Here is a 72,089-nt window from a genome sequence, read left to right on the forward strand (position 1 = left end):
AAGCAATTAGAAGTGTGTTATTGTCTAAGTTAGTCACATAATTAAACTTAGATACACATAATACAATGACAAATTTAAACTACTCCAAAGTACTTAACCACCGAACACATACGTTAGTGATTAAGTACGTACAAACACCGTACCCAAGATACGTCAACATGAGGTTAGCCACTTGGTAGAGGTTATTGCCTTTTTGGGAAGAAGTTGTTCAGGGTTTAATCCCCGGCATAAGTGATTTTACGATTATTTAGGATCGTATATGATTTATAGGTCTTATTATTAGGTTTGTATATTGGCTTACATTTAGTAAATGAATCGTGTTGAATTTTAATTAACTCTTGAGTTTCAACTTAATTAATACATATCAAACCATTGATTAGATTAATAAATCGTTAAAAATTATCATAGTATGTAGAAAAACTCAAATTCAACACTAGACTAAAAAAAAAAGCTCCCTTATTAATTTTTTCCTAAGCTTTGTAAGATTATATTTAATATTTTGTATATCTAGAATTTAAGTAATTTAACAACGAGAGTATAGATAATTAAACTACTCTAAATTAGCAAAATAAATTGATATCCATGAGGCTATAAATCCATGAAGATAATCCAAATTCCCTAACTGAAACACGTACCCATAAATTGTCAGGCTAAATATCTAAAACTGGTTATTGCACTGATATGCAATTTTAAGGCAATAATAATATGATCAGCACATATGACTTAAATAGTTATTCGAAAAATACAGTTGTTTAAAATACGAAAAAAAAAAACATACCTACTATACCTTCCCTAATTATCCCTACATTACTCTTTCTTCACTGACCTTTACTATTAATTTACCCTCATTTCAACTCATCCCTTGACCACCTTGATTTTTGGAATGCTTTAAAAGTTTGTGTTTTGGACATAAATGCTCTTCTCTTATTTATTGTTTGAGCATGCTTAATTGTTATTCGTTCTATTCTATAAAAAACGAGTTTATTTATGAAATATGTACAATATAATAGATTGAAATACAATAGTTATTTAATTAGTTGGTATACACATGAAATAACAATGTTTTGACAATTAAACTAATGACTTATTAACCAATCAAATCGCTCAATTATGACTTTTGTTTATGTCATCATTTAATTTAATTGTAAATTAAAAATCTCTATAATCATTATTCAAATATATTATTATATTAATATATATAAAAAAATCTCATTAACTTATCTTTTTTTATTTTCTATCAATAATTTACATTTATTAACCCTCAATACTTAATTTATATTTATTTTGACCATCAACTTGAGACAATTTTTAAAATTTTTTTTAAATACTAAATTAATTAAAAATTTCAACATATGAAATATTGTTTAAAAAAATTATTTCAAAAGATAAAATACAATATATGTGTTTAATGTTCTATAAGTATATTCTTTTAAATTTGTTTTTACAAGATCAAAAAATTATTTCAAAAATTATTTCAACATATTCGTGTTGTCGGCTTGCATAATGATCAAAGACATATACTTGAACGTCAAGTACAAAATCACAAATATGTTTATATTTTAATTCTTAATTATCATATATAATAATATCACATTATGAGTACAACTGATTTAAAAAAATTTATATAATAAAGAAATTATTGTAGCATGTGCCTTATGGAATCACTACAACAAACAATTCCATCAATATGTCTAAGCTAATAAAGACAGTGACGAACCTGTAATTATTGTACATAACTTGCAAAGTATAACACTTGGAACCGTATATTTTTAACATTATAAACTTTTATGACTTAAATGTATGAATGTCTAATATTGATAATATCGTAAGCCTTGTGTCCAGTATTGGGCACAAGTCTAAAATCTAGTATATACTATTTATTTATAAAAGTGATTGACAAAATATATAAAATTGAAATAATGATATATATACTATCTTATAACACGCGTATTTGGATGGTGTCTAAAATTTTGAAATTTATTTTAATTAACTTTTTTAACTTATCAAATAGTTATATTATATGATTTTTAATTAAATATATCCTATTAATAACAACAAATTCAATTTTTATATATATATACATGTGTTAAGATAATAAAAAATACGGCCAATGAAACTGATTGTTAGACACCATTAGCTTAAACTTAAACCATATATCAACCACCACACAATATGCGTGCGTGTATTATTTGTAGTTAGTTATCAAATAATGTTGATATTCAAGTCTAACTAGCATCTGCACGATATATTTTGAGAACAATATAGAATTACTATCATCTCGATCAACATGTGCATCTCAACATGTGACAAAATCAATTAGAAATACTTAAAATAGTAAAGAATAGAGGGTAATAAAAATTATTGAAATTAAAGTCGCATTTGATACACAGATTTTTTTGATAGAATTCAATAGAATTCAAAGTTGAGTTTATTTTTAATTGTGTTCGGTTATTTAAAAAAATGAAAGAATCTTATTAAGATTTACACACAAGTGTGAATAGAATGTTATAATGGACACTATATATGTCTATATATGTGTAATACGTAATTAAGCTAATATATAAACACCATCACACCAGCAAAAGTATACTAAAATAATAATAAAACCAAATTAATATGTGATATCAATATGCCTTATAATGGCAAGACATTGAAAGTGATGCAGCAATTGTTTGTAACACCTTTTTGTTTTTGGGACACTTTTTTCTCCTAAAACCAGCTAACACAAAGACACTTATTGAGCATTCATGATTCTTACACAAAAGGACATCCAGAAGAAGCAAGTTTACGAAGCCCATTAAGTTCATTATTTTATTTATAATTTCGAATGAGGCTGTATATATATATTTATATAATAAAATATTGTAAGAGGCTCCTATTGCTACTCTTATTTTTCTCATAAACACCCTCTAAAAAGGTTGATTCAGAAGAAATTGAGATGCAAATCGTCTTTTTTGAGAGATGTTTACCAGAAAATCAAGATAAAAATGTTGAAATAATTATGATTCGTATGGTAAACATAATAAATATCGTCTTTTATTTCATTCATTGTTTACTTGTTTAACTTTTTGACAACAAGGAGATTGATATTAGAGATTCCTATTCATGGCTAGCTAGGTGTTGACAACAATACACCATACAATTTTAATAAACTAAACTTTCACATATTTAAAAACATTTAAGTGGTTTATTGCTCGGGAGTTCCAATTTTCTCTAATAAGATCTTAGATTCGAAACTCTCTAAGTAAGCATATTTAAAATGACTATACATAAAAGTTGCAAACGGTCACAAAATACTCGATTAGACAATTATATTTGGGATTGCCATTAAAATTATTGAGTTTCTACAACTACTTTTCAATATGCAGTAGTTATATCTTGCCTGAAAGAGCAAATATTTTCACAAATAGTTTGAGTGGGCTCACTTCGAAGTTAGAACTACCACAAATTAACACTTCAAAGTGACTAGACCAATCCATTACAAGTACCAGAGGTAAATAGCATATACACAAGTTTAAAAGAATGTCACCCTCTCATAATCTTGATGCAAAATGGACCCTTAAAATATGGAAAAGAAACAACAAAATATATACTATAAGTAAATATATGAATTTAGATACCACCAAAAAAAGGACCCTGAATTGCCTGCACTTGTATAGAGCCTATTTCAATTTGACAAGGACACATCAAATCAAAATAATTAATACCAATGGCTATAACATTTTGTGATTGATTGATGAATTGAAAACTTTGGAACATTTTGTGAATTATTTTTGGCAACTAATTCCAGAGCACAAATTCTCAAATCCAAACACATGATGCTGAACAGTTATATGTTATGCGGTATTTTTAACGACAAATGTTAGTTGTCAATAACTATTTTCCTATAGTTAGTAATTAAATGACAATTTCCTGATTTTAACTTGGACCATAGAGGTAAAACTTCTCATCTTCCCTTTGGACTACTAGACCAAAAGCTCATTGACCACTATGTGATACACTAACTCGGACATGTGACATTTGGATCCATAAAGACGACCAACTTTGTATTTATATTTAGGGTTTTGCTAACTTATCGGTGTGAAACACATGCTAATTGTTTTTAAACCACAGTAGCTTGCATTGTTAAAGACAAGCCATAATGCCATATTGCCATTTAAAATACAATATTTACAGGAATTAAATAAACTTTGATGAGTCTTCAAAAACATAAAATGAAATGAAGTGAAAAGGCTTTAGATTATCTAGTTGAAAAACATTGACTTATACAATAAATATACATGTACCAAGAAACAGAACTTACATTATTATGTAATGCCTGAGTGTGCCATCACATTCACCACCAGATTGTGGGCCCATCATTTTGCTGTGAATTCCAGTATTTTTGTTGCCAGCCCATACACAACAGGGCTTAAATCCAACCCTGAACTTTTTTTTTTGTAAGGAAAAGACACCCATGTCTTGTTTTTGCTCAGAAAGACAAAAAAGAGTCATAAGTCAAACCACAAACAATGATCAACTAGTGATTTGCCAATTAAGATGCATATAGGCTAAAAACTTAAACAGCAAATGAAAGATTTTACTTGTTCAGGTTGCCCTAGAGTAACTATTTGACTTATATGTACACGGCCTAAACCATTTATATATGAGATTGTTTCCAAGACCTTTTTCTGTTCACCCCAAGATGTTTACTAAACTTGCAACCTCTTGTGCGAACATCAAGTCATCTGACCACTAGATTACCTTGGTGATTTTTAAATATAAGGGTCCTAATTTTTACAAAACCTATGGTACAAGTGGTGGCTTATTTTCAGTAAATATGTACTAGTCACTGATGTTTTATCAGACATTTATAGCTTTCAAATATAGCCCACTACACATTTTGAGAGACTAGCAAGTTATTCACAAATAACTGTTACTGAATAAAGCAAAATTTTAAACCAGTATTGGTAGCATTAACATAATGCAGCATTGTAGCCCATAGCTAAATGTCTTGATATGATATATATACTATACTATAAAAATAGCTATACAAATTTAACATAAGGATTTGTAGATATGGATATTATTACAAGTGCTACATTGATGAATTTAGCGTATAATGAACGTTGAAACTTTTAAGTATCGGCAGGAAAAACCCTCTCCAGAAACTTGTAGAACCGTTTGGAGTAAAACTTCGGATCTGCAACGGATATGGACATGGGATCGTGACGCACTGACTTATATGCATGCTCAATTTTCTTTTTGGTGTTGTATTCTTGTAGTATATCAATTATACCGAGGTAGAGAACAACTTCATAAACCTCATAAAGTTCTGCTTCCGAGGAACTTGAAATCATCTGTGAGACCTTATGGTTTGCCTGAGCTGGCATGTTTACGCCTAATTGCACCCGTAACCTGAAAGTGGTTATCAAGAGATCAGGTAAAACAGGAAAACATATTAAGCAATTTGAAAGTGTATGTTTTTTGGACATGTAGTTGATATGTTACTTGGTTCAACATGAGCTGTACAATTTCAACAGACAAGGTTGATTCGTCCCATTTGGGCTATGTTCAATCTCTAACTAATCTATTTAACTATTGATTTGTCGATTTGGGCTATGTAAAATCTCTAACTAGTCAAAGGGGCAAATAACATATCATCTTTGGAGGAATGTCACACTGGGTGAATGGATCAAAAGTTTTCCAAACTGCATTATTCGTGTAGAAAACCACCTGTATCGCTGACAATCAGAATAATAGTTTATACTATTTTATAACTTTTGTTATCATATTTTGGCACACTATTACTTGTACAAAAATGTGGATATTATAGTCCATAACTGTTTTGGGCCAACCCAATCCATACAATTATACAAGGAAACTTCCCATTTTTACCCGTTACTCAATCTGCCAACCCACCAACTTTTCCATAAATTCCAAATTAAAAGTAGCCTAAAGCACCTAGAATGGTAAATCCCAATGAAATGTTGAATATGAACAATGCCCTCTCAAAGCCTAAACCTTGATAAACCGGAGTCATGGTACTTGTACTCAAATTTAACTTGTTTATTCCGCTGATAAACTAAGTTGGCAAGTGCTAGAAGATAATTTATTTCAAAATAGCTTATTTAGAGATCTGGTAAATATATTCAAATCTAGCTTGTAAACTATCATATCTTAAGTTCTTTATGTATAAAACTAAGTAATCACTAAAACATTCTCATTTGCCATTTTAATTAATCAACATCCCTAGAACTGCGATACCTATTGTTCACGGGTCAACATAACCCAACTCAAACTCATTTATGTAATATCCAAGGGCTGGCATGATCTTCGGAGTTAGTTTAAAGTGTTATAGAAATGTGTTATCTAGTAGATGATCCAATACCTTCCAGTACCAGGAAGAAGGACATCGGCTTCTTTGTCCCCTAACGAAGACGCTTTCAAGGTACTTCCTCTACTGTGTGGACCTGGTGCAGTGTTTACAGAACTCGGTTCATGCGTCACTAAGAGAAGTCCCTTTGGAGGAATCGAAAGATCCACATGACTTGTTGAGCCTAAAAATGAAAACAAAATATCTTAAACTATGATACACGCTAGAGTACCGATATAAATATGAGCGTAATGAGATAATGAAACCGCAACATTTCCATGCTTCAAGAAGCTCAACGGGCATGATACACCATACATTATAGAAATAGCAGTAGAAAACATTAAACAAGTAGCACGACCAAAGACAAATTAACTGCTAGATTGGGAAATTATCTTCTTTCCACTAGGATTTCGTTAATATTATGTGACTGAATTGAATGGGGAAAAAAAATTATAGCTCCAAAAATAGATGTGAATATGATACCAAGAATGCCACCTTGTCTAGAGTTGCATTTGCCTATTGAAGAAATATTGGGCTACAAATCAAGAAGAAAATCGATGGAATTGCGCAAAATTTAGTGGAAGTGTCAGTGTGTGTAGATACTAGTATTACAGGTGATTATAATCTCTTCAAGATACTTGCAGAGATTACAGGTGGAATGTTTAATGACATTCTCATTTTGAATAAAGCTATCCGAATGTAAGATAAAACAAACAAACCAGAGGCCCGTTTATATACAATTGGAGAAACCGATGCTTAAATTGCTTCCAACTAAAAGCAACCAAACCAGAGGTTGATTTATATATTATCATTTTAATGTCTTACAATCGGCCCACTGTATGTTCATCCAATATTGTTAACTTGTAAAAATGTAACTGTTTAAATTGCTAGCATCTTGCTAGTAAGTTTACTGGTAAAAATCTTTAGCTGCAAATGCGAAGCTTGTGCACTCAATTTTTCCTTGTGGTGTTGAATGTCAGTAACTTTAATGCATTACATAACGGTATATGACATAGTTAAATCAAATATAACCTGCTAAAGTTTGTAGTCTAAGGATAAAAACTGTTAGAAATGCTCAATAAGAAAAAGAAATTTACCATCGTCATCATGAGTTTTCTGAGGTCTGTGGAATGCATCCGGTGGTTCTAAGAGAGCCTTTAAATGCTCGGGAGCTCTAAAATGCAATCCCAAAAGAAGGCTATAATCTATAATCTGCTGAGATTCTAAAAACGCACAGTCTAGGTAGATTTGTCTGCAAAAGGTTAGGATGGGAGTTTAACGAAATAGTAAAAACTATAGTGTCAATGGAATTGGTAGGGAAACGACCAGACAACAAACTTACTTGAAAAGTGCATCACGCAATGACTTGTCCATATGGAAATCATAAGCAAGATCAAGATCTTTTAATGTGGTACCGTCTTTAATGTCATCCTTATTTGTACTTCTTCCTTGATAAGAACCCTTCAAATCATAACGACGATGTATCCGTAGCTCTGTATAGAACATATTTCCCATGACCACAAATTGCACCTAAAAATGAGAATTAAACAAGATGAATTAAAATGATTACCACTCTTACGAACTAAGTGGATAAAGGGCCAAATACCTTTTTGCCAACTCTGAGTCTTATCTCATGAAGGCCATAGAATTTAGTGATCAGAGTGGCATCGTGCGCGCTTACATGATTGTAATAGCTTGGAAGCATCTTCAGTAAAACCTACCAAATACGAAAAACAATATCAAAATTTACATTAATCCGTGACAAACAACAATGCCCAATTCCTGAGCCATGGAAATATGCCAAAGTGATATTAACAAGTCACGGATGTAATGAAGTTAAAAGTAAGCTATGCAGGAATGACAATGTATATAACGGATCCAGGAAATTTTTTAAGAAGGGGCAATATCTAGTAGAGACGATAATACATATGGGTTGGTAACGATTCAAGAATATTCAGGTTTAGTTTTACGTTACATGTAAGATTATATGATACAGAAATAGGTATGCCTTTTATTTAAATAAAAACTTAGATGTACATATAACATTTGATTGTAATTTTTTCATTGAATTATCCAAGCATGCTATTAACATATCAAAATCATAAAAATACAAATATATTGTTTCATTTAAGTACACAAGACATATATATACTACCCTAATGATAATAAAAAACCAACATCCATTTTTTTATTTTAGTGAAAATCTAAAGTAAAGATGTTAAAAAACTTAAAAATATGGAAATCAATATTTGTTGGGTTAATGTAAGGAGGTGCCTAGGACCCCCCTAATAACATTATGGATCCGCCAATGTCTATAAGCGAGCATGTTTTGGTTGATGCAAACCTTGAGCTCGGATGCTCTTAAAGTTTTTATAAAGAATTTGTCATCGTGTGATAGATAGAAAAGGCTGCCACTTTTCCCCGGAGAAGAAAGCTCTCTTAAACCATTATCCCCACATATAGACATCATATAATCTGCAGCATCTAACTTGAACATCTCCCTCAAATTCCTGAAATTTAAAGAGAAGCTCATCAAATCGATATGATTTACTAGGTTAACATCTTTTATTCAATAAAAGTGGATCACTAGTTCAGTGGGTCAATATCGAAGAGAGTTAACTAAATCATACTCAACATAATAAATGTATGATCACTAGTTCAGTAACTGTAAAGCTTGCTGATGGCTTTATTCTTGGAAAAATTTGGCTATGTAGCAGGATGAGACCCACAAGAAGAATCCAATTTTAGTAGGGATAACTACAGAAAATAGAAAGGACCTTTCAATCAATTCATGAAAATAACAGTGACCTTTAAAAGTTTTGTTTTTTAGAAATGAACTTTCATTTAGTACCGAAAATAACAACATTTGACACGTGGACATTTTTTGATTACGTGGCATTTTTTAATGACGTGACATTATTCTTTATTTATTAATATTTAATTTTTTTATCAGTCATGTCATTTCCCAAAAAAAATAATAATATGGTTCCGTTTCAGTTTCGGTTCCGGCAAGGTATTTTTTCTCGTCATTATATTCTGAAGCTGATTTCGATTTCTTTTCATTGATTTTTGTTGAGTCTCTTCCATTTTCAAGCATTGAGAAGCTGTGTATGAAGATCATAAAGGAGACATAGATCTATATCTTCTTCGTCTATTTCGAGATTTAAAATCTCTAAAATTAGATGCCAAAACATCTTTGTTTTCGTCAGAGAGAGATCCTGGGGATATTTAGGTAAGACGAGAGTTTCATAGACCGGATTTGGTTCGTTTAAGAAGAGTTTGTCTGCGGATGAGATAAATCCAGATGACGAAGGTCTAGAGGTTGAACTAATCCGACTATAAATTAGAGTTCATTGCTATTTTCGTAAATTGGTCGAAAGATCCTTTCTATTTTCTGTGTTACAAAGAATGCCACGTCATTAAAAAACGCCACGTAATCAAAAGATGTCCACGTCACCATGTTCACGTGTCAAATGTTGCTATTTCCGGTAATAAATGAAAGTTCATTTTTAAATCAAAACTTTTAAAGTCACTACTATTTTCGTGAATTGGTCAAAAGGTGCTTTCTATTTTCTGCAATTATCCCATTTTAGTATGGTGAAAAAGTTTATACTTGATGGTGGAACAGAAATAAAAAAACAGTTCATTCACATACTTTTCACTTGTTTGTTCCAACAGACTCTTCACGGATGCTTACGCTAAGTAGTAAAATGTCACAGAAATTCCTTGACCCCTTCCTTACATGTTTACCGTAATGTATCTAAATTATCATCATTTGCATATATAGAAACAGTGACAGGTATGTAATTCTACGATTAAAACTGATGGTAACGTTTCCACTGCTTAGAAAGACAATACATGACTTTTTTTAAAAAAGAAGTAAAGGAAAAGGAACAGATGTATAAGAACACCAGCTAAACTAGTACCTGAAGACCATCGGACAAAAGTCTTTCCAATGGAAATCGATTGAAGAGTGTGGAGGTGTCAATTGTGAGCCCTTCCTAGGGAAATACATCTTTATTCTTGCCCGTTCTCCAAAATCTGACTGTCTCACTTCACGCACAGGAACTGGTGTAATTTTTCCAACTGTGTACCTGTAATTTATGTGCCATGGCATATGATTGAGTAACAATATAAATGTAAACATTTTAGAGCTAAATTGTGGTCAACTGCTCATAACAATAAGGCGCTGAAACGTTAAGTTGGTTGGATGAACTTATCAATTATTAATTAGTTTGCTGAAAATTCAAAGTTAGTGAAATTGGCAATTGGTTTAAAGTATGCATGGGGGAGGAGCATCTGATTCTCTTTAGAGATACAAATGCAGTTCTGTGTTCATACAAGCACTAAATACAGGACCTTAAAAATAAGGAATCATGCTCGTGTGCATCTTAGGCTCCAAAATTCTGTACACGATCTGTCATAGATTGTGGACTAAACTTAGGTTCCGAAACAAAGAGATGTTGAAATCTAGCCAGCAGATGAAAGCGGCAAAGACCTTAGATGGACTGATAAAACAAAGGAGTCCCAAAAAAGAGTTTAAATGACAGAGAATTTAATTAAAGTATTCATGTCCAAAAGGTTATTTGTAAAGGCAAGTCATAGCACCCTTAGTTGTGTGCAGTTTATAAAACCGTTGAATAAAATGTGCAGGGTGCACCCCTTGAGAAGAATCCTGAACTAGATCTATTGAATTCATTTGTATGAGTGTGTGATAGTATTCTTTTGGCAGTTGTCTTGATTACGATTTGTGATTTCGCCCCCTAACCACAAACGACGAAATATTGACCATGGAAAGGTTTAGGATTTCATGTTTAGTTAATTTACCTGATACCTGCTTGCAGATTAAGCATCAGATAGTAGCTGCTATGACCTTTAAAAATGTCTGCCGATGGTTTCTTTTTCACTTCATTCATATGAAATTTTCGTTGCTGTTCCCTTTTGTGTGATGAACCTACGTTATTATTAGTCAATTCTTTAATCAGAACTCCTTGTATATATTCCCTTTCACAGACTAAAGTATTATCATCATCTATTTGACTTACTCCTTCATCAGAGCTATGAGATAATATGTCAGTATTATCTAAGGTAGATAGCTCCCTAGCAGAATCCCCAATGCTACATTCTTCTTCCAGAGATACACTCTTGCTTGATATCCGACCCGAGTCTTTGAATAACCCATTAATGGTTATTTTCTCAGAAAGACTACGGCTTATCACTCGTTTCATATCCTTGAACCTCTCTGATTTAAAGGATGAATTAGGAGATATACGGGTTTTCTTTTTGCCTAATCTTCTTAATGATTGAGATCGGTTTCCTACAGAATAGAACGTTCCCTGTCCATCTTTTAGGCCTTTGGTCCACATCCCAAAATAGTAACTACCATCTGCAAACCTATAAACGCCTGACCCTTGTCTATACCCGTTTGACCAATAACCATCAAACAGATCACCGTTGACCCATTTCATCACGCCTCTACCACACATCAGCCCATCTTTCCAGTTTCCAATATAGATGTTACCATTACACCAAGCATACTTACCACTACCATAATATGCGCCCTCTTTCCAAGCACCATCATAAATATCGGAATTACTATACCGCTTTCTTCCAAGTCCATGCGGCTTGTTCATCCTCCAGGACCCGACATATGTTGACCCATCTGGTTTATTCATTGTCCCAAAACCATCAAGGTACCCGCCTGAAAAATCACCCTCGTAACATGCTCCAGACGGCCAAGTCATCCGTCCACCCCCGGTTATTTTCCCTTCTTCCCATTGACCATCATAAACTGTACCATCTGACCATGTATATTTACCCCTGCCATGAGGAGTCTTTCCTTTGACACTGCCAAAGTATACATTTCCATTCAGGACAATCTCCATAATCATCCTGAAAACATAAGATATACACAGCACAATATGGTTACGTTATATTTTTGAAAATAGAACTTGAAAAAATGCTTTCCAAAACCTGCAACGAAGTTCTTTGCCAAATTGCAGAAAGTGATAAATATTCGCCGTATTACCTGTAAAATCTCTTCACAACAAGCCAGTACTACTTGGTATGTGTCACTCCTGAAAAGCAAATGTTGGAGATTTCCATTGTGAGAACAGAATTGAGATACAATATATAGACATGTTTTAGGAAATATTTGTTTGTAACATGATAAATTCCTACTTTGGAAGACACTCTTCATCAATGCCTAATAGATTTCTTTCTCCAAATTTCACAGGCTTTACTTTTTTTTTTTTTTAAATCAAATTCTCTAAGAAAGCTTTCTCCACTAAAAGAAATAATAGCTAATTAGTGCAAGATTTGACATCTAACATAAGAGCAGAAACTAAATTTCCGGATCCAGTATATATCACTTTGTTACGGATGATGTATATGTGCAGTGTAACATGTATATCTTTTTTTCTTTCCAAAAAGACAGAGACGAATACAGTCATTTATTATAACACCAACTGCGCCTTATATGAAACTTGAACTCACAACCTCTCGTTGATCGGTCAACAACACTGGCCAAATGCCCTTTGGCCAGTGTGACACGTAATACAATGCAAAACATTTTATAAATTCTGCGTCTACTATACAATAGCAAAAAGAATATCGAAAGCTTACAAGTTACAAAAAAAAAAAAAAAATCATCATTAAGAATATGCCAAACGTTGACTTTTGAAAAAATGATGAAGACAGGAGCTGAAATGCAAAAATGCATCATCTTAAATTCTTATTATTATCTTTTGCATAACAAAGACCAATTTAGTTTTTGCAAGAAAGAAAAAAACATGTGACTCCTTAAACAATACACCTGCAAACGTCATAACATTCATAGGTGTCAAAAAATGATATATTCTTTTCTAATATATAAAAAAGAAAAAGAAAAATAATCTTCATTTCTCAAAGAACATATATAACAATATAACATTAAGATCAGGGATAACTGACACATTGTATGTAACCAACTTTCAAAACTTAAACATATGTCAAAATTTAAAATTTCGTATCATATGTATATGTGCATCTAATACCTTGTAAAGTGCTTATGTGACATCGGTTTGATGACACGGTACTAGTATTGGTACTGATCACACAACAGTTTATACGGCTCTACGTATAGTATGAAAGTTAATATGAATTATCATCGGACAAAAAGGTAACTAGATACATGTGATTAGAATTGAAATTAAGAATGTTACACAAAATTTCGAAATCAACTTATTATCAAAATCAAAAGATGATGATTTATACTCTATATAATGATAATGATTGATCAAGCAGTACATATTTGAACAAATTTATAAACAACAATATATAATTAACACATATATAAGTTGACTAATCCTTGTGAAAATAAAGAACTTGCCTGTTAATTTCTGGAACTGATTTCAAAATTTGCTGTCAAGCAAATGAAATTATGCCATGAAGTTCAGTGAGAGGGAAGGTTTTATTTATTTATTTATTTTTAATATAAAGTTTTTAGTGGGAGAAGAATATTTGATTTGATTAGTGATCAAGGGGAATAATAATAGATAGGAATATCATACGTTGCAAGCATGCAAAATAATTGTCGGGTGAAGGATGACTGTTGGATCATACATCAATGGTTCCAAGGTGTTTTGATGGTCCTTTTTTTGCTAACTATACGTGGAAGCAAAGAATATATATAATGTATATATTTTTTAAAAACGAGGAACTATCTCGAGTTATCTTAAGGACTCTGCTTATAAGGCTTAACTTCTTGGAACTTCTTCACTGCTACATCAGCATCACATAATTCAGGACTCTTCTCAGGACACCCACTGCCTATAAAGACAATTTCTTTAGAACTTATTCGCCACATCATCATTTATTTAATATTTTTATACAAAAAATACACCATTCAAATAAAATACTTTTATTTAAAAAACACCATTCAAATAAAAATAACACATTACAACATTTATCTAAAAAACACAAATAAAAAAAAAACACATTACAACATTTATTTAAAAAGTTAGGATCCTAGACGTAAAAAAAACATTAATAAAACATCATCAACGTTGACGGTAATTTTTCGGGAGGTTCCAAACATGTTCCACTAGAGCATTGCGAAGTCGATGGTGCATCCTCCTATCACGTAACTCCCCGAAGGTCCGCATTTGCGTTGCAACTCTTTCATCCCACGTACGTGTTGGCACATTAGTTGGATCGGACAAATAATCTTCCTCAAAATCGGATATTGCGTTACCGTTGTCTTGAACAATCATGTTGTATAGAATAACACAAGCATACATCATACGTTTTATTTTGTTCACCGAAAACGGGCGGGCATTATGTTTAAGGATTGCCCAACGACCTTGAAGCACCCCGAAAGCTCGTTCGATATCCTTTCTTGCAGCCTCTTGATAGCGCTTGAACTTTCCACTCTTTTCATCCATCGGGCATTTAAAAGACTTGACTAGTGTCGCCCATTCCGGATAAATACCGTCAGCTAGATAATATCCCTTGGTAAACTCTTCACCGTAAACAGTATATTGAAGTGCAGGAGCCCTATCTTGCAGCAAATCTTTGAACAAATCTGATTCATTAAGGACGTTGATGTTGTTGTTCGAACCTGCGGGGCCAAAGTAAGCATGCCAAATCTACAAATCATACGAAGCTACTGCTTCAAGCATGATCGTTGGATGTCCTTTGTCGCCTCGTGTGTACTGCCCTTGCCAAGCCACCGGATAGTTTCTCCAACCCCAATGCATACAATCAATACTACCAAGCATACCAGGAAAAACATGTATCTGTTCATGCTTACTTACCAAACGTTGGACATCTTCACTTGTCGGTCTTCTCAAGTACTCATTCTGATATAAATAATAAACACACTTACAAAAGTTATTTAAATATTCCATTGAAGTCGCACGACCCATATGCAAGTACTCATCTAGTTGGTCAGGATTAGCACCATACGCTAGTTGACGTATGGCGGAAGTACATTTTTGGAAAATGTTGAAACCATGCCTACCAGTGCAATCGGTTTTATTTTCTTTGAAAAAACTGAAAGTGTTTGGGTAGGGGTTCGATGGCGCTAAAGCTGTGTATAGCTTGGCATATGCGGATAAACATATGTTTGCGCATTCGAAATCTTCGTCGGAAATAATCGGCCGGGAACGGAGGTGCATCGGAAAAGTAATCATTCCATAAACGTACCGCGGATCCGGCATGATCTCGTGATAAAACCCTTTTGGTTCTAAGAACACGCAAACCAGACGCGTTATCGTTTGACTCTTCTTTGTTACAAAGATCAAAAACGACGCATGCGATCTTTGAATTAAATAGCGTGTTCATTTGCGTAGCAGTGTTGGAAAGAAAATTGAATTCATTCACTTGCTGAGGATGAATTAGACATAATTTGGGTGGTGAATGAAATGAAATGTTTTTGTAAAATGAAATGAGAAGTTTGTTTGATGAATTGTTTGTGTGATAAAATGTGAATAAGGTTAGTGTTTAAATAGGGAAAAAAAAAGTTACCGTTCAAAGAAAAAAAAAACCCAAACGGCTAGTTTAGGTCCCACTCGCAACGTCTTCTAACTTCTTGGGGAAGAACAGATCGAAGGACACAAACGCGAGGACACTCAAGGCCCATAATGTGTCCGCGTCTTGGCCTATTTGGACGCTCCACAAGACGGTGTATAAGCACCGCCCTAATAACCAGGGGCGTGTCCAAAGGGGAATGTCCCTTCAAAATTTAAATTTTATGTATTTTTAAATTTTCTATGGATTTTAAAAATTTTCCTATAGGTTTTTAACATTTTGTCCCATTTTAAATTTATATTTCATTAATTAATTAATTTTGCCCCTCCGAGATTTTTTCCTAGTACCGCCTCTTTATATAACAAAGTGTTAAATTCTTTTATAAAAAAGTAAGAGAGTTAGATGAGTTATAATTTTTGATCACAAACCTTAGATAGTTATTTCCAATTTTATAATTGAAAAAACACAATTAAATTATAAGAATGCTGCTAATTAGAGATTTTAGAAGTTTCAAAAAATGTTCTAATAATCTACCTCTACAATATATTAGAAAGTGAGACTTGAAATGAGATGAAATATGACAATATCAAAGACATTAGTGGTATTTGATATGAGAAGTGATATTAGTACATTTGTCTTGATAGATACACCACTACTGTGCAATACTGATTTGTACAATCAGCTGTAAAACTTGTACTTTGTGGTACATCCATAAAAAAACAATGGTACCAATATTACCCTCCCATTTGATATGCCTTGAAATCTTTGTCAGGTGGTCAGGAAGTTTTTCCTAATAAAGTTCAAATTATACTAGGTAACGAAGTTTCGAGAGCGGTAAAAGAAAAAGTTTTAAAAGAGTCATTTATATAGCTGATATATAGGTATTAGAAATATTCATTTGAAAACTAAAATTGTCACACCCCGACTAAGGTGGAAAACTTGGGGTGCAAGATAAGCACACGCGCACATGGATGTTACATATGAAATAACTAAATGAGTGCATAGATTAAACATAAATAGTCGAATACATAGTTCAAATAAGCAAAACATAGGTCATAACACATAGATTTAATAGCATTCGAATAATCCATAAGATAAGTTCCCACGCAGGGGAAACGATTAGGCATAATGCCAACTAGCACATAGAAAAGCATGCAAAACTCAAAATCCTAAGCCTGAAGTTTGCTACGAGTCCCATACTACCATTCCTACCCACGATTTGCTCGATTAACTGAAAGGATACTTAAAAGCGTCAACACAATGGTTGGTGAATTCGTAAGATTAATAGTAAGCATTTCGCATCAAAACATGCTTTTAAGAGTACACACAGCAACGTTCGATTATAGACTTACTTTAGATACAATAAGTACACACAGGGATAGGCACAAAACACTATCGACCACATAAAGCACACATAGGGATAGGCACACGACACTATCAATAAAGCACACACAGGGATAGGCACACGACACTATCGATAAAGCACACACAGGGTATCATGCAGTAGTCTATAATCGTCATAGTAAAAGAGTATCCGTAATGAAATCGTAAATGTAACCAATGTATGAAATCATAAGTGTATCTGAAAAATGTAACCACAAGTATATCCAAAATAGATAGTCATAAAGCACCATATACGTTTTATCAAAAAAACATTTTGTATCCTTTCAGCCCCATAAAAACATGTAAAAAGGGGGACTACGAAGCTCACCTGATTGCCAGCAATAAGATCAAGCTACACAAGATATTCAGAAGCAAGTAATTGGCAGCAATCAATCTGTTTCAAGTTATCGCAATTAAGTAATGTATTCATTATAGGAAAGTGTGTTCATATCGTGCCACCAAGTGTTAACTAAGTTGTCCAAAAGCGCTCAAGTTTGACTTTGACCCAAATTCATAAGTTTGACTAACGTTGACCAATTTACGAGTTTGACTAAGTTGACAAAACCGACCAAAGTTGACCAAACCGGGGTAGTAATCGAAATCCGAGGTCTCAATTGAAAGTTGGGGTCTTAAATTGTTATTGGGGTCTTAATTGAGAATTTAGGGTAGTATTTCACTAAAGGACAAAATTGAAATTGAGAGGCTGGATTTGAGAGGCTAAATCTGAGAGGCTAGTAAATCTAGGGTAGTATTTCCAAATACGAGGTCACATTTGAAATACGAGGTCGTAATTGGAAATACGAGGTCACAAACTGATGGGGTCGCAAACTGGGTTGTTCTTCCCCAAAATTCATTCTAGAAAACCCTAATCGTATCTTTCGATTAGGAAGGTGTTTTTAACATCAGATTGTACTTTTAGACTCCTTAATATGATGAGAAAACAATCCTAAAGTCGGAAACTCGAAAAACGGTCTTAAACCCGTAAACCCATTTGAACAAAGTTTATAAAAAAATGTACAAAAATTCTTATATCTTAAGATTTTGTTAACAAAACCACGCGAAACTTTGACAAAAGTTGTAGTACATGATTCTAAACGTTTTGGACGTAAAAAGTTCAATACTTGGTAGGTGTAGTGTGTGTATTAAAAGAAAAACCGAAAAATACCAAAAGAAGAGCATAAAAAGGGGTTTTGATTTTATACCTTAAATCTGTAAAATAGATGTTTGTGACAATGTTTAGGACGTGAAAACACTGTTATTGCAGCTAAATCTAAACAAAATAAGGTTTGATTTCCATAAAACTTGTGGATTTTGGGGTAATAAAGTGAGGTAATAAAAATGGGGTAGTAAGGGAGAATGGGGTAGCAAAGGGTTTGTGTGTGTTTTTGCTAGGAGGCTAATGTGAGGAGAATGAGGCTTTATGAAAGAATAAGATTAGTTATATGTAAGGTAAAATAGAAGGGTTTTTGCTTTGTCACTTTACAAGTCCGAATGCGATGCCGCTCAGGAAATACGAGGTCGATAATTAAATACGAGGTCGTTTCTAAAATACGAGGTCGATAGCTAAATATGAGGTCGTTTTCTAAAATATGATGTTGATAACTAAATACGAGGTCGTTTTCTAAAATACGATGTCGATAACTAAATACGAGGTCGTTTCTAAAATACGATGTCGCATTTTCAAGTTTAAAAAATTTATTTTGACTCAAAAGTTTTCGTGGTCAACTCACGGGTGTTTTCCCTGAAAACTGGCAATAAAAAACTGTGATCTGAATCAAATACAATATGTTTTCTAGTTCATATCATAGTGTTTTTTTTAGCCAGTTTTATAGTTTTCAAGGAAATTTTAGTTTTCAAATGCTTCCGAAGTAACTTGTGTTGTTATAATCTACCGATGAATTCTTATTGTTGTATTTCGGTTGCATTAATCTAAACTAACTTTATGCATTTTCAGTTATCTCATCAAATGGTTTAATGGCAAGGAATTTGTTTCTTCACAAGATGTTTCAAGTTGGAGTTTTATTTTAGACATATTTGAGGGCAACTACATGTATTTCTTTTTATTATTTTTTTTTTAAATGCAAACATTACAACTAAACCCTAAATAATCTTAAACTAACTCCATTGCTAAAGATTGGAAATTACTTCAAAAGGGCTCATGGTATGGTTATTTACCGTTAAGAGCATCAAGTATGGTTCAAGGATGTAGAACCGTCTAGAATGCCATTTCAACGCCACATGAGTTTACACAGTGTGGCGTTATGGTTCAAGGATGCAGAACCGTCCAAAATACCAGTTCGATGGTCAGAAGAAGCTCTTTCTTTTTTTAATTTATTATCAGTCTAACATATGTTGATTTTTTTTATTGACATATTATTTTGTGATTCTTTTTTACTATAAACTTGGAAAGTTGGAAGAAAGGGATGCCGAACAAAAAGCAAGTCATGGCAAACCGTAAAAAGGCAAACTTTTGTACTTTTAAACGTAGCTAATTAAGTCAAAATGCCCTATGCAATGTTAAAACGTATTTGATATAATGTTTTTCCTTTTATTCTTGCTGAGATGAGCTTTCACCCGGATTCATTAGTATCATACTCTTTCATCTCCATCTAATTCATCTTTTTCATCATCAGTCGCCGGCGATCTGCACTCATTTACAATGAAAACCCCCGAACCTTCACCTAATAATAACAATAATCGATCTTCTAAACCCTCGTCCTCAAGACGCCTTTTACTTCCCCATCGTGGATAATCTTCAACCACCGTTTTTGTCGAATCATGAAAACATTCCTGAAACGATTCGGAGTATGGATTGCGGCTTTTCCACCACTCACAAGATACCGCAGCAACAACAACAACGGTCGCTTTTTAAGGAAAATGATATCACCAAATCTTCATCAACTTTTAATCCAAACAAGTCTTCAAGATCCGATACTCCGATTCCTGCTACTTGTGATAGATTCGTTCCGTCGAGATTCAGACTGCCACAACAACAGTAGCACTATTGTTTCTTTACCAAAAAATGAAGCCCTAATTCACCGATGCATCCGAGAACTAGTAGCACTATTGTTGACGATGGAAGCGGTCAAACTAAGTTTTCTACACCGAATTCCTTGGTTTAAAAAAGGGGAAAAAAACCGCCTCAGGCCTCACCAGAAGATGTGCATTCCCAATCCAAACAAATGGAGGTTTGTTTTTTCAATTCTTGTTTATATTGTCGATTTTATCTCAAAAGCTTACCCTAACTATCTGCAATTTAATTTAAAATCCCGATCTTGATGATATCGATTGTATAATACTCTGATGTAGTTATTTGATGCATTAGTGTTACGCTGTATTGTTTAGTTAACTTAAAAGAGGAAAGGAGAAGAGAGGGAAAGAAAGTTTTCCTTCTTAATCACCTCAAAAATGAGAGGAAAACTTTTTAAACAAAAAACAACTACACTCCCCCTCCTAATCCTTTCCACTCCTTCCCTTTCCACACTTAAAAAAATCTTAAGAATGTATTTTATAATTTTCCCCTCTCTTCTCCTTTCCACTCCTTCCCTTTCCACACTTAAAAACAACAATACAGTGTTAGTTTTTGATGTAATATCGCTTGAAAGGATTCAAAGAGTATGATACTAATGAATCTGGGTCAAAGCTTCACCTTAGCAAGCAACATATTATAAAAATAAAAGGAAAACAAATTGGTCACCTATAGAATAGCCGGTTACATACATCACATAGACACTCACAGGTCATTATGATTAAACAAAGAAAAGTAAAAATGCCGACCATCGGCAAGGACATCAAGAATCTTGATGAAATGTCCGGCGCCGAAATGGGAGGGAATGGGAACATGCTCGGCGCCGACTGCCAAGTAATCAATCTTGGTCGGGGTATTTCTTCCATAACTGATGCTCTAATAACTCTCATCTGTTCCCATTTGCCGGAGGTCTTTATGAAAGAAATAAGGTTCTTTACTCTATCCTGCTTATGTAGGGATTGCTTATTATTAGTATTATTTTTCTACCCTTATTTGAGTATTTCTACCGTTATTTTTGCTACTGACTCAAACTCCAACCCCATTGGAACAAAAGATAGTATAGTTGGTGACATAGACCATGCAAATAACCAAAGCGGCTGGACTTCTAACAGAGTTAGGGATCACTTCTCCCAATTCAGAATGCAATTTCGTCATGCCTGAATATGCCATTTCAAATAAGGGTCGGAGACTACTTTGCTGAAATGCTCTTGATGCATACCAATTGTTTGTTGAAATGTCACCTTTATTTCTTGGGCATTTTTACTACTCCGTATAATTTTCACATTTCAACTTGAGAGACGTGGCTCTTTTTGGTGTTATATGGCTATTTGTTGCCTGGATAGTTTTATGGGAGGAAAAGAGATTTCTTGTTTCATTTTTTTTTATCTCAAAAGGTTGCACTAGGGCTGCCAACGAGCTGAACTTTTTTCGAGCAACTCGAGCTCAAGTCGGTCGAGTCGAGCTATTATGGAACTCGAGCTCGACTCTGAGCCATAAATTTAAGCTCGAAATACTTATCAAGTCGAGCTCGAGCTTTATGTAGCTCGGCTCGAATACCTCTCGAGCTTTATGTAGCTCGGCTCGAATACCTCTCGAGCTTTTCAAGCTTTTAATATATTATGTATTTATTTGTATATATAATACTTTAATAGTCGAGTCCCATCGAGCTTTTCGAGCTTTTAAAGTTTCAAGCTCGAGCCATATATATTGACATAACAAGTTAAGCTCGGGCCTTCTTCGAGCTTTTCGAGCCGAGCTCGAGCCATATTATACTATACCGAGTCGAGCTCGAGTCTATATATTGAAAGCTCGTCGAGCTATCTAGCCAAACTCGAGCCTACTAGTTTTTCTTCGGCTTGAGTCTATTTTTTGCGGACCTTGGGTGATTTATCACACTTGAGGATAAATTGAAAGTTTTTGGTCGATAGTTGTGTGGGAAATGTTAAGATGTACATGTGATGGGCCGGGCTTGTCATCACCCTCATGTTTTTGTTCGTTTTATTAATGATGACATAAATGGATACATTATCATAATTTTGAATCCCTTATATTATGGTGGTCGATCCCAATAGTCATGATTCGTTTGTATTGGATGTGGTTCTCCATGATCATGTCTTTAAAGCGCCTATCGTGATTGTATAAACTATAAAGCATTCCAAATAGTTGATTTCATATTAAAGCATGAATTGCATGTTAGAGTTATAGAGTAAAAGATTTCCTCCATAAACCTTGATAGCTGATACATAGTTCTCTAGGTTACTATTTTGTTGATACATAGTTCTCTAGGTTACTAGGTTTTTAAGTATATATAAAGAAAAGATATAAATAAATGATAATATGTATTATCAAGAATTAATTGCAAGATTAGTCTTTATGGGTTTTACATTTTAGCAATGAGGGTCATTTTTCTAGTTCATTAGCAATGAGGTCCCTTTTAAATTTTGCGAAAAGACGGTATTGCCCCTGTACGTGTTGGCCACGCGCAAACTTGACGAAACTCACTAACGGACCTGCTAAAAAGGGACCAATTTTGCAAAAAATTCTCAAAAGAGGGACCCCCATTACAGCGATACTTAAAAAGGGGACCCATTGCTAAGGTGTGTAAATCACAGGATCAAATTTGCAATTAACTTATAGAAAAAATATATAAATTTCTAATTTAAACATAATTGACTAATAACATTAACATATATAATTATTAATTTAACATAATTGTATAAAAAATAACCATAATTCATCAAATAACCCTTTTATTAAATTAAAAAGAATGTATGAGTTGTTCAAAAACTAAAAATAAAATGTTTAACTTTTGTTGACCATACCAAATCCGGTTGATTCTTACCGATATGGTCGAATTTGACCAACGTTGACCCAAGTTTATGGTGTTGACCGATTTTTAATCTAAGTATAGTAAACTCATCTTGGTAGCCCACCAATACACTAGCCAATTCAGAAAAACCGGTTATATTGGTCGATTTTTACAATGCTGTTTATGAGTGTCTTTAAAGCGCCTATTCTTATTGTATAAAGCATTCCACATAGTAGTTGTTATCATATAGCATGAATTGCATGATTGTTAGAATAAAAGATTTGCCCCATAAACCTTGATACACAGCTTGTACTCTAGGAACGTGATGAAAACTATACAAAAGGTAATCGATAACATAACGATTTGTAAATTATATATATCGACCGAGTAGTTAAATTCTGGACCATGTGGTTTGAGGGTGCAAGCTTTAAGTTCCTGCAGGGAAAACCTTCTCCAGATGATTAATAAAACGTTTCGAGTAAAACTGGGGATCCGCAACAGATACTGACTTGGGATCGTGGCGCCTTGATTTATAAGCATGCTCTATTTTCTTTCTCATGTTGTATCCCTGTAGTATATCAATTATACCAAGATAGAGTACAACATCATAGACCTCAAAAAGTTCTGTTTCATTAGAATTTGATGGTTCTTTTGAGAAGACTTTACGGTTTGCCTCAGCTGGCATGTTTACTCCTAACTGCACTCGTAACCTGATAATGGAAGAGCTTGGTATTTAAGTCAATGTAGTGATGATATCTTAAAAAAAATTAGTCAAATAAGTTCAGCCCTTTTTTAATTTAGATATGAATTTTCATCTTAGTTACAAGATGCAACCCAAAATGACAGATTTAGCTTATTTAATCAGATTGAGATTCTTTGAGCAGATATGGCAATACCTTGCAGTACCAGGAAGAAGGAGATCAACTTCCTTATCACCTACTGAAAATGCTTTCAAAGTACTTCCTCTGATGTGTGGACCAGGTGCGGTGTTGACAGAACTCGGCTCATGGGTCACAAGAAGAAGTCCCTTTGGTGGAATTGACCGGTCGACATTAAATAATGTTGGAGCTAGTAACATGAGAGATCAGTAAATAATCAGATTACGGAGCATATTCTTTGTAGAAACAGCAATTTTAATAGATTGAATAAATCAATAAACATATAACTAGCCTGATTTTAACATCTAGTAAACTATGTACAGCAAGTAAATAAATCATCAAAAGTTCATTAACATAGAAAAATTTACCAAGATCAGTAGGAGACTTCACAGGTCCATGGTATGAATCTGGCGGTTCTAAGAGAGCATTCATATGCTTAGGAGCTCTAAAATGCAATCCCAGAAGAAGGCTATAATCTATAATGCGCTGTGATTCTAAAAAGACACAGTCTAGGTAGATTTGTCTGCAAAAATTTGGAAGGGAAGTCCAGTTAGTTAGTATGTTATTAAATGACTTCTATAACTATTGTGGTTCTCATGACCAGAGGTTCTCATGACCAGAATGACGCAAAATGAGAAACTTACTTGAAAAGGGCATCACGTAACGACTTGTCCATATGAAAAGCATAAGCAAGATCAAGGTCTTTAAATGTGGTACCCTCATCTATGTCATCGATATTGGTTTTTCTTCCATGGTAAGAACCCTTTAAATCATAACGACGATGTATCCGCAGTTGTGTGTAAAACATATTTCCCATGACCACAAATTGTACCTGAAAATAAATAAATGAATGTAATTATTTTATCCATTACTATAAACCAAAAAAGAAGACTGGATTAAGGTGAAATACCTTCTTGCCACTTCTCAGTGAAATTTCATGGAGTCCATAAAATTTAGTGATCAGAGTGTTATCATGGGCTTTTACATGATTGTAATAGTTGGGAAGCATCTTCAGTAATTCCTATAAAATCCATAAAACAATATCAACATTTAATTACTGTTACAAGTTTACAACCGTCTAGCGCAACTTTGTCATCCTTGACAGCGACTAGACTTGATATATGCGTGTAGTTGGTACATGTCTGTGTGTGTGTATGTGTGTGTTCATACACATAATTGTAAAAAAGCATGCTTCATAAGTTTCATAAAACACAACACATATGTTTTGGTAGATACAAACCTTGAGTTCAGATGTTCGTAAAGTTTTAATCACAAATTTGTCATCAAGAGACATATAGAAAATGCTGCCGCTTTTTCCTGAAGTAGAAATCTCTCTCAAATCATCCCCACATATCGACATCATATAATCTGCGGCATCTATGTTGAACATCTCCCTTAAATTTCTGGAAACAATTTCATCAATATTTATTAAGAGTACCAAAACATATTACAAACATCATTTACAAATCACTCTGCTTGCTCCAGAATACACTGAACCCTTGTTTGAGCCATGTATTTATGAAGTATCAGTATTCCTTAACCCTTTTATTATAATGTTTTCTATGATTCTCCCATTAACAAAGGTAATTACGCCCTACTTAATGCTAAAAAATTATGTGGTCATATGTCCAAGAAAGAAGTAAATAAAACAGAACAGATGTAAGAACAAATATACATCATATCCAGATAAACTAGTACCTGAAGACCATAGGACAATAATCTTTCCAATGAAAATCGAATGACAAGTGTGGAGGTGTCATTCGTGAGCCTTTGGTGGGAAAAAACACCCTTATTCTTGCTTTTTCACCAAAATCCGAGTATCTCAATGTACGTATAGAAATCCGTGAGGTTTTGCCAACAATATACCTGTTAATTGAACCGATCAGTCCCACCACACATTAGTGTTCATATAAGTACGAGATTTATCTGGCTGTGGTAATTATCTACATGCTTTGTCATTAATTGTTGGGATTAAACTTAACCTAGTTAAATTTGTAAATCTAGGACATGTTGTGAGCACGGGAAAAGGAAATATGAAGCCAAATCTAGAATTATTCTCCTAATCATATAGACGTGAAGGTTTCTTGTTTAATTTAGTTACCTGATACCTAGCTGCAAATTAAGCATCAGATGGTAGCTCTTAACGTCATCAGAAATGTCCGATAATGACTTTAGTTTCACTTTCTTCACATGCTTTTTGCGTTGTTGTTCACGTTTGTATGATAATCCTGCATTAGTATTTGCCTTTTCTTTGATCAAAACTCCATCTATATATTCCTGTTCATAAATTACAGTTGGATCCTCATCGGCCACTTCAGTTTCTCCATCCTCGGAGCCATGAGATAATATGTCAGTATTGTCTAACACAGAGAACTCTGTACCCGAATCCCCCTTGATATCCTTATCTTTTTCCAAGGATACTTTCTTGACTATCTTCCGATTGGAGTCTTTGAGAACTCCAATAATAGGTAAAACTCCAATAATAGGTATTTGTTTAGGTAGCTTACGGCTTATACTACGTTTTAGCTCCTTTAAAACTTTCTTTTTGCCTAATCTTCCTGAAGGCCGGTTCCTCTTTCCTGTAGGATAAAAAGTGCCGCGTCCATCCTTGATGCCATGAGTCCATATTCCAAAATAATAACTACCATCAGCAAACCTATAAACGCCTGACCCGTGTCTAAACCCATTTGACCAATAACCATCATACAAATCACCGTTATGAAATTTCATTACCCCTCTACCACACATCTTTCCTGCTTTCCAATTCCCAATATACATATCTCCATTACACCAAGCATATTTACCTGTACCTTCATGCACTCCATTTTTCCAAAAACCATCATAAATATCTAAATTACTATATTCTTTTCTACCATGTCCATGGTGAATGTTTAACCTCCAGGACCCTATATATTTAGACCCGTCTGGATTAGTCAACGTTCCATAACCATCAAGAAAACAGCCAGAATAATCACCCTCATAACTTTTTCCAGACGACCAAGTAATCCGTCCACCCTTACTCATTTTTCCGTCTTCCCATTCACCCTCATAAACTGTACCATCTTCCCATGTGCATTTTCCCTTGCCATGGGGGATCATCGCCTTCACGTTACCAAAGTACACACATCCATTTAGAATGATCTCCATATGTGTCCTGAAATCATGACAATGAACACTGTTAGATATAGTATTACAAATTTCTTTCCTTTTTCATTCTGCAATAGTTTTCGTATTAAATTTGGTAAGTCACCAGTTTGGTCAACAAGCCAGTCGAAAATCATGGTACTTAGTTTGTGTTCTTAATCTAATTACAACTCTAGATTTTATCTTTTTGAAAACATGGGAAATGGGACTAAACAATCATTCTAATTTTTTTAACTTAGTTTTTGCTATCAACTACCCTGTTTTCTAATGTTCTGTTTGTCTTTGTTTCATTGTTTGGGTCACTTTTCGCTCTTTTCAGACTATTGTGCCGGTCATTTTTCAGGCTGCTGACCAGCTGTTGTTATTAGATGATGGGCGGCAACTGATGAGACTATGGGGATCAGGTCACTTCCTTACTACTTGGTCAAAAGTTGTTTACTTAGCTTTGATTCTTTAATTGTTGAAGTAGTCTTATATAGCATTGGGTCATTACACATAGTTTACTGTGATATTTGATCCATTTGTATTTTATGATTACTAGCTTTTTGATTCATTGGTACTTTGGTAGTGTTTACTGGTAGTATTTGGTCCATTGATAGTAGTATATTTTTATGTCTTATGTTTTGGTCAAGTATAACTATTGTGGTTGATCATTCATGCCTGACAATTGTTGATCTTTTTCCACGTTGATGTATCATCTATAATTTTAACTTGGGCATGGACCTTGGTATATTGACTTGTCAATAAATAGTAAGTATGATGGCAGGGCAACTTGAGGTCAAGTTATGGGATGACATAAAGAAAGTTACATTATATCATCCTTTTAAGATCAAGTCTATTTGATAAGGTCAAGTTATGGGGGTGACATTATGAGCAAGGTTGCGAAATTTGAAAAATCAGATCGGATGGAAAAAAATTGGATTGAATTTTTATGTATTAAAATAATAATTTATAAAATTATATGTAATAGAAATTAAAGAACTATATAAAATTTCAAACTTAAAGTAATTGACTAATAACATTAACATATATAATTCTTCAATTTAACATCGTATGAAAAATAACATAATTAATCAAATAACCCTTTTATTAAAAAAAATGTATGAGTTATTCAAAAAAATAAAAAAAATACTCCCTCCGTCCCACTAGAAATGTCTAATTTTAAATTTTCAAAGTCTTTGTTTTTTAACTTTGACTTTAGTTACTTTTTATTGCATTATATAATAGTTGATGAAAATTATATTAAATAAAAACATATCTAAAACTTAATCAATTCATATATTTTTCATCAAGTATTATACAATACAGAAAAAAATATTTAAGGTCAAAGTTACAAAAAAAAGACTTTGAAAATTCAAAACTAGACATTTCTAGTGGAACGGAGAGAGTATATGTTTAATTTTTGTTGACCCAACCAAATCTGGTTGATTCTTATGGATATGGTCGAGTTTGACTAAAGTTGACTCAAGTGTATGATGTTGATTGATTTTTTGTGCGACTATGACAATCTCGTCTTGGTAGCCAACTCATACACAGATTCCGGAAAATTGGTTGTAACAGTCGATTTTTACAACACTCATTATGAGTGAGGATATTATTAGACAACCGTTTTAACTTGGCAAATGAGCAACCAGTTGCCATAATGTCATGGGCCGGAGACAATTATTCTGACTCTGGGGATCCAATATGGCTTGACAAAGATGAACCCGTATTTGAGGCTAATGAACATTAAATTATACATATTCCTTATATCATCTATATATAGACGATTTTATACATATGAAAATATACTTGTTTTATGAACTTTTGATACTTACGTGCACAATACGTTAGAGACGGAGCCAGAAATTTTTTTGCGAGAGGCAATTTTAAAAGTCGTTTGTCATACTTATAATAGTCGTATCCGAGAATGTGAAAAATACAGACTGTAGCTCGAGAATATATAATGTATTCAATCATAATGCAAGAAACCAAAAAAATATACTTTTTAGAAAATAAATAGCTTGCATATATATATATATATGACCCTTATTTTAAGAACCTATTTTTTTTGTAAGAACCGTGAGAACTCTTAAATTTTATATTGGAACACATGCTTTTCTTGGTCATTCACATGTGAAATGTTGTAAAAACATATGTTATAGAAGAAATCCATACGATTCCCATCAAATTGTCACCATTTCTTGCATCGCCGCCCATCAAATCCATACGATTCCCATATGCGTCCCTTGACAGCCAGCTTAGAACGGATGAGGGCCTTTGGCTCGTACCGTATCCACCCGAAAACGAACATGATTCTCGCCGGAAAGTTAACTTACACATCTGCAAGTCTTGCTGGAGATGGTCGCCGTCGCCGGAGGATCATGGTGGTGGTCGGAGATGATCATGGTGGTGGCGGTGGTGGTCAGAGATGGAAGGAGGAAGGAAAAACTTTGTACTTTTTGTACTTTTTTAAATGCTTGTACCATAAATAACCCACCCCTATATCTATATACATATTTTTTTACATAATTATTATGATTATTATAATTAGTTGCTTGTGATAAATATATATAACATTTTGAAAGAAAAATAATTTTTCCACAAACAGCTATATATATAGTTATATATTTAAACAAAGAAAGTTTTTTGTTAAACTTTTTTCATATTTGTTTCTATTAAAAATTAAAAAAACTCAAGTTTTTTATTCATCCAATAAAGAGGTCTATCTCAAAGTCAATGTTTCAATGACCAATGACTTCCAAAGAATAAGTTATGACAACGAAGGTAACATTTGTATTTAATTATTTCATACTTATTTTTCTTACTTTTATTTTTTTTTACAAATATACCATTTAAAATTTAAAAATTTACATTGTATTAAAATTGGAATTGTTGGAATATGATCACGTAAAATGAACGTATGTCGGAAAAGTATTTAAGCCTACGGGGTCACACCTCAACGTGAATGTAACTATAAATTGATTAATATATTAAATGTAGTTTATTAACTAATTTGATCACGAAAAACTAACGGAGGTTCGTTAAAAGAGTTAAAAGTTAACGGTACTTAATTAACGGACTTAACGGAGAAGAGTTGGAATTAGGAAACCCCTCTAGAATGTTCTAGGGGGGGGGGGACGGTCGAACAAGGGCTCCAAAACCCTTAAACTTGGCCATTAAGTTTCCTAAGCCTATAAATAGAAGCCTAGGTTAATTGTTTTTCACACACAATTAATTAGGTTTTTTCTAAAACCCTAAAAATCTCTTCTCTCCTCCTCTCTCTTGTTTCGGTCGACTACCACAAGAAAACAAGGGGGTTTTGGCTTTTGTTTGGGTCGAAATTCAAGGGTAAAAAGAAAGGGTTGTTCGGTTCGTGATCAAGTACTAGCATACATACGTTCCACCGTTGAGTGTGTAATCGTAGAGAGGTTAAGTTAAACCTTGTTCTTATCTTCAATCTCTCCATTATAAGGTACAAATTCTATACTTTGGTTAATTAATTAAACTACATAGATCTTGTCTTCCGTTGCGTGCTTTGTGATTTGTTGTGATAATTAGTTTTAAAACCCAACAGTGGTATCACGAGCCTACTATGTATGTTTTTTGATTACCAATAAATCAAAACTTGAAGGGGGGTTAGGGTTCTTGATCTTCAAATTTTCGAATATATATATATATATAGTTAAATTGTTTTTGTAATTTAATTACATTATTTAAATAAGAAAAAAATATATATGGTTCGAAAATTTTTTCCAGAAAATAAAAAAAAAAAAGTTTTTTTTTAGGGTTCCTAATCCAAGTTTTGATTTAATTACATGTTTATGTGATAAATCGTATGTAATTATGTGTTGTACCTTTACTTTTAATTGTTAAAAAGAAGTAAAAATCATGAATTTTTCATGCAAATCATTCATGATTCTTACTTAGATATATTGAGATGAAATCTTGATCATTAGGGTTAATTATGCTAGATAATTGTATAATTAATTGTGTGACAATGTGAATTTTTCGTATAAACTTTCTGTTTTGCGACAGTTTACTAAAAAATTGATATCTATTAATCCGTAATGAGTTAGAAGTTGTGCTTTGAACTGTAGATTCCCAACACACAGGGCTAAAACTTTGTAGTTCTGGTCGAAATCTCAATCGGACCAGAAACAGGTCTAAACAGCTCGTGAAGCTACTGGAATTTCCAGAAAGCTAACTATGTGATTATATGATAATTGTTTGTGATGTACATGTTTAAGGCTTACGCAATCAAGGCAACTTGATGTATGTGGTCCTCCTCTTTGAAGGAGGAGCCGGATTAGACATAAATAAACCATAGTGACATGTTTAGGTGGCCTACCATAACTCGTTGCATGCTTAATAGTTATAGTTTATAATTTTGCATATTTATTGAGATATAAATTGTGATGTAAAATTGTTTTGAGAAAAGATAAACTTGACTAAGCAATATCGAAATAAGAGACTTTTTAATAAAATTGGAGTCCTACAACCTTGAGATACACCGGCTCACCCATTTGAACAAACTCTAAGAGAGATATAAGCCGGAGTGCGCTAGCCTTCTAAAAGGGCGAGTTTTTAAATCGCATTCATCGCATACCTTTTCCCTTGCGCTTCTTTGTGTGTTCAAATGGAGCTACCGAGCTCTCTTGTGTTGCTAAGACTATACAAATGATTTTATTAAATATTATGTTTAGAAGATATGCATGAATTTTCGAAACATAACTTTTTGATCACATATCAAATTGTATGACCCAATCAACTTAAGTCATTGCCATCCAATTTGTCAAGGACACATGGGGTCGTTATTTTACTCACTGGTACACAGTGGTGAAATGACGATTGCATGACAAAACCCATTCACTGATACACAGTGGTGGTCAATTTTGCACATTCTTAGTTGGACGACTTAAAGCGAGTTAAGCGGTGAGACCTTGACCCGTGGCAAAAGATGGGACAAAACATGACTACAAAAGATCGTTTGATGAATCGAGCGTCTTACGTAGGTCCCATACTTTCTAGGAATTGCACTTGTAATGCAATTATTGCTCGTCACTTACCTTTTAAGTGCAATCATTTCTAGCAGATCAACTGATGAAATGGTTGTATGTCAATTGGATCCTAGCCTTAATGAAATTATCTGTTTATTCTATAAACATTGGGTAATTAATTTCTTAAGGATTTATTATCAAAAATACCGATAATTGAACTTGAATTTGTTTTGTAAAAGGCAACAAATCCTTCACAAAACATACACCAATCGGCTTTCAGGTCGATGCTGGAAAGAGAAAACTTTCTGAAACCAATTTCAATGACTGTTTTTGTGAATAGAGAATTGTTCTAAGAGTTGAAAAGAAAACCAATGTCATTAAAACTCAGATACCGCTATTTCTAATGCGAATGCCATTGCTTTGCAGTTGGAAGCATAAAATACTCGGTACAATAGACATATTGAGGTTGCTTATTTGATGCTAGAAGCATGTCTCCTGAGCTTCAAAAGGCAATTCGGATTGCAAAATCCGTGTGATATGATCAAATAACTCAAGTCTATGTACGGAAAACAAGTTGGAGTTGAATTACTTTAGCTAATTGAGTCACTCCATAACTTGAACACGAGTATGGGAAACCGGTAAATGCTCATGTACTCAAGATGAAGAGTCACTTTGAGCATTATGGAAAGGATTAAACTATGCGTATCTTCTGTCAATTCTTATTGGCATAAGAGATAATTGCAGATTTGCATAGCATAGTTGGACTTCATATCAAGTTGATTGAGTATGAAGAAAACCGTCCAAGAAATCTGAGATACCCCAAGTTCTTATGATCAAGGGGGGAATGGTTTAGAAAGCAAAACAACCGTAAAGCTAAAGGAAAGAACTTAGGTAAGAGAAAACAAAGTGTTTAGTCTCAAAACCTTAAAAGACCCTTTAGAAAAAGGAGCATATGGCTAAAGACCAGTCTTGTCATCACTATGCTATAGTGAGACTCTGGAAGAGGAATTGTACTAAAGTATCTAGCTGAGTTGAACAAGAAGAAGAAGCAAGTTGGTTTAACCAGTTCTTCTAGTATCTTCTTAACTGAATTATAAGTGTTGATGAGATTCAAATGATAATTCAATAGCAAAATAGTCAAGTTAACTTGGACTCTATCTTTGACATGGTCATCTTGTTTAATTTTTGTCAAGAAACGCATTTAAAGACTTCAATGTGAAGATATCTTACAAATCAAATGATGAATCATTTAATAAATGCGTGTCTTCGGCATTATAAGTAGCAAGAAACGCATTAAAAGTCTTCAATGTGAAGAGATCTTACAAATCAAATGATGAATTGTTTGATAAATGCGTGTCTTTCGAATTACCGTTAGCAAGAAAAGCATTGAAAACTTCAACGTGAAAGGATCTTACAATCAAATGATGAATCATTTGACAAATGCATATCTTGTATTTTCGGCTATAACAAGAATACCCTTTCCGCATAAAACCGGAGAAGATTAAGGAACTACTTGGACTAATACATTCCGATGTATGTGGCCTTTTTAGACATATGTCAAGGAGAAATTCTAGCTACTTCATCATTCTATGAATGATTTCAGTCGTTATGGTTATGTTTACTTGCTTAAACATAAACATGAAGTCTTTGAAACATTCGAAGAGTTTAAAAATGAAGTTGAAAATCAACTCGGTAAAACCATCAAGATTCTTCGTTCGGATCGAGGTGGTGAATACTTAAGCCAAGAGTTTAAGGATTATCTTAAAGCATGTGGAATTGTCCTATAGCTTACTCCTCCAGACACTCCTCAGCATAATGGAGTGTCTGAAAGGAGAAATCGAACCTTGCTAGACATGGTAAGATCAATGATGACCCGTACAACTCTCCCATTTTCGTTTTGGGATTACGCTCTAGAGACTGCTGTACGCATTCTCAATATGGTTCCAACCAAGAAGGTTGACAAGACACCGTACGAATTATGGCATGGTGATGTCCCTAATTTGTCTTACTTAAGAGTCTGGGGATGTGAGGCACTTGTGAAGCGCGATACGCCTGACAAACTTGAACCCAGACCTACTAAGTGCATCTTTGTCGGATACCCTAAGGAAACGATGGGTTACGACTTCTATGATCCCGCCAAAAACACTGTTCGTGTTGCTCGATATGCCGAGTTCTTTGAAAAGAAGTAAGTTCAAGAGAACAGTGGGAGGGTTGTAGAACTTGATGAGACTCAAGAGGAAGATGTGTCACCTTCTGAAGATACTAGCAATCATCAACTTGGGGGGGAAATTGTTCAAAGTGATGAACCTCAAGTCGATGATAATGAAGCGATTCCACTTCGTAGGTCCGAAAGGACAAGACGTCCTACCGAAAGACTATGTCTGATGGTAGAAGAAGACGTTGTTGGAGATCTCGATGAGCCTCCGAATTTCAACGCTGCATTATCAGATCCGGAATCTGACAAATGGCTTGACAAATGGCTTGAAGCTACAAAGGTGGAAATGAAATCCATGAAAGACAATCAAGTCTGGAGCTTGGTTGATCTTCCACAAAATGCTCAAACTGTTGGATGTAAGTGGATCTTCAAAAAGAAGACGGACATGGATGGAAATATACACACCTATAAAGCTCGTCTCGTGGCGAAAGGTTATACTCAACGTTTCGGTGTTGATTATGATGAAACCTTTTCTCCAGTTGCGGACATTAGAGCTATTAGGATTCTCTTAGCCATAGCAGCGTACTATGATTTTGAGATATGGCAAATGGATGTTAAGACTGCCTTCTTAAATGGTTACTTGGATGAAGAAGTCTATATGGATCAACCGGAAGGTTTTATTGATCCGAAACATCCCAACAAAGTATGCAAGCTTCAAAGATCCATTTATGGACTAAAGCAAGCATCAAGAAGTTGGAATAAACGGTTTGATGAAGAAATCAAAAAGTTTGGTTTCGTTCAAAATCCCGATGAGCCATGTGTATATCGGCAAGCTAGTGGGAGTAATGTTACTTTCCTTGTCTTGTATGTCGATGACATATTAATCATAGGAAAACACATTCCAATGTTGCAAGATGTTAAATCCCATCTTGGAAAGTGTTTTGCCATGAAAGATTTAGGAGAAGCGACATTTATTCTTGGAATCAAGATCTACCGAGATAGATTAAAGTGGTTGTTTAGATTAAGTCAAAGTGCTTATATTGATAAGGTCACTCATGCAAAGACTTAACTTATCTAGCAAGAACAGTGCTTCTACACCTAGTGAGGTGGAGCGTATGTTTAGAATTCCTTATGCTTCGGCCGTGGGATCTATTATGTATGCGATAAGATGCACTAGACATGATATTGCGTTCGCGCAAAATATAGTTAGCCACTATCAGCAAAATCCTGGATAGGATCATTGAATTGCTGTAAAGAATATTCTTAAGTACATGTGTGCTACTAAAGAGTTATTCTTGTTGTATGGAAGAAATCCTGATCCAGAATTCAAAGTGAATAGATACTGTGATGTTGGATTTCAGACTGATAAATATGTTTCAAAATACCAGTCGGGATACGTCTTCATTGTTTAAATGAAGGGACGGTGGAATGCTATGAGCTAAAAACCACATTCGCCATGTCTGCAACAAGTCTGAGTACATTGCCACCTCAGAAGCCGCAATGGAAGCAGTCTGGATAAGGAAGTTCATTAGTGGGCTTGACGTGATCCCCTCAAATGAATTACCCACTGATTTGTACTGTGATAATACCGGTGCATTAATCATTGCCAACGAACCAGGAGTTCAGAAAGGTGCCAGATATTATGCTAGACGATATCACTATGTTCGTGAGCAGATCGAACTAGGTGAAATCAAATTACTCAAAGTTCAAACAGATTTTAACTTAGCTGATCCTTTCACAAAAGCTTTGTCTAGGCCCAAGCTTGAAAGGCATGCCGAGGGTATAGGACTTAAATTAGCTAGTTATTTCATGTAAATCTGTTGTTCGGTATTTGGATAAGGGATGTTAAACAATTTATATTTTCCATAATGAAATAAAGTACTTGATATGTTTGATTTCATTCAATATTAAATTGTGTCCTATATTTGCATGTTTAATCCTTGAATATTTCATTTAATATTTTATATATTATTAAATATTCTAAATTGTCCATTGTCGATTATTTATATGGGAATATAATTAAACGAAGACAAATGTGAGTGTTTGGTTATATTCTTGGAATATGTAATGGATGGATCCCACCAAACTCACATGATATCCATAGCGGATGCATATCGGACTACCCCACTAACGAATTATCACTTTATGGATCATCGTCATTAAGTGAAATTCGCAAATGGTTACCCTTATTGATCCTTTGACTTGAGATACAAGTAGGTCAGCATATATGAATCGCACTTACTTGATATAGTTCTAACTCACCTGAATAAGGGGGTACATAAAGGGCTATTTTCAGAAAGTGTCGTGAAATATGATGACTGACACGTGTAGTCAATATAGGATTTGTTCCTTCAATTTGAAATTGAAGTATGATACCGTTTGGCGCCCTCATTAGGACTAATTAAGATGTTTGCATGGCCGTGCCCAAATAAATCCAGATTGTTCTCGATTATTTTTGGTAATCATTAATTAGTTATAGAATGAGAAACATAATCGTTAAATTATGAAATGATCTCGATCCATATTCATATTTAACAAAGGTATCTGAACAAAGGGATAATAAATGCTTTAACCATTTAAACAGTACTTAAATGTTTTCGGGAGCATTGGGGTGTTGCTAGACGCTTACCAATGTTATTACCTTCATTCGTTACGAGCTCAAGTGGGAGCTGTTAGAATATGATCACGTAAAATGAACGTATGTCCGAAAAGTATTTAAGCCTACGGGGTCACACCTCAACGTGAATGTAACTATAAATTGATTAATATATTAAATGTATTTTATTAATTAATTTGATCACGAAAAACTAACGGAGGTTCGTTAAAAGAGTTAAAAGTTAACGGTACTTAATTAACGGACTTAACGGAGAAGAGTTGGAATTAGGAAACAATTAGGAAACCCCTCTAGAATGTTCTAGGGGGGGGGGGGGGGAACGGTCGAACAAGGGCTCCAAAACCCTTAAACTTGGCCATTAAGTTTCCTAAGCCTATAAATGAAAGCCTAGGTTAATTGTTTTTCACACACAATTAATTAGGTTTTCTAAAACCCTAAAAATCTCTTCTCTCCTCCTCTCTCTTGTTTCGGTCGACTACCACAAGAAAACAAGGGGGTTTTGGCTTTTGTTTGGGTCGAAATTCAAGGGTAAAAACAAAGGGTTTTTCGGTTTGTGATCAAGTACTAGCATACATACGTTCCACCGTTGAGTGTGCAATCTTAGAGAGGTTAAGTTAAACCTTGTTCTTATCTTCAATCTCTCCATTATAAGGTACAAATTCTATACTTTGGTTAATTAATTAAACTACATAGATCTTGTCTTCCGTTGCGTGCTTTGTGATTTATTGTGATAATTAGTTATAAAACCCAACAGGAATGAGGGCAACTGATCCCACTGCCTTCGTCCATGCAATACGTGTTCACAGGTTCATAGAGCATAGAACGAGGGAAAACAAGCCAAAACTACTCCATTATGTCCATAAGAGCCTTAAAGATACAAGAGTGATGTTCGAAGAACCACAATGTAAGAAACATTGAAGATCACTTTAGTATGATGCACCAGAAGGACCGGGTGTGTCACAACAAGGACGAGGCGAAATTAACTTGGGGGTATTTTTAGTATGATGCACCATGCCAAGAGGAAAATCAAATCTATAGCACCTAAGTGCGCCACACCCTATCCCTATGGTGCGCATCACTCAAGGTCTGTGGCTGAGCTAGAAATCTTTGGTAGTCTAAAACCTTAGAAAACATATCATCAAACACGACTCCGAACGAGCTTGGGGGTATTTTTATGGTTCTTTGAGCTTCTCAACCCCCTCAAAAACGATGCTAGATCGTACGAAGCGCCAGTCGATATAGTTGTTTAGATCTTAATTATTATATGTTGTTATAGTTGATCCTATATGAATTGATTGATAACTTATTTTGGATCAATAGGTTTTTAATAATTGATCTTTAGTAAGTTAAGACATGAAACTATATAATCGATCTATAAATAATTTGTAAGATCACTTTACTCTCCGAGAGAATGTGGTAGATAATACTTCTACATGAATATCCTATACCAAAATGTAGAGTATTCAAGAGGCCGTAAAGCAAAAGAATTGATCAAATTAAGCTTTCAAGTTTATTTCAAACAATAACTCTAGCGGTTTGACTAAAAAAGAGTTTTTAAAAAGGATATACTGAGCATGAGAAAAGTTATGGCTCTGAGTATGATGATCGATAGATGACGAAGGCACCAAAGAATAAGCTAGGGTGGTTCTTTTTTAATATTAATGTAATACAGAAGTTTTTAACTAATGTAATGTTTTTTCTAATTATCATGTTAAAATATAATTTATGAGAGAAAATATTAAAAATAAAATGAAAGAGATATATGACTTCTCATGTAGCGAGAAGAAATCACTCACATATGTTTCAATTAATGAGCATCAAGATAACCGTTCATGTCTACTTTTAATGTGATCGTGTCCCAGTTAACGATAACCTTGGATGGATAGACTAAACATCTTAAGCTAAGACATATAGCTAGAGTGCAGCCACCTACATCATTTTTTTTTTAGTATATAGGAATTTAATGAACTATGCACAAATGTTTATGTTGTGTAATGAACTACTTGCATGTTTATTATATGTAATGAACTTTCAAATTCTGGTTATTGATTGTACTCGGGTATATGTGACAACCATATAAGCTGACACTTGTAAGTTTTTGATTGGTCAGATACATTCCATAACTTGGATTTGAAAGTTCATTACATACAATAAACATCCAAATAGTTCATTACATAACATAAACATTTGTGCATAATTCATTACATTCTCAGGTCCTTATTCTGTATATAACCCTTTGAAAAGACTTTAATTTGTTACGTACGTTGCAAAACCCATCAAGTGACTTAACTAAAGTTTGAAACACGTGAAATAATAAGGTAATATACTTTGACTATATACTTCAATATATATACTATACCTTGCTTGTGGAATTGGCTATATATATTATTATTATTAATCTGTATGTCGTACATGATTACTGTATATTATTTGACCCTTGCGCTAGCTATTCAACATGCAACACTTGCATATAAATATTAATGTATTTACACTGCACCAATTACAATGATATTCCATACATTGCATCTCTACTATAATAACGGTTTATGAACCCACAAATAGCTAGCTAGATGCTGTCTCTACAATTTTGGACACTTGCAAAAAGACGTACACATCACGTATATAATAACTTAAAACTCTCTGTCTTATTTATATTATATATTACTGAAAGGTAATTAACTCTCTGTCTTATTTATCTACTTTCATTTTATACAATATACAGTATATATTAACCGTTGACTTTTGTACAGTTGATGAAGACAGTATCTTATTGTCATAATGTAAAATTTATCATCCTAATAATACAGTACATACAAAAAACTGTAGGTGATTCAGACATGCATACGCAGATTTTAATGATCAGCTAGGATATATCAATATATATAGACGTCTAATAGAAGTAATCTCTTAATTTCTCGATAATTTCTCGAAGAGTCAAAAGAACATAAGAACATGGTAATCTTTTATATATGTATAAAATCTTTTATATTTGTTTTATTTTACCTAAAACTTAACCTTAATATATATTGATTTATTATTATTATGCAAATGCATATTTGAGCACTAGTTTCTATCTATCTAATATTGGTTTGTTTCATGAGTTGTAAAAAAAAATACATATTCATGGGATCATATACAAAACATTTAAGAATTCGATATTCAGGAATCAGGACTTCTAATGATTATTTACTAGCAACCAATTAAGTTAAGCAATCTGAAACCCACCCTAACACAGTTGCATGTGTAATCAAGATTAAACATATATGCATGATAAAATGCATTACTATATGTTACTACACTTCTGCTAAAAAACCAAAAGTTATTTGAATATTCATACTTTAATATCATCCATTACGTAATGATAGTATGTAGAGGTGGTCATTTAAATATGAAATAAATAAACATGCATTATATATATATATATATTCTGATCAAAATTATATCTATACATCAGGTTTATATTCGAGAGCCGTTAAGGTTACACTTAACGTTGATAAAAAAAATTGGACTTTCATATCAAAAGTCCACTCCTGAATTCTATGGTGAGTGTATAACTAATATTTAATACATCTTAACTACGGTCCTAAGGGCTGGATTTGGCGAAACTCTATAATTATATATATACCTAGCTTTTAAAAATTTTAGTTATAACATCTTAAATACAAAGAAGAAGATAACAAAAGAAGCAGAACTCAAGGAACTCATCGACAAATTAAGTGCATGTATAATTGCATATAAACATGAGGAACACAAAGTTTAAGAACTCACCAGTCACCCGTAAATCAGGTCAAGTATAATCAAAGGAGAAACCGAACTTGGAACGTATGTACTCTAGCCAGAATCGGATTCGAAGTCTAGACTCCAGTAGAGAGATTCTACTATATATATATATATATATATATATTCAGATGGTCAATGAAAGGAAGGTTGTTATAATAGACAAGAATATGTAGCAAGCAATCAATATATATAGTGAATGGAAAAGGATATATGACCCTATATATTATATATTTGAGTTGTTCCTTTCGTCAACTGTATGCTGAGGTCGTAATCGACGTATTTAAATTGTAATGATAGGCCAAAATATATTGGTATACAAGAAACAGATCACCTTACTATTTTTTAACTATAATAAACTAATTAATAGTAATAATTAGCTAGCTAATCAAGGGACAAGTATGATTTGAAAAGGAAAAAAGGACGTCATCAATAGTTTGGAAAGTGATTAGTGATCGATTGTTGGGAGAGACTTGGCTTAAAGCATCTCCGATATCTTAATATATACTATAACACAGTTGAACTAATGACTAATTAATTAATCACATTATTCGATTTCATCAAATTGACTTTTGATGATGTCATCATTTAGATAAACTACAAATTAAAAATCATAGTAATCATTATCCAAATATATTATTACTAGCGTTGTACCCGCACGATACGGCGGGGAATAGGAAAAAAAAGCCGGTCAAGTAGCGGGTACCGTGTTATTAAATGAATGTATAACTTAACCTCAAGCGTTTCTTATTTCGACTCAAAGTGAAAACCGCGGTTGTTGTTTTAGAGTGAGCGTTTTTTATGTTGAGTGATTTATTAAATTCAGTAACGCTAAATATACACAAACTGAGTAATAATCTTTATTAGGTAGCAATCATCGTAACGATTGTTTATCTAAAAGTAAGGGAGACGTGGACAAAAGTTTAAACAATGAATTAGTATGAATAAGCCAAAATGCAAAAAATAACCTAGAAAATTGAAAAAGAAGTAAAGTACGTCACCAAGTGTAGAAATATACATCAAATCGAAGCCACCTGCAATGTAGAAATGTACAACAACGTACTCAGTTGACGCAATTTCAGTATGATATACAGTATTAAACAAATTAGTTAGTACCTAAAACCACACACCTTGTATGACCTATGCATCATGTAAAACTTCTCTGTACACCACGTTTGAGGTGTATACTCCTGGTTAATTGAACTCTTTAGCAGGTATGACCAACACCTTTGTCCTGTCGCGCGAAATCCCTCTAGATAGTCCCACATAAAGTTGGCCATGCGAGAATACCGATTTAGGTAGATAAATGCCAACGTTTGGAATAGTTTGGCCTGGAGCTTTGTTTATTGTTATCTCAAAGCTAAGCCTAACTGGAAATTGTTTTCTCTTCAACTTGAAGGGGAACATATCATTTTATTTTATGGTTAATGGATGTATCTTTTATTAATAAGTTTATTAAGAACATTATAGAGATATTCCATAAATATGAGTATAAAATATTTTATGGATATATTGGATAGATTTAGTGTGTGAGTTAGAAATGTGTTGAAACTTAAGGGTACTTTAGGTATTTTAAAGATAGAGAATTGTTAATTAATATAGTATGGATATCTATCTATACCTATACTATAATATAAAGCAAATCAATTTTTGATTTTCAACATTAAACTTAAAATTTTAATATTGATTTTAAATTTCAACAATGTACACACTCTTATGCATGATGTACGATACATCATAGTCACATTACATTAATAACTTTCACTACTAACCATTGCCACCGCCACCACCACAATCTCCGCCGCCACTACCGCCGCTCGCCACCATCATTCGTCACCACCGCTCGCCACCATCATCCGTCACCGCCGCCACCATTTGACTTATGGTATATGTTGAGTCTTGGATTCGCTGACCAGACTTGGTCGCTGACGTGTGTCGTCAGCAGGTCATCAGCGAGTCCAGGGACTCTCTTTAGCGGGTTGTATGCTTCCCAATTTGTTAGTCAAGGCGGGAAGAAATCAAACCAGATGAAGACAACAGTCACATGGTGGTTCTTCCAACTGTAATTTGCCTTGTATGACAAATGTACAGTTGGGACCAAAGCAAGGGTTTTCTCTCTCATACCCGATTTGGTAAAGAAAACAAAAGCTCCCGCATGCAAGTACTTCGAGCCAATGGAACGTCGAAAACCACCATTTAGTCACTATCAAAGAAAGGCTGTGTTGCCCCAATTCTCCTCTATAAAAGGGAACACAGTCGCATCATATACTTTGTGTCTGTCACCATAAAAAGTGTGTGTCACTTATCTTGTAATTATTTAAGTTTGTAGTGTATCTAGACTTAGCAATTACTTTGTTCATTTGTATTCTTGTAAATCAAGTTTTTAATATTGACCATGTATTCATCGGTTAATCAATGATACATATGATTAGACTTGCTTAAATATTTTGCATTTGAACTTTTTATTGTTCTTGTTGTTTACTTTCTTCCCTTTACTTTTTGTATAGTTAATCTTAATACAAGTTGTGCATTCGTGGTCCATCAAGTGGTATCAGAGCCACCGTTCCTAAATCATTGGAACAAGATCTGTTTGCCTTATTGTATTTACATTAATTTTCTGTTCTTTCTCTCTTTAAAACTTTCTTTTCGGTAAAAACAAGAACATGTCTACTGTTCCTTCCCTTGTGAATACACGTGACTTTGGTTATGTGTCTGTTCCTCCCAAGTTTGAGCCCAAAGATTTTGGGTTTTGGAAGGAAAGAATGCTTCTTCACATAGTAGGGGTGGAACCTTATTTAATGACCATCTTAACAGTTGGTCCCTACGTACCCACCTATGTCCAAAGAACTCCAGGAGCCACACCTGAAGCTCCTGAGATTGTGATTGATCTGGTAAAACCAGAAGTCCAATGGACAGATGATGAGCGGAGACCGGTAAATCTAGATTCCAGACTCAAAAACATGATTGTCACCATCCTTCCTACTGACATCATGAAGCTTATCATCAAATATCCCACTTCCAAGGAAGTCTGGGATAGATTGTGTAACATGTACGAAGGTTCTGTTGACACAATTAAGACCAAGAAAATTGACCTAAAAAGGGCCTATGAAAACTTCTTCTCTCTTCCTGATGAAAGTCTTGACAGCACCTATTCCCATTTCAAAGGGTTGCTAAATGATATGACTAATGATGGCATTGACCATGATAATTTTGAGTTGTGCCATAAATTCATCGATTCCCTTCCTCTTAAATGGCAAAATTTGAGACAAATCCTTCGTACCACCAAACAGATCCAAAATTATGATCTTGAGGAACTTTTTGGTGTGCTTCAGTTTGAAGAAAAGGCTTTGGCTCAAAACATACGAGCTGCTGCTGATGCTCGTAGACATGTTGGTCCATCTTCTTCTACCAGCACGTCTGCCTTTTTTGTCTCTGACCCCATTGCTCTTGTTTCTGCTGAACCCATAAATCTTAACGTGGATGTCAGCAACTCAACCCTTCCACCCTCTATCCAATCTCTTGTTGATGATCTTAACGCTGAAGAGAAACAAGAGATGTTCAACGATTTCATGGAATTTACCCTGATCACTGGGAAGAGGTATTCTCGAAAATGGAACAACCGTAAGAAGGTTGCTCCATATAAGCCTCCTGCTGATAAATCTCAGGAGGAATGCTAGAGGTGTGGCAGAAAAGGCCATTACCAAAAGGAATGCAGGGTTTCTATTCCTACCCCTGCTGCTCCTAAAACTAATCCTTCCAAATCTGTTGATGAGTACAGGAACAAATACTATCAGCTAAAAGCAAAAATTGCTGAAGAGGAGGAGGCCAAAACACCAGCCAAAGGACTGGTCGCTGAAGAGCATGATTGGGCCGATTCTGATGAGTCTGATGATGAAGGGTATGTGGATGCAATGTGCTTAATGGCACTTGCTGATGGTGATGCACTGACAAAAGACCAAGTCACTTCCATTCAGTGGGTGAATGTCACTGTAAAAAAGGTACACTCTCTTTCTTCTACTACAAATGAGGATAAGACCAAACTTTTTGAGTCTTTGTCTTGTGATCTTCAGTTCGTAGAATCTCTATGATCTGAGCTCCAATCTAAGCTCAGCTCTACCACCTCTGAGTTAAATGCTAAATCAGAAAAACTCATGAAATTAAAGAATGTTCATGTTGAGCTTCAATCTCATGAGTTGCTGACTCAAAAGCTTCAACTTGAGAATGAACAACTCAAGGTTGAGATAACTAATCTTAAGAATATTGTGACCTATTGGTCAAAAGCTTCTAAGTTTCACCATCAATGTTTAAGTGAACAAGTCCCTGCACAAGTTCATGCAGTGATAGGTGGTGATTATAACACTGCTGCTTCACTGGCTGACTCGTTCAAGGATGATGTGAAACCACAAATCTCCATTCCCCCTTCTGCTGTAGTCTCCTCTGATGAGATGAAGAAATGGTACTTTGTCAAGGGACAAAACAATTACCATAAAGAAATGGAAGTAGGTACTACCTTTTCTTCCTCCAGCAATCAAGCTATGCCTGTTGAGGAAAATGGTGCAAGCTCTTCTACTAGCACCAACAACATCTTCTCTCATCTTCCCATTCTTGGCATGATTCCAAATGAAGGAAGAGTTCAGTACTCTCCTGGGGAATCGTTTGAAGGTGACATCAATAGCGATGGTTTTCAACCTATTCACCTCAGCAGCTCACCATAGGAGCTGCCAAACCTTTCAAACGTAGCTCAATTCCCGTTCCTTATGACTATAGCACTCCTCAGAGTGCTAATACTGATAGTCAGCAATCCCAATCTCTCTCTATATCTTCTTCCTCCAGTCAGCAAGAAAACACTCATGCTGTAAACAATTATGACCAGCATAAGCGTCTGATAAAAAGACGTGTTAGGTTCGCTGATGTAAATTCTGATCAGCAGATACAGCCTGTACCTGCTTGTTCTAGAAACAATTCTCAAAACAGGTCTAACACTCCTCAGCGAGTGAATGTGTCTCATCAGCAAGTAAGATCGATAACCCCTCAAAGAGGACACTTGCCTCATCAACAAGTAAAATCGATTACTCCTCAAATTGGAAACTTGCCTCATCAGCAAGTAAGATCGATTACTCCTCAGAGAAGACACTTGCCTAACCAGCAAGTGAGATCGATCACTCCCCAAAGAGGACAGTTGCAAAACCAGCAAGTGAGACCCACTATCCCTCAAGAAGGTCTCTTGCCAAATCAGCAAGGACAATCCTCTATTTCTAATAGAGAGTATCTGCCTCACAGGCAAGTGAGGTCAGTGACTCCTCATTGCCAATCCAGGCCTATCACTCCCAGCAGAGTGCATCAATCTCATCAGCAGGGTCCCCCTACGTCTTCTCTCTCTGCTGGAAGACAAGCCTGGACAATGATCAGAGGATCTCAAATTCCCCAAAATCCTCCTAATGAATCAAATAGAGAGTCCATTCTTGGTCCTATTCCTCAGATGCCTCCACCCAGACCTAAGCAAAGAAACAAGTCTAAATCTAGACAAAAGGGTAGGGCATCATCATCTTCTGACCCTCAAATAAATGAGCTAACTCAGTGAGTTAACGATCTCTCTTCCCAGCTAAGAGAATTTCTCATTCAGAATCAAAAAGGCAACTCCTTTGACAAAAAGTGCTACTTGTGTAGCAGTAGAGGACATGTTGCTTCTGAATGTGAAGGCGTTAGCTCCAGAGAAGCTCCTGAGGTAATTCAGCAAAATTCTTCTCTTGCTGCTGAAGCTTCTTCCTCCACCAGAATCAATGAAAACCCCTCATCTGAACCTGAGTCTAGTGATGCCACTGCTATCACTGAGGAAAATGTTGCTGAGTACATCTATTCTCAGCACATCTCTTCTCACTCTCAAAGGGTAGTTACCAATGGTTTTGGTGAATCTACCATGCTAGTGGAATACAATGATACTGATGTAGTCAGCAACTTTGTGTTTCTCAGCAACAATGGTGAAAACATCATGCCTCATGATGAAAATGATAGTCCCCATGGGTGATGATTTGGGAAATTATCCCACTCTTGAAGAAGCCCTTTCTACTGAGGATTCTACTACCTCTGTTGTACCCACTATTAGTCCTGCTGACATAGCTGTCAGTGAGGTTGGCAGAGAGCCTCTCTAAATCCCTCTGTTGTATCCATGCAGGGCTCGCTGGGAAAAGGAGTGTGATATTTTGACAGCGGATGTTCAAAGCACATGACTGGCTCTAAGTCCCTGCTGGATAACTACACTGAGGCTCCTGGCCCTACTGTTGTGTTTGGTGATAACCCAACTGGACAAACTGAAGGGTATGGTCTTCTTTCAAATGGTCTCATCAAGTTCATCAAAGTAGCTTATGTAAATGGGTTGAAACACAATCTCATCAGCATAAGTCAACTTTGTGATGCTGACTACAAGGTAATCCTTGATAAACACCAAGGCACCATAGTAAATGTCAACAAGGAAGTCGTCTTGGTCGCTCCAAGAAAAATAGATGTATATCTGTCGACTTCACTCTTGTCAAAACTGACAGTGAGACTTGTTTCTTTGCTAAGTCAGCATCTGAACTCAATTGGTTATGGCATAAGCGTATGTCGAATTCTCTAGCCAAAAAGAACCTTGTTCGAGGCCTTCGTCATCTCTCCTTTGAAAAAGATAGACTCTGTGGTGCTTGTGAAAAAGGTAAATGCCATAGATCTACTTTCAAAACAAAGCAAGCCAATTCTGTCAAAGGCTGCTTTCATCTTCTTCACATGGATCTCTTTGGTCTAGTGAATGTCCAAAGTCTAAAGGGTAGCAAATACACCTTAGTTATTGTGGATGAATATTCACGATTTACTTGGACTATCTTTCTTCATTACAAGAGTGATGCTGCTGATGAAATTATGAAGTTCATCAAGAAAATAGAAAATTTCAACGGCATAAGGGTTAAAGAACTCAGAAGCGACCATGGCATTGAGTTCAGAAACCACACTCTTGAAACATTTTATGCTGATCAAGGGATCTCACAAAATTTCTCCTTTACCAGAACTCCTAAGCAAAATGGTGTTGTTGAAAGGAGAAATAGAACTCTTATTGAGGAAGCACGTACCATGCTCAGTGAGTCCTCTCTGCCCAGCAAGTTTTGGGCAGAAGCAGTCAACATGCTTGCCACACTCAGAATCGCTGTCTTATTGTTAAAAGATATGACAAGACAGCATATGAAGTTCTGAGAGGCAAGAAACCTCAAATCAAGTACTTTCATGTATTTGGATGTCCTGTCTTCATTCTCAATAATAAGGATCACCTAGGAAAATGTGATCCCAAAGCTGATGATGGCTATTTTGTGGGATATTCGTCCATCAGCAAAGCCTTCAGAGTAGTCAATACTCGTCTTTAGAAAATAGACGAATCCATTCAAGTCACTTTTGATGAAAGCTCATCAGCTCTCAAGGACATTCAATCTTCCTCCACTGAGATCATTTTTAATGAGCTCGCTGATCCCCTCACTGAGGCAGCTGACTCATTTATTGATGCTTCTTGCTCGCTGCCTGAAAACCATTTGTATATCCCACAGAATAGTTCAGCTGACTCTGAACTAGAGCAAGTCGCTGCTCATATCTACTCGATTGAGCCTATCTTAAGATCAATCCATGCTGCATCAGCCAAACCTAGATCACTAGCTGATGATTTGCAAGTTGATGACTCTGCTGAAGATGAGTTTCATGATGCGTTAGCAAATGCTGATGATATGGAGCCTGCTGATGACTCTCACATCAATGATGACTCAGTTCAGTCGAATGGCTCTACTGATCAATCTTCTGAACCCATTCTTACCATTGATCACTGTAGTCCCTTTGCCACCAGATCAAATGAAATTAAGTATCTAATGTATAAGTGCGGAAATTCTTATACACTAGCAATCAACAATAAGAACACGAATATGAATAAACTGGAACTGTATATTACTTCGGTAAATGCAATTACAAGTAAATACCAAGTCCCTAAACACGAAAATACAATGACTAGAAGATTAACCTTAAACATAAGGTTTAATCTCTATTTATACTAAAACTAATGGACTAGACGGACCTCGAATTTCATGGACCGAGCCCAACTCAGACGCCCATTCAAGCTTGACCAGGTCGAGCTCGACCAAGTCAACGTGTTGACCAATTCGAGCTTGACTAGGTCGAGCATGACCAAGTCAACGTGTTGACGAATTCGAGGTTTGACTTTATTATACGAAATACAATAACGTTTGACTTTATTACATAAACTAAAGATTCAAAACGACATTTCACGGATGCTGTTGTCACTAGGAAATGCACCAAAAAACTCCCCCTTGACATCAGCATCTTGAAATCTTCAGCAGTCTTCAAAATCTTTAAAATCTTCATCATTCAGCAGTATTCACAGTCTTCAAACATATTTGGCATACATCTTATCTTTCAACAATTGCTTCACCATTAGTTGTTACTGTTGAACTAATTAAACTACAGCCCATGGATATCATCTCAGTATTGTCTAATTTCACAAGGTCTTTCTTACACAGATTAGCCAAATGAAAAGGCTCATAGACTCTGAGAAGCTCATTTGAATCACCGTCGTCAACCACAGCTTCAAAAGATTTGACATCCATCCTCCAATACTTCATACTTAACAATAAATTCGGCTTCAACTTTTTCATCGGAACTTCCTTCAAGCATTCAATTTCATTAAAAACTATTCGTCCTTTAGGCTTTTTAGTAATAGGACCAATTTCATTTGGTTTAACTAATAATTGACCTTTCTGAGGACGAAAATGTCGATAAAATCCTTCACTTGCTTCCTTCTTCATCAATTCAACAAAATGATTAGCAAGTGGACTATTGCCGCAATTGTAAAAAGGCACTTTTGTAATATCAACAAAATCCCTTTTTGCAACGTACTCAATGCTTTCTTACTTATTGGAAAATACATGACACCAGAAGTTCTCTTTACAACAAACTTTTGAAATTCTAGATCATAAAACAAGCTCAAAATACGTCCATTTGTGTTTGGTAAAGAAGAATCTTTCACTTTGTTTAAGTAAAGCATCTTAGAAGCTTTCTTAATCTTTCTTTCAGTACAATTAGAAATTCCTTCAGGAAAAACTTTCTTTCGTACTTTCCTAATCAGTGAATCTTGAGTTGCCTTCACAGGTATAGATTGTTGATAGACCACTTCAATAATATCAGCCTCAACATCTTCAGTACAAACGATCTCATCATTAGAAATGATTTGATCTAAGTCCACTTCCTGATCAACAGGAAGGCCTTCAGATACAAGCTCACTCTCTTCCGCTTCAGCACTCTGCACTTTCTCAGAATCACGAGCACTTTTAGAAGCATTAGACTCCCCCTGAGTAGTAGCTACACCTCGAGCATGAGATGTCGAGCACTTTGGTATCTCACGACCCTTAGATTTACTGGAATCATCGTCTTTATCATTCGGCCGAGCATTACTAGAAAATCCAACCTTACAAGCATCAGAAGGGATCACTACACTCCCCCTAGATGCCAAATTCGCGAGTCAATCTTCAAAATACTTTATCCAGCTAGTAACTTATCAACTGTTGATGAGCAACTAGTGTTTCAGTTAATTTACCCAGCAAAGTTGTTGGTGCATTCCCGGGTGCCAACATCATTATAGAAGTTTGTCTTGAGTCTATTGAATATGTACTTGTAATAAACGTTAAGTTTTCACTTATAATAAAGTCAACCTCGAATTGGTCAACACGTTGACTTGGTCGAGCTCGACCTAGTCAAGCTCGAGTTGGGCTTGGTCCATGAAATTCGAGGTCCGTCAAGTCCGTTAAGTTTTAGTATAAATAGAGATTAAAGCTTATGTTTAAGGTTAATCTTCCAGTCATTTTGTTTTTCATATTTTTGTATTCCGAACCTGGTATTTTACTTGTAATTGCATTTACTGAAGTAATATACGGTTCAAGTTTATTTTTACATTCGTGTTCTTGTTGTTGATTGCTAGTGTATAAGATTTTCCGCACTTATACATTAGATACTTTATCTCGTTTGATCCGGTGGCAAAGGGACTTTCAATTGGTATCAGAGCCAACGGAGATATTCTTTTGGTTCGGGATTAAGGTTTCGACAACGATAAAGGTGGTTACATTTGGTTTTTGGTCCAATCAAGCTTCATACGCTCCATTCAAGCTCGAACAAGTCAAGCCAAGCTCGACCTGGTCGAGCTCGACCCCTCCTAGCTCGACCTCGACCTTACTCCAAGCTCCAAGCTCGACCTCGACCAATCCAAGCTTGACCACTCGAGCTCGACCTATCCAAGCTCGACCACTCGAGCTCGACTGCTGAAAATCGTGCTAACTTTGTTTTGGCCATAACTTTCAAACGGTATCTCCATTTTTGACAATTCAAGTGGCCATGAATTCGTAAATGAGTCTACTTTCCAATGGTTATGGAAACATCACTTGACCTCCACCACAGTTGGAGCTACTGGGTTATCTCTTGATTGTATATGTGAACAATTGTGTCATGATGTTGTTATGGCAATGAGCTATTGTGTTATCTCTGGATTGCATATGTGAACAACTGTTGGATGAAGATGAGAATGGGAGATGTGTTGTAACCAAAAACAAACGTATGGTCTGTTTTAAGAATTTTGTAGAGAAAAGGGGGGATAAAAAATCAAAGCTTCCATGTTTTCTATGCAAAATTCTTGGATGTTCGTAGCAATGAAGATCATGGTGTTTCAACAGGGTTTAGTCATGGTATCTTTTTGGTTTTGAATATGTGTGACATGTGTCTGACCTAATTTTTGGATCAAAGGCGCCTGATTTAAGATTAGGTGATTCAAATGAATCAGATGAAGATTGAAGACCGCGATTGAAAATCCGAGTAAGCTGTTCATGATCTTTGCTTAACATGTGTTTGGGATTTTGTCGAAAAGCATTTGTGATAAAGTTAATCATTTGTAGCCGAGTAACTGAAAATATGGCATTGCCTCAAGACAGTGTACATCTGTTTAAAAAGTACACAACTTCAAAGGATTTATGGGATGCTCTCGAAAGATATTGTGAGGGTGATGTAACTTTGAAAAAAAATCGTATCAAGCTTCTCAAGCGTCAATATGAAGCCTTTAATGGACTGAAAGGGGGATGTCTTGATGAGATTATTATTCGATTCAGTCATCTAACCACTGAATTGTCATATTTCGAAGTTGTTTATCCTCAAACTGAGCTAGTCGATAAGTTTCTAGATTCACTGCCTAAAACGTGGACTGATTATGTTCATCAACTTCAAGATGATCAGGAATACAGTACATGGGATTTTGAGAAGGTAGTCTCTAAGCTAAAGAACAGAGATATGAAGAGAAGGATTAAGGATACTCACTCGGATTTTACACAAGATCCATCCTTATATCATGCTAAGTCTGTTCATTTAGCAAGTTCCAGCTCAGCAAACAATGCATTTCTAAGTGGTGCAGAAGCTACACCAATAGTAGATGCTGATGGTATTGCCGGATATGTTGCTTATGACAATACAAATTCAAATGTTAAGAGCAATGCACAATCTTTCCATTCTATGCCAATGAGTATGAGTTCTGCAGAGGGAAGAATGAGTATTTACTCAGCCTTTTGTAATGCTCATGAAGCATTTATTGGGGGAAAGGTTACTGATCCTGTAGTAATTGATGAGGATTACAATCAAATAGATCCTGATGATTTGGAAGAAATGGATCTACAATGGCAGCTTACTATGCTTACCATTAAAGTCAGAAGGTTCACTCAGAGAACTGGTAGACCTATAGGTAATGGCACTAAAGGTTTTGACAAATCCAAAGTGAAATGTTATAATTGCGATGGATTTGGTCATTTTGCAAGAGAGTGTCAAAGGCCTAAAAGGATTGATAATACTGTTGCTGGTCGTCAAAATTATAATCAAGGCAGTGTTACACCAGATAATCATAAGACGCAAGCAATGATTACATATCCTGTTACTCCACAATAGCCTGTTTCATCACCATTTCGGATTCAAAAGTTGTTGTTGTTCAAAATCCAGATGGTACTTATCAATGGGATACACAATCCGATGATACCTCGAATCATGCCTATATGGTAGAATTATATGATGAGGTAGCCGCAACGATTGATTATTCTGTATACTCAAGTGAAGAAAGTGCATCTGAGACAGTACAGAAGAATATGTGTAATGTTGCTGAGACAGTAAGATCTGAGAGTGAACAAATGACTGCAATGAAAGCATCTGAATAAAAGAAAGAGTCATCAAATTCTGTTGATGACATTTCTATGCAGAGCATCGAAGAACAGATGAAGAACTTTGAGATACCTGGAGGTATGACAACAGAAGACTTCGTTGCATACATGGTAGATTGCAAGGCTGCAGATCAGAAGGTATCATGTTCTTTATCTTCTATAATTGATGTGTGTAAAATGGTGTCGGACTTAAAACTTAAGGTGCTTATTTTAAATAAGTCAGTTATTAACTTAACTAGTCAGAACAACATGTTTAAAAAGGAAAACGACTCTTTGTTTGCCAAAAATTCTGGTTTGGTAAAACAAGAAAGTCTTTATCAAGATAAGATTCGTGCATCTGATAAGGATATTCTTGCATTAAAAGAAAAACTAAAGGAGTCAGTTTTGATGGAAAAAGTGGGAAATGAACAATATGTTCAACTAACTGAAGATTTTTCTAAAAAAGAGAAAGAATTAGTTGACGCAAAATTGGAGATAGTTAAGCTTAATACAAGACTAGATCAAATTAGGGGATCTGAGTTAATACGATCAATGCAGATGCAAAAACCTGTACCACGGGATTCAAAAGATAAAAGTGGTTTGGGTATTAGTTATAATGAAGTTAGAGGTCCGTTCAATGATAGTTATACAGAATCTCTAACGCAGCTCACTGAAAAGATTGACAATGGTGTAATAGATCCAATTGTTTCAGAAAAACAAAATGTTGATCAAAAGACCCCTAAGAGCTCTAAAAAATCGATTGATAAAATTAAGGAGCTTAACAAGAAACATAAGCTTGAAAGCTCATTTGTTAAACCAGTGGATCCTAAGAATGGAATTTATGATGTTAGTACTTCTAAAGGATCTAATCAAGTGAAGTCAGCTTGTCCTGTTGATAAGGTTATTAAATGTTTCACAATGAAAGGATGTGATACTGTTTTTACATCAGATGAAATTGATTTTGAAAAGATCAATCATGACAAGATTGACAAAGTATGGAATAAGGATGAATCTACATCTAGTGAAGTTCCCTTAACTCCATATAAGACTCATAAATATTCTCAAAAGAAAGTACATTTTTTGGGTAAAAATGAGTCAACTGGTTTGTCAAAAGAGGAGTCAGCCACAATTGAACTTAAGGAATGTTTGGGTATGACTTCAGCTGAGTTTGATGTTAAAGCTAAGAAAGCAAGAGCTAAGAAATTGTGTTTCTATTGTTATGAAGTAGGACATGTTTATAGTTGCTGTCCAAATAGGAAACGGAGATGTCCTGATAAGGGTATGTCTTCTGGTGGATCTAGTGACTCAGATATTGTTGCTCATAATAATAGGTCTAAAACCCCAAAACGACAGGGACTTTCACAGAATACTACTTTTAGTAGTGTAAGTCCGAGTCGTTCTCGTACACCTCAAAGGAGTAATTCACCTAGGAAGATGGCTCAACAAAATCGATCTCCTCCTTCTAGAATTAATAGTTTGTCTAAATTCTATGATCGATTAGGGAGTCAACCTAGATTTGGTACTCACTCACCAAGGAATTCACCTCCTAAGACTCGTTTCACTTCACCTAAGAAATAGTCTTTGACACCATCCTTATCCAAGGCTCCATTAAAGAGCGATGGATATTGGACCGAATTAATCATTAGAGATGAATTCGGCAAACCTAAACCTCAAAAGGTTTGGGTTCCCTTTAGAAACTAACCATCTTATCGTCTAATGTGCAGAGAGAACCAAGGAAGCCTATTAGTTTTTGGTATGTTGACAGTGGATGCTCTCGGCACATGACAGGGGACAAGAACGTTTTGTCCAACAATGAAGATGTAAATGGTTCGTACGTTAGTTTCGCTGGTCCCAAAGGCGGCAACATCTCGGGCCAAGGTGATGTTGTCAATGGGAAGATTACGCTGGAGAAAGTCAGTTATGTGAAACAGTTAGCACATAATTTATTAAGTGTTTCTCAGATTTGTGACAAGGGAAACAATATCCATTTTACTGAGAAAGAAGCACTTATATTGAAACCAGGATATCTTATTCCTGAAGACTGGATCCTATTGAAAGCTCCTAGGAAGAGAGACATCTATGGCCTTGTGTTAGGTGTTGATAATCCAGAGGAGTCTGTTTGCTTGTTATCAAAAGCAAACGAATCTGAATCGTTACTATGGCATAGAAGAATGGGACATATCAATTTCCGAAAGATGAATGACATTGTCAAACATGGTTTGGTTGACGGCGTTCCCATGAAACGGTTTGGAATGGAAGACAAATGTGTACCTTGTCTGAAAGGTAAACAACAAAAGTCTGCACATAAACCGAAACAAGAAAATTCTATTGCCAATCCTTTCGAGTTACTTCACATGGATTTATTTGGTCCAGTAAATGTAAGAAGTATCGGTGGGATGTATTACTGTTTGGTGGTTACTGATGATTACTCGAGATTCTCATGGGTATTCTTTCTTAAGTCGAAAGATGAAACTCCGCAGATTTTGATAAATCTCTTTGTCGAAACTGAAAATATTTATGGAGTTCGTGTTAAGAGAATCAGGAGTGACAATGGAACTGAATTCAAGAATAATGTAATGGATGTCTTTTGTCTGTTAAAGGGAATCCAACATCAATACAGTTCTCCGTATGAACCACAACAGAATGGAGTTGCTGAAAGGAAGAATAGGACTCTAATCGAGACAGCCAGAACTATGCTTGCAGATTCAGGGCTTCCTACTATGTTTTGGGCGGAAGCGGTGAATACAACTTGTCATATTTTAAATAGGGTTACTGTAGTTAAGCGTCATAATAAGATATGTTATGAGCTTCTACATAAGAAGAAACCGAATTTACAGAATGTAGAACCATTTGGTGTACCGTGTACTTTCTTGAAGTATCTACCTCAGTCAAAGTTTGATTCAAAGGTTGAAGAGGGATTTCTCATGGGTTATAAACCGGAAACATCAATTCGACGGGTTTATAACAAACAGACCGACAAAGTTGATTTGGGAACAAATGTCAAGATAGTCAGTCATAAGCCCACTATACATTCTGGAAGTGGCAAAAACTTCGATTATGATAGTGTGTTTAGTTCACTACATGGTCCTGATTCTTATTCAGATCCTAAGACAGTTGATGATGTGATTATTTTAAGAGATCACATGGATAATACTCCTACATCTCCGCCTACTCGAAATGTCGATACTACTCCAATCAACGTTCAGTCTTCTACTGATGTTGATGAAAGTGGTAAGGACAAGGATACGACACCAGATTCAGACAATAATGAACCCGCAAACACTACACCACCTACTCCATCGAAGGTTACACTGCCTGATGATGATCCTATTTCTGAAGAATCGGAAGATGAATTCAATTCTCCTGAGTTTCAGATTAGAACAAATTTAGGAGATAGTTTGAATGTTGATTCGGTTCCTCAATATCGAATTAATAAGGATCACCCTGTTGAAAATATTCTTGGAAATGCTACAGAACCTGTTCGAACTAGAAATCAGTTGAATAAGGATCTAACTAGTTTGTTTCATGAAGTGAAAGACACTGGATTGATAACTGAGTGTTTGTATTCTGGTTTCATTTCACAAGTAGAACCTAAGAATGTTAAGGCAGCACTTCAAGATCCATGTTGGGTTGAAGCTATGCAAGAAGAATTAGCTTAATTTGAAAAACTTGGAGTTTGGGAGTTAGTAGATGTGACTAAAGGTAAAGAACCGATTGGAACTTGATGGGTATATAAATGCAAACGCGATGACAAAGGGATCGTTACCAGAAATAACGTACGTTTGGTTGTTCAGGGGTTTGCACAACGAGAAGGATATGACTATAACGAAACTTTTGCACCAGTTGCTAGGATTGAAGCTATAAGGTTATTTTTAGCTTTTGCAAGTTTCAAAGGTATAAAGGTGTATCAGTTAGACGTTAAGAGTGCCTTCTTGTACGGTGAAGTTAAAGAAGAAGTGTATGTTTACCAACCACCGGGGTTTGAAGATCTGAATTATCCAAGAAGAGCATATCGTTTGGATAAGGCTCTTTATGGATTGCATCAAGCACCCAGAGTGTGGTATCAAAAGTTGTCAACGCATTTGTTGACAAATGGCTTTACAAGAGGATCGATAGACAACACATTGTTTATCAAATGGAAGAAGCGAGATTATCTGATTGTACAAGTTTATGTGGATGATATCATTTTTGGTTCATCTAATATAAAGATGTGCAAAGAGTTTGAAATGAGCATGAAAAATGTTTTTGAAATGAGTGCTATGGGGGAATTACAATTTTTCCTCGGACTACAAGTAGATCAACGGAAGGATGGATTCTTTATTCACCAGTCTAAGTATGTCGATGACATCTTGGAGAGGTTTCAAATGCTAGAGTCCAAGACATATGGTACTCCTATTCAGCAAAGTCATGGTTTAGGAGTGCTTGATTCGAAAGATGAACTTGTGGATGCAACTTATTATTGTGCTATTATTGGCTCATTGATGTATCTGACTGCTTCGCGTCCAGATATTATGTTCGCTGTTTGTCTTTTTGCTAGATTTCAAGCTAATCCGAAAGAGTCACATTTGACTGCAGCAAAGCGTATTCTACGTTATCTTAAGGGAAACCAAGGGCTTGGTCTATGGTATCCAATGGGAGGAACGTTTGATTTTGTTGCATATACTGATTCGGATTTTGGCGGTTGTAACAATGACAGAAATCTACGACTGGAGGTTGTCAGTTGTTAGGAGGGAGATTACTATCGTGGCAATGCAAGAAGCAGACATGTGGTGCTCAGTCTTCATGTGAGGCAGAGTATATGGCTGCTGGTAGCTGCTGTTCCCAGGTATTGTGGATTCAGCAACAACTTCGTGACTACGGTATGGATTTTCTTGATACTCCTATTCGAATAGACAATAAGTCAGCTATAGACATTACAAATAACCCTGTCATGCATAAGGTCACCAAGCATATTGATATTAGACATCATTTCTTGTGTGATTGTGCCCAAAAGAAGTTAATTCATTTGGAAAAGGTTATAACTGATGATAATTTAGCTGATGTTTATACCAAAGCATTTGATAAGACTCGATTTGAGAAGTTAATTCTTCTCAATGGTATGAAGAATGCTGATTTATATTAAATCTCTCAAAGAACTAATTTTGTAAGTTTGTGTCTGTAAATAGGTGGAGTCATAAAAATGCAAAAAGAGTTCTTAGTGTCATAAAAACCATAAAAATGTGAAAAATGAGAAAATGACAAAAATATAGAGAGATTTAAGTTAATGCTGTCAGATGATTAGAAGTAAGGATACTTAGCTTTTAAGTCTGCTTAAACGTAATATAACTGTTTAGTTCAGTGATTACAATTTGGGATATATTGGTAGACACAAAGTAGCAAGGTTTCCTTAAATCTGAACTTAAATTATACAATGTTCTTGTGGGAAACATATTCAGATATATGGCTGAGAATGCTTGCTTTTCAGTAATGAATTGATCTGGTCCTTAAATTTTGTGAAAGATCTAGCATTACTATAAGATTTGTTCAATATATAGGCAAAAACCTCTACCAATCATGAGCATGAAAGTTAAATATGATATTGTTATGCAAATGAAATGAATGTTAATTAAGGGGCTAATGTGGTCTTTGAGATTCGACAAGTATGTCCTCGGGGTGTCTTTATATACCTAGCCTACCTAAAGCTTCCAACTTGGGATACGTTGTCAGAAAGTTCGCTATATGGGTCTCATAGAAAATCATGGGTTCCTTATAAATCATGAAATGCAGAAGCAAATAAGTGAAATCACAAAGTAATTAAATTCAGCTATCTAAAAAGTGTCTCATGATTTGTTAAGGATGTTTTTAAATATACATTAAATTTTTGTTATCTTAGTGCTAGTGTCAATTACGAAAGTATATCTGAATGTGGGTCACATAAGTTCGCAAACTATTCAATGGCATATTAGGCTACTCTGGTTACATGGTGATTGTCCTTGGCCAGGGTATGTCGAAAGTGTCATAACTCAAAGGAAACTGGAAGTACCGAGTGTTTAAGAGGACGAATATACCGGTAATTGTGGTTGGATCACTGTTCATAATTAATAATTAGAGAATTATTTCTCACTTGCAGACTTATGCAAATGCTAATCTGATCTAATCTGCATAAACTTAAGATTTTTTGTACATAAATAAAGTAGCTTAGTTTTATTTTTATTTTTATTTTTATTTTTACTTTTATTTTTATTTTTGTTTACTTTTATTTTGGTAATAAGTGTTAGTTTGTGTGTCAAACTAGTTCTTATTGCACGAGAGATTTGATAAGCAATCAAAGTATATGATTCTTAGTGAATTATATAAGTCTTGTTGCTTACAGTATAGATGTTTACAAGATGGATTTTCTAATTAATACATAAGTTGTTTAATTTATGAAATGAAATGTTTTGAAAATTGAAAAGTCAAAATATTTTTGAATGTGTTTCGATTAACTTTTTGAAATTTCAATTGTTTTTGGTAGATAAGTATGCTTGACAAAGATTTGACTTACCTTAGATTTTATTTTGTCGATAGGTTAAGCTTTTGGTTGTTTTGCATATTGATGATACTTTGTTGATTTTGATGCATTGATGAAGTTTGTTAAGTGTGCAGGTTACAGATAATAAACTCATTTTAAATGTAATTGACATCAAAAGTTTTAGATTGTAATTGAAAGCAGAATTGTTTTCGCTTGTTTGTCAGCCCATAGAATTGTATTGCAACGGACAACAAAAGGTGTTCAGAAATTGCTTCTATAGAGATTACAAGTGATACACGAATGATCTGCTTTAATAACCTAAGACTTAGTGTGATAGGTTATAGATTTATTATCAAGATCACAACCTAAGATGTAATGTGATAGGTTGTTGATATGATATTTTGTCATACATCATACATTAAATGTATTTTGATGTAAGTTTGTATTTGTTTGAGTTAAACATCAATGAAGAAATGATCGATTTTATGTCAAGATAATAATGTAAGATTCATTTGATACATTATTATGATGACAAGTTAGTACAGATGATTTACGATAGCATATTCGAGTAGATACAGGTTTTTAGTAACGAGTATCTACAGGTTTATGTTTCTAGAATTTCTGTAATTTTTCCTTCTTTACATTTCTGGAAAATTCGTCAAATTTGGCTAAAGAATAGAGCTTATGTGGTTTAAAATCTGAAAATTCGAAATCACCTCGTGTTGACGTCAGCATGCCTCGCGCTGACGTCATCACGAAGCCCACGAACTGGGTGTTCAGCCTGGCCCATGTGGATTCGAATATATATATGGGTTATTACTATTCATTAATTACCATTAATCGAAATTAACCCTAAGTAAATCACACGAACTTCGTCTCCCTCGTGCCACTATTTATTCGTCCTTATTTTAGATTGATTTCATCTTCTTCTCGTCTTAATCATCCTAGTTTTTTGGTAAATACTTGATCTAGGATAGATTATTGATGTTTTAACTATGGTTTTGAACGATTTCATGTCGTTATAATGCCCAAATTTTGATTTTGCCTCGCGTGAACAGTAACTCGGACGAACCACAAGAATTTGATCTTTGATTTTTGATGATTTGGACTTAAATTGAACTTGAATTGGACTTAAAATTGGACTAATTAATGTTTAAACATGTTAAATCTAACAAAAATTTAAGTAAACAAGTGTTAAATCAAGATTAATCAAGAAAATTGTGTTTCGGTCACTATTCACATGAAGAACACGAACCAACTTCGTGTTCATCGAATTTGTTTTGATTTTGTTTTCTGGGCATAACACGAATCATAAACAAGTCCAAGATGATGTTTTTGATCGATTTTAACATCATATGGAGATGTTTTTGTGCTTCGTGTTCTGGGTTTCATACAGGCTCGTGCTGACGTCACGACGAAGGAGATCTTCCTCGTGATGACGTCATCACGAAGCAGTCGACCAAAACCCTATTTTTAATTTTTGTTTATTCTAACAATCGTTTTTCTTGTCGTTTTCGTCTGTTTTTGTGCAGGTATGGCAGGACAAGGTAATAATGCTCGTGTGTTCGTCAAGGAGCACAATGCTGCACTCGATCTCAGTATAACGCAGACGGGGTGCACTGCAGAGTTTCATGGCGTCCTACAGTTTCTTGCACGTTCTCGTGTCCATTTTGCTGTGATAGAGAATCCTCCGTTGGTGATGAGTCTCATTAGAGAGTTCTGGAACTCAGCCCGTTCTGTGCAGATGGGTGCTCATACATACATACGCACCACTGTTGGGGGACGTTTATTCTCTTTTTCTGCTGGAGACTTACGGACTATTTTACACTTAGGTGATGTCGCCATAGAGCAAGGTCCGACTGAATTCTCTGAGGAATTTTGCGACGGTGCTCTACGTCGTATGGGGTATACTGGAGCTATTTCTCACCCATACTTCAGGAATCATCTACATGGCAAATGGAAGCTTCTTGCTTACTATTTGTTAAGGGCCATTAGTCATAGGAGTACAAGCTATGACCAGATGAATATTCAGAACGCTTCTCAGATGGTTGCTTTAGTGCTGAACAAGCCATACAGCTTCTCTCAGTACATTTTTGATAATTTGGAAAGGCAGTTGAGATCATTTGGTACAGACAAGAAATTCTTTCTGTTTCCAAGATTTGTGATGATCATAATTCGTCACTTTGCAGCTGATTTGCCATTTGACGGTCCTACGTTCAATCTAGGTCGTCTTACTTATAAGGCATTCGCTGAAAGTTTGAAGCACTTGTCGGGAAGAAATGTTCCGATTGAGGTTGATAATCCACCTTTGTTCGGACATTTGCTTAACCCTAACTATGTCGCACCTCGACAAGGTTGGGAGGATGAACAAGCTGGTGTTGCTGCTGCTGATGATGATCAGGCTCATGACAATCCTCAAGAAGAAAAAGCTGATCAGTTTGAGGGACTCAACGATGTTCCTCTGTATGATGGTGATTTGGAGCATGACTCTGATATGGATGCTCTAATGGAGGATATAGATGATCCTACAAATCTTGTATCTACATTGCTGGGGTTTCTACTTCTAGCTCTGCTCCAGTTGATGTAACTGCTGGTCCTTCTGAAGTCCCGGTTAATGTTGTTGAGGACTCAGAAGAAGAAGAAGAGGAAGAAAGACCGTCAAAGAGAAGAAGAAGACATGCAAGATCTCAGACTGAGGTTGATAGAGAATTCGCTGCATATAGTGAATCCATGGAGAGGTCTCATGCACCTGTTGTTGGTGATACTCCAGTGGTTGCTGCTTTAAGAGCTTCTGTCTCTGAGATTCCTGCATCTGTGTCTGCTTCTACTGCTGCTGGTGTTACTGTTGGGGAGAGAAGGTCGAGACTAAAGTTTATAATAAGGGGAATTGGCTCTCGCGCACAATTTGTCACTGAAGCTACAACTGTTACGATTCCTGTTGTTCCAGAGTCTCCAGTTCCGACACTTGTTGCTCCTAGGCCTTCGTCTGCTCCTATTCAGGCGACAGTTCCTGTCTCTACCATTATGGGACGTCTGTTGGCTCCTCTACAAAGACCACAGATGCCTCCCACAGGAACTACTAGTGCTCGTATGCCTTCGTTTGAAGCTGCGATGCCCCCTCAGGTCTCTACATCTGACGTTGCTTCTACTTCACGTCCACCTGTACCTGTTCAAGTGCAGTTGAGTCATTTATTTTTTGAGAAAAAGATGTTGGAGATGAGGGTTACAGCTTTGGAGAGTCAGCTAAAGCTCCAAGTTGCTAAGCATCAGGAAGAAATGGACGTTATAACAGCTCTTGTTCATTCTCTTGGATCTAGACTTGACCAATTCTTGGCTCAAGGGGGAGATAAGGATGGTTGTAGAGACGATGAGCTTGCAAAGAAGAATAGAGATGAGGATCATGAAGATCAAGATCCAGCTCAAGGTCAAGATCAAACACAACCAGGTGAGCCAGAGAATCAGGGTCAAGGTCAAGATGCTGATGATGCTGCTATGGATACAGTGACTGCTGATGTTCAGGGGGAGTCATCAAGACAGAGAGAGTCAGAGATTGCTGGTACAGCTGGTGCTAGTACTTCTGGGACTCAAGATAAAGGCAAAGCTGTGATGACAACTTTAGATGCAGATCCTGATAATCCAGATAACAATGGTGATGGGGAAGATTCCAATTCAGGTAACTCCGATTCTATTTTTGATAGAATAGAAAGGGAGATAGTGAATGATCCTCATAGTACTAAAGAAAAAGAAAATAGAAAAGGAAAATCTACTCAGGATAGTGAGTCAACTAAGACTGTTTCTACTACCAATGCCTCTACAGAGTCAGATTTGCACCCTTTAATTGTGCATAGACTAGAAAAGAGATTGGGATATGATCCACAAGCTCATATATGAGCTAGAGCTGAGATTATGGATTATGATTAGTATTATGATCCAGGATCACTTAGGGATCAAATGAAAGAACAGTCAGGGTTAGCTCATACATCTTCAGAGTTAGAATCAGATTCGAATTCAGATTCAGATTATGAACCATAGTGCTATTAATTTTGTATTGATTACTTGAGTTATAATAACAGTTTAGAGTGTTAATCAAAGTGTTATTCAGCTTAGAATAGTTATCAAAGAATTATTTTGTTCGGCTTAACATATTGACAGTGTAATTTTAAAATACTCGAGTAATGAAAAATAATGATTATAAGATAAATATGAATGTATGTGTTACATTATATTTATGATATAATATTATTGTTGTAAGTTAAAATAGATAAAGGTTATAAGATAAATATTTATTATGTCTTGACTTGTGATTTATGTTCTTTATCTTTGTATATGTAAATCGTTTGAATTGCAGATAAGCTTCAAACAATAGGTGCATTGGACGATCTTGATGCTGTAGAAGATCTAGAAAGTATCGATGATGAAGATTTTGAAGAAGGAGAGTTCATTACTTCGGAAGCTGATAGACAAAGGTTGCTTGAGACACCTTATGACTTTGATCGTGTCTTTAATGAAGATGAAGTCATTCAAGTTGAACCAATAGCTGAAGTAGAACATCTCAATCTCAATCCAATCAGAGATAGTCCAGATGAACCTAAAAATGCTGCAAGGTTAAGATTTGCTGTATATGCAAATATAGTCGATGAAGGACATAACAATATTTTTAATCTATACTAGAATATAGATGCTACACGAGAGGTTGACCTTGGAAGATTTAATATACCTCCGGTGCAGCAAGATCATGAGTTTATTATTGATAGACTGATTCCAGGTTATAGAGGACATACTGGTTTGATGATACGTGATACGTATAAACCATCAATGTTTTGGGAATATGTCTCAGACAAGGATGCACCCAAATACTTCTCAGTGATTCAAAGTTGGTTCTATGATCACATAATCAAATTGTTTATTATCAAGAGAAAGGAGGGTTGCCAGTACATGTCAATAAGTCGAAGACATTTTCACTCTCTTAGTGATTCAAACATGATAGATCTGGGAAGACACTGGTTCGTTAATCTTCAGAGCAATGGACTTGCAGATTTCTACTGGAATAGATTCAGAGATGAAAGAATTAAGTATTTCAGTGATAGAGGTCTGAAGCAAGAAGAAAGGTTGATAAAGCCAACACCTTTGAAGAAGATTAAGAATCCAGATGGCACATTTAGATTTGTCCAGAGAAGGATTAAATGTGTTAAGAAGGTTCCCGCTATCAGATGGGATCAAGATATGCTGACGGAGATGACATTTTGGCAAATAGATATCAAGTGAGGCGAAGCACAGATGTTTGTTGATGATTCAAAGAAACAGATGTTGCTACGCATGTATGATCCAATGCAGGTTGTCAATTTGTCAAGAGGTGATCAAAGAAAACTTTTGGATACACCTTGCTGAGCTGTAGATTTTTGGAGAGTAGAGGAAAGACGCTATCGCAACATTCTCGCACACTGTTTACAAGAGAGAATTCATGCGAATAGTATCAGACTTTTGTTTAATGGATAAGATTTGAAGTTCAAGTTTTGAAAACTTTAAAGAGATCTAGTTGCAATCGTCAAAGGGGAGTCTGTAGATGCAGAATCGTTGTGACAATCACAACATAGATTTGATTATTGTTTACGTTTTTAGGAACTTGTTTATAATCATTTAAATAAGAACTTGTGTTGATATTTAATGATTACGTTTGGACTTCTATATTATATCTGTTTATGTTTTGTATTGTGTTTGTGTGTTATATATTGTTTTACAAGTACAAGAACATAGAATCAAGGTTTATAAGTGTTGTAGAACACTTAAATGGTGATTGGATGTTATGTACGAGTCAAACAACGTCAAACAAAGAACAAAGGATCGTCCCTCGTGCTGACGTCATCAGCATGTAGGATGAACCTCATGCTGATGTCAGCACGAGGCAGATCGGTTGTTAATTGTTTCAGGCCTAATACGTAATTAAGGCCTAAGCCCACACGATCCAATACGTAACTAGTATAAATACAAGACCTAATCTACGGAATTAGGTTAATCGTTTTTGAATTTTTGAGAGTTATTTACGAATTTACGATCTAAGGTTATTTGTTCCTTCGTGTAATCTCTTACACGAACCACAAGCCTTGTGCATCTCCTTGGGTTGGTTAATTGCTCAGTAATCAACGAAAGGCAATAGTAATCTAGTTATCTCAAGAGGATGCCGCACTCTTGACATAACGAATCACATCTTATTACGATCCACGCAACAATAGGGCACCTTACAATTACCTAAGACATGGACTGAAATGGTCGATATTGGTGAAATTGGTCCAATCGTTTCAGAAAAACAAAATGTTGATCCTAAGACCCCTAAAAGCTCAATTGATAAAATTAAGGAGCTTAACAAGAAACATAAGCTTGAAAGTTCATTTGTTAAACCAGTGGATCCTAAGAATGGAGTTTATGATGCTAGTGCTTCGAAAGGATCTAGTCAAGTGAATTCAACTTGTCCTGTTGATAAGAACATTAAATGTTTTACAATGAAAGGATGTGATACTGTTTTTACATCCAATGAAATTGATTTTGAAAAGATAGATCATGACAAGATTGATAAAGTATGGAATAAGGATGAATCTACGTTCAGTAGAGTCCCCTTAACTCCATATAAGACTCATAAGAATTCTCAAAAGAAGGTACATTTCTCAGATAAAAATGAGTCAACTGGTTTATCAAAAGAAGAGTCAGCCACAATTGAACTTAAGGAATGTTTAGGCGTGACTCCAGCTGAGTTTGATGTTAAAGCTAAGAAAGCAAGAGCTAAAAAATCTTGTTTCTATTGTTATGAAGTAGGACATGTTTACAGTTGTTGTCCAAATAGGAAACAAAGATGTCCAGAAAAGGGTATGTCTTCTGGAGGATCTAGTGACTCATATATTGTTGCTCATAATAATAGATCTAAGACTCCAAAACGACAGGGACCTTCACAGAATACTACTTCTAGTAGTGTAAGTCTGAGTCGTTCTCGTACACCTCAAAGGAGTAATTTGTAACACCCCAACTAAGGCGGAATGATGAGATGTACAGAAAGTCGAGTATTCAAAACAAGGATTATAAATAACATTCACCATAGCTTTATTTGATAAAAAGGAATTTACAAATGTACAAGCATAAGAACCAATTTCCAAGTACAAATGCGTCTGCCATACTTGAATATTAAGTTCACGAAACAAATATCAAGCACATGAATAGTATACTACAATGATCAAGGCGGATTTCATTGCCCATCACAAGGTTTGATATTCGACTCCAAAATGCAATGCAAACAATCATGATGCATATAAATCCTCAAAGCTTATGCTAATTCCTGAAAAGCATTAAGAAGAAGTGTCAACTACGAAAACGTAGTTGGTGAGTTCATAGGTTTTTATATAAATCTTGGTACATCACCGTTTTAATACTTAGAAAACCGATTACTATTACATTTCGAAATACCCAAACCATATGACCGACAAAAGTTCTCATATCATATTATCGAGTTTTTCCCAAATACCACAATGTCATATCAAGACTTGGAAAAATCCATAATAAAATTTCAGGTTCTCATTTGTCAAATCATCATGAGAGAAAAAGTATATAAATCGATTAATCGTATACCATACCAAAATCATTCGGTTACCAAAATCGTTTCAATATCACCAATTTCAACGTCTTTCAAGATATCATATGAGGGACGATACCTAATCCGTATGTTCAAACAATTTCCAATTATCAACAATATTAATATCAATTTCACTTAGCCATAAGGGCATAATTCAATATCAATTTCATTTAGCCACAAAGGCATAATTTACATAATTTTGATGAGTAAATGCTTGAGCCACTACTACTACCATTTTATCAAGTCCAACAATATATATAATTCATTTCATGGCACAAGCTGTCAATCAAGTGCCGTATTAATAATAATAGGGTCGTGCCATGGAGACGACTATTCAAATTTAAGGTAGCTAGAACACCGCGTGGTCAGACTGGGAATGATGGCCGTCACAAAGGCAACCAAACATCCCACCGTTACACGTTGGGTGGGTGGACAAATCCTAGTTGCGCAACTATCTAACTACAGGCCTCCACTTTCGGAATAAATAGTAGTGTACCGAAAGAAAACGGGTTGACAGAACTCAAGCTCATCATAAAACATTTATCACATTGAACATACGAAACAATTTGATTTCATAATCATATTACCAAGAATCATTTCATATATATGTATATAAGAGCAATTTCATTTATATATCATGTTTTTCACCCCGATAGTTAAACACATAAAATAGTTTGAAAGGGGGCTATGACTCTCCTTGATATGCCACACATTATATTCCATATATCCAAAATGGATACTTCCCATCTATAGCTTCCTTGATTATATATTCCTTATGCTCCTCATTCGTACATCAAGGCCAAGCCTATCCCTACGATAGGACTAATATACATAAGTTTCTATCTTAAGCCATTGCTTAGAAATGCCACTTTTATTAAGTTGTCACCAATTATGGAATCCAAGTGTATTGTTAATATTCACATCTTTTTAATCATAGTGATTGATAGTGTAAAAGGTCACTTTCAGTATACATGTAGTTATAAGTTGTTAGAACTTCAGTAACTTGTCTTCATTTGTGGTTTCGTTTGGCATCTTAGGTTATCATATGCTAATGTCATATTAGTTTATATTAACCTTATTCATCATTTGATGTGTAATTGATTTTAGGATGAATTAGCATTGGTGATATCAATTTATAGATTGGTTAACGTAATTACTTATGTTCATTCCGCTTAGTTATAGTTCGCGTTACAATGTTTATGCTTATCCTTTAACTCACATTGTTCTCGATATGCCGTATGATTACTTGGGTTTATGAAATTCATTTAAGTGTTATGGGCCATTATCAATTGGGCCAAAGTGTGATGGGTTATGTGATTAATGGATCATAGTGGTTATTGGGCCAAGTGGGCCTACTGATTTATATTCCTTATGGGCTCATTAGTTGGGCCGGGCTAGCCCATTAACTCCTTAGTGCATCATTTAGCCCATTACACTAATGATTAGCTTTTTTTCAAAATTTTCTGTTTTTACTTCACATTTTTATGAAATGTTGGCTACTAGTTTGGGGTCAAGCCGAATTATTTGGACCTTCATGATTTTTACACAGTGACTTATATTTATCTAGTATTTTTATGAATTTTTGATGAATTTTTAGATGATTTTTGGTGTCCTTAAAAATTATCCAAACACAAACTGTCCCGAATGGGCACTGCTTGCGACATCAGAAGTTTTATAAAAGTTCTTGATGTTCTGATTGCTATAAAAATCCCATGATTTTATTTTAAGTTCTCAACACATCGATATTACTTTCCACCAAGTATGACCTCCTGAAGCTTTATGGATTAGAAGATAAAAATTGTTAAAGTTTATAAAATATTTATACCAAATTACAGTTTTGACCAGTTTCAGTAGAAAATTCATATCATTCATTCTGTTCAGTATTTTTGAGTAATTCCAGTTGGTGGTTATTCTTAACTCGTTCGACGACAACTTTTATTTTGAAAGTTTTTCTTGAAAATGCCCTCACATGCCCAGTTTTCCCGTTCAAAGACAGAAGATGGATTCTGTCAGCTTACTTTATTTGCCCAATGCATGCCTTTACTTTATGGCTTCACCCAACACTTATTTTGGCAAACCCAATACATTTTGTTCATCCTAATCCATATCTTAACCTTTCATTAGTGTTTTCTCCAGATTTTATTTCATATTTTATGGACAAATCATGTGATAAAAGTGATGAATTTATATTTGTGTTCTTGTGATTTCGGTTAGTGATTTTTTATGCATAGTTTTGTCTTGAATTCTTATAAAATCCTTATTTCGTGTACTAACTTCATAAATCCCAGATTATTAACATGTATTTTAACATCAAAATATATATGAAATCATCAATTAAAGATCCATCTTAAATTCCAAATCAAAACAACTTAAACTAGTGTCAATCTAAGCATGCATGTAATCATCTCATCATTTTAACAACAAATCTTTATCCATCTTCAATTCAACAACTTAAAAAACATATTTTTATGAAAAACTCCAGAAATATATTCATCAAAATATATAAAAATATGACCATATTTCAAAGGAAAAATCACTTTAAAAGTTATTTAATCTATAACAACACTTTTGGGTCTTAAACTTGTTGAATCCTTGAACCTTTCTTCTACATTTCGACATGCATGAGCATGATGAGAAAGATTCTATCAACTTGCCTTCATCAAGTGTGTTTTTTTTCAAAGAAACAAGAAGAAAATATAAACTTTTGATAAAGATCTTTGAATATAAACATAAACAAGATTAATCTAACAAAGTGGTGAAGATTTATACCCTTGATGAACTCGGTTTTGAAAGTGATTTTGGGCAAAAATTTCATGGCCCTATAAGCTTTAAACAACCCTTATTCCAAGCTTGAAATAACCCTTAAACCTTACTTGAATCAACCCTTGATTAATTTAGTATAAACCCTTATTATTGTTATATGTTAGATGAGATTTATTCTTGCATTTTTCTTGATTGTTTGGGCTGAAATGGAGAGGGAGAAAAGAGAAGAAAATGCAGAAAATTTGAGAGGAAATGAGAGATTGTGTGTGTGTTGGGAGATGTTAGAGTGATTAAGGTGTGAAGGGAGGGAGTTGGAGTATCCAAGTCTTGTGTTGGAAGTGTAAGGACTAGCTTATTTTTTTATTGGTTAAAGGGTTTTGGGGAAAAGAGGTATAGTGCTTGGTAATGTATTTGGATAGTAGAAAGACTAGATTCATGATACATATATGTGTAGGTATATATAAGTGTAAGACATGGAGGAGAGTGTAAGAATAAGTGGGTTAGTTGTATGATGATTGGTGAATTTTTATAAGAGTTTATATTTATAATAAGTTTAAGTTGTATGCATATCTTTTAATTGGAATATATTTATGTACTTATTATTATTCAAGCTTACTATTATGTACATAATAGTTTATAAATCTATCTTCAAGATGGTCATTATATTTTTGTGCTCAAAAGTACTTTAATTAGCTTTGTGTTTGAATTGTTGGATATCCGTAAGAAATTTTTGGGATGTTATCTCATCTTGTGAGTCTTGCATAGTTATTCTTATGATTTAACTCCTTGAAATTAAATTTTTGGTTCGTTGACATTTTCATGAAGTTCAATTAGAACTAATTATAGTATGAGATTGTCTTGAATGATTATAGTTTTTGATCATAGTATTTCTAAGGCATTTCACTGTACTAGAGGGCAATTAGCACTAAGCCCTAAATGTCTAGAAGGCAATTCTCTTAATAAACCTCTACGGATCGATACCTAGATAAGTATAAGTAAATAGTCCTAATTGGAAATTGAGGGTTGTTACATCATTACCCCCTTAACATCAACTTCGTCCTCGAAGTTCGCTCATTCACATGGTGATAAAATGAATAGATTGGCAATAACGATAGCTTCACGGAGTCGTACAAAACGTGAGAGTTCGTATAGGTTTTATCACGACCTTTCGGTTACTTACAGACTTTTTAACCTCCATAGTTGGGGGCATCTATTTCCTGGTGCCATAAATATCACCTGATTAGAAGCTTTGAAAGAGTTATAATTGTCGCTCACTTCCTGAGACGACTTGAGGTTAATCGTAAGAAATCACTGTGGGTTGTCCATTCTGCCTAGATCAATGTTAAGTAATGGAATGAAGACAAGAATTTTAATACGGAGGTCTAATATGAGCAAACAGTTCGTAACGTGAGTTATAATAAAAATATCGATCGCTGGTGGCTACTCATTTCCCATTGTCACTTTGTGTACTTTCCTTTATCGTTTGCTTTCCCCAATAAAGAATCCTCCACTGGCTCTTCGCCTACTTTTATCTTTCTTTGGTTAGATGTTGGACACGCTAGCCGCTACTAGAAAATATTGACTTCGCTTGTGACCAAACACTTGTTAAGGGATTACCCCCTTAACAAGGGTGATGCTAATTCGGAATGCCGAGTTGCACTAAAATTGCAAAACTACATCTTCGTAGCACCTTATTTTAGGGTATTCTAGTGTTGTGTTTGTTGTTTTATGCCGTGCAAGGGAAATTGGTCATGTAATGTATGATGATAGTTCCATCTTGTTCCTCACACTCACCTTTGTTCTTTCAATTTCGCCCTTATTGTCCAAAGATCACCTTTTTCTGTTATTTGATAAGTCACATCGTTAATAATTTCTCTTGCTCTTGCCGATATTGGCCTTTACTTCTTCCATTTTAATGTAGAATGACTACCATCCATGACATATTTTTCCGACTAAACTTATTTTCAACATTACAAATATGACCTCTTCCATTTTTATTCTATGCCTACGCATTTCTCGCGATAGAGTTTACACAATCCTTATGCTTACAATTAATCGTATCATGTCCTCACCATCTTGGTAGGACAGACACTTCAAGCCCTTATTGGTATGGATCTCTTTTAAAGGACAATTCTTCTTAGGTCCTTTCAAGCCTCCACAAAACTTCCAATGACCTTGCTTTCTAAAGCCTCATATCTATTTTTTTTTCCTCTAAGCTAAGCACCTTTTCAAGTACACTAGCCTAATGCTCGTAGGAATCATCATGTAACATAATTTAGGTGAAGCTTCACGCCTCATCCTTCTCTCAACCATCTAGTTTTCTCCATTTCTCCTTCGTGTTCTTATGGATAAC

General features: G+C 35.0%; 3 protein-coding genes across 4 annotated transcripts; all 3 read right to left on the bottom strand.

The window, feature by feature from the left end:
• Positions 1-4,981: 4,981 nt before the first annotated feature.
• On the bottom strand, positions 4,982-13,765 carry LOC122599856 (phosphatidylinositol 4-phosphate 5-kinase 8-like). Of its 2 annotated transcripts, XM_043772445.1 has the most exons (10): positions 13,725-13,765; positions 12,384-12,432; positions 11,183-12,247; positions 10,282-10,449; positions 8,700-8,865; positions 7,962-8,072; positions 7,698-7,885; positions 7,453-7,607; positions 6,371-6,539; positions 4,982-5,397 (listed from the first exon to the last, which is right to left on the bottom strand). In XM_043772445.1, the coding sequence occupies exons 3-10, from the start codon at positions 12,244-12,246 to the stop codon at positions 5,118-5,120; spliced, it is 2,301 nt and encodes a 766-aa protein (XP_043628380.1). In that variant the 5' UTR covers position 12,247; positions 12,384-12,432; positions 13,725-13,765; the 3' UTR covers positions 4,982-5,117. The 2 variants fall into 2 exon arrangements, with proteins under 2 accessions (XP_043628380.1, XP_043628381.1); XM_043772446.1 differs by lacking the exon at positions 6,371-6,539 and having other exon boundaries at positions 5,294-5,397.
• Positions 13,766-14,394: 629 nt separating this feature from the next.
• Positions 14,395-15,679, bottom strand: LOC122601351. The gene is made up of 3 exons (XM_043774117.1): positions 15,542-15,679; positions 15,096-15,195; positions 14,395-14,954 (listed from the first exon to the last, which is right to left on the bottom strand). The coding sequence occupies exons 1-3, from the start codon at positions 15,677-15,679 to the stop codon at positions 14,395-14,397; spliced, it is 798 nt and encodes a 265-aa protein (XP_043630052.1).
• Positions 15,680-23,291: 7,612 nt separating this feature from the next.
• On the bottom strand, positions 23,292-40,658 carry LOC122602167 (phosphatidylinositol 4-phosphate 5-kinase 7-like). The gene is made up of 9 exons (XM_043774889.1): positions 40,624-40,658; positions 26,065-27,117; positions 25,662-25,829; positions 25,204-25,366; positions 24,874-24,984; positions 24,608-24,795; positions 24,332-24,486; positions 23,982-24,153; positions 23,292-23,795 (listed from the first exon to the last, which is right to left on the bottom strand). The coding sequence occupies exons 2-9, from the start codon at positions 27,108-27,110 to the stop codon at positions 23,513-23,515; spliced, it is 2,286 nt and encodes a 761-aa protein (XP_043630824.1). The 5' UTR covers positions 27,111-27,117; positions 40,624-40,658; the 3' UTR covers positions 23,292-23,512.
• Between the last annotated feature and the right edge of the window lie 31,431 nt (positions 40,659-72,089).

This window comes from Erigeron canadensis, chromosome 5, assembly GCF_010389155.1.
Source record: "Erigeron canadensis isolate Cc75 chromosome 5, C_canadensis_v1, whole genome shotgun sequence".
Classification (NCBI taxonomy): Eukaryota; Viridiplantae; Streptophyta; class Magnoliopsida; order Asterales; family Asteraceae; genus Erigeron; species Erigeron canadensis.

Excerpts from the sequence above, each read along its gene's own strand:
- LOC122599856 (XM_043772445.1), bottom strand. The coding sequence starts at position 12,246 with ATGATTATGGAGATTGTCCTGAATGGAAATGTATACTTTGGCAGTGTC. Across the intron at positions 10,450-11,182 it reads AATCTGCAAGCAGGTATCAG|GTACACAGTTGGAAAAATTA; the intron begins GTAAATTAACTA and ends CATAAATTACAG. Across the intron at positions 7,608-7,697 it reads TTGCGTGATGCACTTTTCAA|ACAAATCTACCTAGACTGTG; the intron begins GTAAGTTTGTTG and ends AACCTTTTGCAG.
- LOC122601351 (XM_043774117.1), bottom strand. The coding sequence starts at position 15,679 with ATGAACACGCTATTTAATTCAAAGATCGCATGCGTCGTTTTTGATCTT. Across the intron at positions 15,196-15,541 it reads GAGATCATGCCGGATCCGCG|AATGAGTACTTGAGAAGACC; the intron begins GTACGTTTATGG and ends TATTTATATCAG. Across the intron at positions 14,955-15,095 it reads TATGCTTGGTAGTATTGATT|GTTCGAACAACAACATCAAC; the intron begins GTATGCATTGGG and ends TTGGCCCCGCAG.
- LOC122602167 (XM_043774889.1), bottom strand. The coding sequence starts at position 27,110 with ATGGAGATCATTCTAAATGGATGTGTGTACTTTGGTAACGTGAAGGCG. Across the intron at positions 24,796-24,873 it reads CACTGAGAAGTGGCAAGAAG|GTACAATTTGTGGTCATGGG; the intron begins GTATTTCACCTT and ends ATTTATTTTCAG. Across the intron at positions 24,487-24,607 it reads TTACGTGATGCCCTTTTCAA|ACAAATCTACCTAGACTGTG; the intron begins GTAAGTTTCTCA and ends AAATTTTTGCAG.